The sequence below is a fragment of the Mus musculus genome, chromosome 7 (genome assembly GCF_000001635.26).
Source record: "Mus musculus strain C57BL/6J chromosome 7, GRCm38.p6 C57BL/6J".
NCBI lineage: Eukaryota > Metazoa > Chordata > Mammalia > Rodentia > Muridae > Mus > Mus musculus.
Genome location: NC_000073.6, coordinates 123474964 through 123547052, shown reverse-complemented (window position 1 = coordinate 123547052; position 72089 = coordinate 123474964). Strand labels below are relative to the sequence as shown.

At 43.4% G+C, this 72089-nt stretch overlaps 1 protein-coding gene across 3 annotated transcripts; it reads left to right on the top strand.

The window, feature by feature from the left end:
* Nucleotides 1-41975: 41975 nt before the first annotated feature.
* Zkscan2 (zinc finger with KRAB and SCAN domains 2) lies at nt 41976-71669 on the top strand. Of its 3 annotated transcripts, none has more exons than XR_378227.4 (7): nt 41976-47484; nt 48281-48467; nt 51690-51760; nt 52121-52247; nt 56791-57474; nt 59408-59567; nt 61622-61777. XR_378227.4 is itself a non-coding variant. In NM_001081329.2 (7 exons), exons 1-7 carry the CDS (start codon nt 47086-47088, stop codon nt 67201-67203), a joined length of 2883 nt encoding a protein of 960 aa, NP_001074798.1. In that variant the 5' UTR covers nt 46427-47085; the 3' UTR covers nt 67204-69306. The 3 variants fall into 3 exon arrangements, 2 of the variants coding, with proteins under 2 accessions (NP_001074798.1, XP_006507614.1); NM_001081329.2 differs by lacking the exon at nt 59408-59567 and adding an exon at nt 66281-69306 and having other exon boundaries at nt 46427-47484; nt 61622-62113; XM_006507551.3 differs by lacking the exons at nt 41976-47484; nt 48281-48467 and adding an exon at nt 66281-71669 and having other exon boundaries at nt 51690-52247; nt 61622-62113.
* Nucleotides 71670-72089: the final 420 nt, after the last annotated feature.

Below are 72089 nucleotides of genomic sequence, written 5' to 3'. Positions count from 1 at the left end.
AGTTAACTACTAATTACTATATTTAAGGTTTGTTTTTGTCTATATAACTGGCTAGTGTTTGCAGTAGAATCTCAAGATTCTTTCAATGAGTCCCTGACCATCTCCTTCTCTTAGTCCCCTTCACCCAGGGTTGGATCTCAGCCAATATGACCCTCCAATATGACCTTCCAATTGACCTTCTCTCTGGGGGACTTCAAGTTGTGACACTTGAGATAGATGCTTGGAAGTACAGGAAGCTGGCGGCTTGAAACACCTTGTTATTCATGGGTTACAATTTGTTTCTCAGGTTCCCAATGACTGGGCAGACATATAAACATGTGTTTGTGAGAGGTGGGAGTGGGAGGAGGGAGAGAGGGAGAGAAGGAGGGGATGGCAGAAGGGAGAGGGGGGCTATCTTAGTGTGAGACTTAAAGCTGGGCCAAATAACATTTACTGTTTATGATCATAATCTCCTTCTTCCAATGAGGAAACTGAGTATGCCACACGTAGCATTCTTGAGTTCTGGTTGTCACTTCTCTTGTCTTATCTGAGAAATCCCAGTGTCCTTTCTGGTACATCTTTCTTGGTTTCACTGGTTTGCTCTAATGGAACATGGGTCTCTTTCACCTGTCACCAAAAGAAGCTGAGTTTTCATTCACTAGAGAAATCCTCACTCAAGGGACCAGCCAGGAGAGCATAAGACACTAGCCTCCTTTGCCTGAAGCCTCCAGGTAAGAATTACACAGTTTTGTTCTGTGCTCAAGTAACTTACTGAATCTGAGACTTAAACCTGCCTTGATTCAGACATTTGAGTGTGAGCATATTCCATGACCTCAATGGGACACAGCTGTGTCTGTTGTCTGAGACCTCATTTCTATGAATTTTTCCTGCTAAAGAGTTAGTTACTCCAATCTGAAGTCTAAAAAAGAAAAAGAAAAATTAGGCAGACTTAGAAGTGTCCAGAAGCCAAGCATAGTGGTGCACAAGTCTGCCATCCCAGTGTTTTCAAGGGGTGGAGGAGGGCTGAGGAACTACATAGGAAGATATTGAGATTCTGTCAAAGAAGTAAACCACTAAGGATGGAAGCCTGGTTGTTAACAGGCTTACCACAAAGCCAAAAAGACTTGAGTTCAGTTTCCAAAATCTGGATAAAAAGCCAGGCACAGAGAAGGTAGTACTTCCAGTACTGAGAAGGCAGAGACAAGAGGATCCTTTGGGTTCAATGGCCAAACAGCAAGTCTTAGTTAGGGTTTCTATTGTTGTGATAAATACCATAACTAAAGCAACTTGGGAAGGAAAGACCTTATGTCATTTCACAGCTTACAGTTCATCATAAACTGAAGTTAAGGAAAGAAACCAAGGCAGGAACTGAAGCAGGTTCCCTGGTGGAATCCTCTTTACTGAAATTCTGTTTGCTCTCCATGGCTGTTCAACCTACTTCCTTCTATACTCCAGACCATCTACGTTGGGGTAGTACTGCTCGCAGTTGGCTTGGCCCTCACATATCAATCATTTATCAAAAAGAAATAAGAAAAAGAAAAAGAACACCCTACAGACTTTCTGCAGGCAATCTGGTGGAGGCATTTTCTCAATCGCTATTCTTCTTCCCAGATAATTCTTGTGTCAGGTTGAAAAAAGTACCAACCAGGACACAGCCTAACCAAATCCATGAGCTTCAGGTTCAGTCAGAGTGTCTATCGCAAAAACTAAGGTGGAGAAAATTGATAAAGACACCTAATGTTGACCTCCAGCCTCTATACACATGTGCATGCACATACAAACACATAGAATTTCTATATGGCATACTTGATGCTCCTGTACCTGTTTCAAAATACAAAAGTAGAATGGTTAGGGTCTGATGGCTGTCTTAGTGTGAGACTTAAAGCTGAGCCAAGTAACATTTACTGTTTACGCGTGATCATAACCTTCTTCCAATGAGGAAGCTGAGTATGCCACACTTAGTTACTTTACCAAGCTCCAAGGCTGGAAGTAAGTAGGGCTACAATTATAACCCAAGTCCCCTGACACATGGGAAGTTAATTGTTCCCTCACGTCTAGGTTCGAACCCCTGGACTCTGCTTGTGTGGTTCAAGTCCTGCCACCGCCCCAGCTATATAATCTTAGATACTCCCTACACTTCCCTGTGGTTAGTGTCCTCCTCTGTCAAATAAGTGTGTACAAAATCAGCCTCACAGTGTTGCTCTAAGGACTGAACAACAGAACCCACCAGAAGCACTTAATGAAATGCCTGGCAGACAATGCCCACTAGAAAACTGTGAGTTATTAAGGGGGCACGAGCTTCCCTGCCTTCTCCTAACAGAGGGGCCTCCATCACCTTCATTTACTCCACAAACCCTTACAGTGACAGTACTACTAAAACACAGAGATTAGATAGTGCCACCACGCAGTCCTTGAAGAGATGAAGAAGTAAGGAGGGGCACATTGGCTGAGAGAAAGCTGATGTGGATTAGGAGGACAATGCAGAAGGAGTTATATACAACACACTCTCGTTTTTAAAGCCTAAGTCCAAGTATATCATTTATGCTCAGAACAATCCAGTGGTTTCCCATCTTGCTGAGGGCAAAACCAGCCACTGTGCTGCCTGCCAAGTCCCCATGTATTTTTATTTTCTTTTTCCTCCTGAGTCTGCTCCACCCAGATATCCCTTGAAATAATATTAGGACCCTTGCACATACTTTACCTTTCTCTGTCCACATGGCTTGTTCCATCACCTCTGCCAATCTGGGTTCCAATAGCACTTCCTTAATAAAATATTCTACTTACATCTTCTCAATTATGCCACCCTCCTCTCTCCATCCTCGAGCCTTTCTGGGTTTATTTCAGAGCATCGTTTGAACTGCCTTCTGATATGGACTGTTTCCCCAGGTAGGACGGAGGTCCAGGAGGTCAGAACATTTGCCTCCATTTACTATTGCATTCCCAGTGTCAAGAAAGAATGCTTCCTACCACCGGATAAGTGCTGGATGAGAGATTTGCTCATGAAAATGAAAGAGAAGTTTCCAAAAGAGAGATTACAAGAAGTTGTTTGTGTTAAGATAAGGTGACGGAACCTCAGGGTAAAGCCAGAAAGAGCCACAGAGATCTGATCAGGGCACGGTCTGATAACGTTTCGTGTTCTGGGGTGATCTGGCTGGCTGAAGTCTGGAGTTGAGGTTGAAGAGGGCTCAGAAGGGCAGAAAGTCTACTTCACAGATGAAGGCTGACATTGCAGATGAGAGTTATGAAAGCCTTCATGGAAACTGTGATCATAGGTTTGGAGAGGGAAAAAATAAACAAAACAAAACAGTGGGCCTGGCATCTAAAGGGCGAATCTGTGAGACACGGTGGTGACTGGCTGGCATAAGCAAATGTCTAAGGTGGATGCAGATGCCTTCACTGGTTCTTTGGCTTCCGTCTGGAACAAGTGGGTCAGTCAAAGAGAGTGCGTGAGTGGCAAGTTTGAGAGAAAGGGGCATAAAGTATATTTTGTATGTTGATTTTCACAGGTCTGGATAGAAGTGGGGAGAGAGGGTTAATGTCCAGTGGAGAGTTTGTGAATGGTATCATTGTAGCAGAAGGCAGTGCTAAAATTGTAGATCCTGAAATATGTTCTGGGAGTGATACATGTGTGCAAATACAGAGGCTGGAGAGAAACTTTGGTTGTCTTCTTCAATGATGCTCTAAGATATTTTAAAATGACTTTTAACCTTTAACAATGTTTTAGATGTGTTTTGACCATATGTGCCCCTATAACTCCACCTTCCCCTTTCCCTTCCCCACTCCCATTAAGCACCCCATAACTCTACCTCACCCCTTCCCCACTCCCACTGAGCCTCTTCTTCCCAACAGGTTCTCTTCCCACTTTAATGTTGTGTGTATGCGTGCAGTATGATCCACAGTTTAATGAGGCTTGCTCTTATAAACATGGGTGGGTGACTAGCTACTGGATGGGCAGCGAGGAATGGCTATACCACTGAGGAAAATAACTCCTCTCTCCTTATTATTCATTAATGGCCAGTGGGGTCCTCAGGGAGCAACAAGGTCTCCCAAATCCATCTCCAACCCGTGATGGAATATTGAAGGGACCAAGTCTGTGCAGAGCTGCTGTGCATTCCTGAGTACAGTGGCCATATTGTGTCTACAAGATGATGTTCTATAATATTCCTCCCATCCTTCAGCCTTTACATTCTGTCCTTCCCTTCTTTCATGGTGTTCCATGTGCTGTGGAGCAGGTGATATATGTGTCCGTTTAAGGCTGAGTACTCGAGAGTCACTGATTCTCAGCACTTTGCCCAGTTATGAGTCTCCACATTAACTATTGCCCATTGCAAAAATGGGCAACCAACCATGATGACACAGCCAACCATGGTGGCACGGACAACCATGATGGCACAACCTTTAATCTCAGCATTTTGGAAGCAGAAGCAGATAGATCTCTGTGAGTTCAAGGCCAACCTGATCTACATATAGGGTACAGCCAAGTGACCTAGAGAGACCCTGCCTAAAAACAAATAAATACATAAATAAATAAACAAACAAACAAATAAGAAAATAAATAAAATGCCTTAGTCTGACTAAGGCTAAGAATAGCACTGATCTGTGGGTATGGACTTTAAAGGCAGTTTGTCAACACACCTGGACACCAAAACAAACAGAAGTAGTTTGACCAAAAAATATATATATATATTCCTACCCATGAAGCACCACCTAGGTTTACAATACTGAGCTTGAGTTATCTACTGTGAAGTGAGCCTTAAATCCAATCACAACTGGTTTGTTTTCTCTGGACCATGCCGATTGTACAAGAGGGCACTCGGGGGCCTAACACATCAGTATTGCAGCTTTCTCTACCCACAGCTGTTTGCAACCATTGATGATTTTTAGCTCAGTTACAGCTCAATTACAATGACTTCTCTATGTCTTTCAACTAAAATGTACTCCACCTTATTTTTGAGACAGGGTGTCTCTCACTGATTTGACTAGACTGACTATTCAACAAGCCACAGGGTCTCCTCTCTCTACTCCCCTAGGCCTGGGCTTAAAGGTTTATACTGCTATGACCAGTTTTGTTTTATGAGGATGTTGGGTATTTAATTTTTGTCTTTATTGCATGTGCAGGAAGCACTTTGTTGTCTCCTCACCCCATAGATCCTAGAATTTTAATGCAGGGCTTATTGTGGCATCCTGAGGTCAAAGATGAAAGGCAGAAGACATACTCTGATTGACAGGAGTATAGACGGAAAATATGTTTAACCTCTTACTGTTCATCTTTTTTTTTTCACTCTCTCCTCTCTTTCTGCTTCTCTCCCCCTTCCTCTTCTTCTCTGTTCAAGTAGAACTTATAATGGGTTGTCCTATGTGGTGGTCTGAGTGAGAACGGCCCCCATAGACTCATACATTTGAGTACTTAGTCTCCAGGTGATAGAACTGCTTGGAAAGGATTAGTAAGTGAGGCCTTATTGGAAGAGGTATGTCATGAGGGTGTGTCTGAGGTTTCAAAAAATTCACACTATTCTCAGATATCCCTCTCTGGACCTCATGGTTGTGTTTCAGAATGTTCCAGCACCAGGTCTGCCTGCCCGCTGCCATGCTCCCTACTGTGGTGGTAATGGACTCTAACCATCTGCAACCATGAACCTCAAATTAAATACGTTGTTTTATAATTTTCCTTGGTCATCATGCTTTGTCATGGCACTAGACATAGCCAAGACACCCTAGAAATCCAATGGCATGAAGAAGAACTAGGGTTGGCACTGTTATTTACCTATGGGGGCTTGTCATGTCTCATTTAATAATCTTTTCTTGATGAAATGTACAAACTCATCATAAGCTAAAAGCTTCTACTGTTTTAGGACAACAAACTTCCAAGCTAGCCCACATGTTTTTCAGAATTCTGCCTGTGCATTGTAACTTCTTACACATGAAAAACCAACTATTTCCAGAACATGAATAAAGTGTGTTTCTGATTCCCAAGTGTATTGTCAGTGCTGAAAGCATGGATCATAGGCATAGTATTGTTGAGATGCTAAAATGAAAGGATCCTTGGAAGGAAGAAGAGGGAAAAGACCCAACTAAACTTTGAACAAATGCCTGACAGTGTGCTACAAAGCCTGTTGATTATGCACAGCCTAGAATTCAGAGGGGGATTTAAATGAAACAATTGGGCATGGAACGTGGGATACTTTGGATTCTGGCAAAAACTCTAACATATTTAAAAGGGACAATATCATGGTCTCACATACCTATACAGTAAGCAGTAGCTACTACAGCTTCAGGCACAACTAAATCCAAGACTCATCTGATGGGACTGTATCTAACACAACAGTCTTCATTCTTGGCTTTGCTTTCCTCAGCTGTGTGCTTTATCAAGCAAGTAGACCCTTCACAGAAACACCCTGGCTTCCAACAGCCTCCGTTTTAACACACATGAAGGACCACTCAATATCATAAAAACATGCCTGCTTCCAGTTGTCTCAATAGCAGGAGTAGCTGTGACTAGTTGAAGTAGTTTCAATGTCATCCTAAACTAACACTGCCTTCAGTCAGAGGGAATAGAATTCCTAGTAGCCACACTGAGAATGCATAACTACCTAAAAATAATAACCAGTCTTATTATGGAAGAAAGGAGTGATTCCCCCAGGAAGATAAGGATTATGCTATTAAAATGAAGAACAGATGTTCAACCAGCAAGAATAGCAGATGTCTCACAGGAATCAAGTTGGAGAATTCCTTCCCTAGTGTTACTAAACCAGGCTCATTTTTCTCTCCATATGATAGGCTAACCAGTGAAGGAATGAATTTTGCAAAAGAGGGAGGACTTCTTTGTGGAGCACCAACTAAAGACAGTGGACAAACAACACATCTGCCTCCCTGAGAACAGGAATATTTGCAGCATAAAGAATTAATATGGACTGAGGTATGGAAAAAGGTGATTGGAGGCAACATGAAAGGTGGCGTGATCTGGGAGAAGCATAAAGAGACAGGGAGAGAGAGAAAAGAAGATGAACAGGAAGAGGTTAAACATGTGATCTGTAGAGTTTTGATGTCACATACCTATGCAGCCCAAGTGACAAGGTAACTTCCACTAATTCAAGCTAGACAAGGCTGTCTCCAATTCCATCTTTAAAATATTACCAAGGTGATCATAAATCACAAATGCTACTCACAGTAAAGCTAAAGCTAGAAGGGGTCTATCGTGTTATTGTTCAGCTAAGCCACTTCTAAGGTCAGTAAGGGAGGCAAACCACTAAAACCAAGTGAGGCTATGGAGATTTTTCCCATCTCCCCTGGGTTCCAAGAGACAGAACCTGCTGTTTCATTGGGGGAGAAGAATGATGCCCCTTAGAAGAGAGAGAAACTTTGGATTTGTGTCATGATGGGGAACTGGTTACATTTAGTGCTTCCTGTTTCAGCAGAGGGCTTGTTGGAGTAAGCTGTGAGCCTGCGGTGCTCAAAGAGGCAAAGAAGGTTACACCAGAAATGCAGAGAAAAGGGAGCTGTTAACTGGAGACCAGCCCCGCCTATGACATTATAGAGCTCAGACCTTCCAGCTCCCTTCTCCTGCAACAGTGCTGAACAAGCTGGTTGTCATATGCGGCCTCCCCCACTGCTCGATGTCAGTCTGGTCTCTGCTGTTACTCCCCAGAATGACTGAAGAACAAAGGAAAACTGCATTCTGCAATTCTCAAGACCAAAGTGTGCTGTAGTTGGAATGTTTGTGTATCTTCTGAAACTTAATCCGCAAGGCAACAGCATTAAAGTGGGAAGGCTTTGGAGGAGTCTAGGGCATGAGAGCTCCATGCTCGTGGATATAATTAGTCCTGACATGGACAGCTAGTCTTTGTCACCCCCTCCACCTTCACCATGTGAGGACACCATCTGTGGGCTCAGGGAGGAAGTAGAGAACTGTCCTCATCACAAATCCAGTACTTTCCATCCTCCACAACTTTCTATTCTTTATAAGTTGCTTAGTCGACAGTATTCTGTTGTAGGTACATGAGAAGACTAAAACAAGGTGCATATGGAAAGAAACCACACTTCTGAATTGTGAGGGTGTTTCGATCAAAAGTTGTTCCTGGTCCTCACTAAGGAGTTTCATGACAAGATTCTTCCATCCTTAAATTCCACTGCTAAGAGAAAAGAACGTCTTAGACTACACAGGAGGAGGTTGGATGAGAGAACATGCTGAAGCACTTCACATGGTAGAGAAGAGGTTGAGTTGGGAAAAGTGTGTACCAGGGTTGGGTCAAGATAAGCCAATAGCCAAGCAACCAGACAGTTTCATAAAGCAAGGCTAAGGCGAGAATTCCTACTGAAGTTGTATGAATCCCAGAAAGGGTCCAAGACGAGAGTGGAAAGGTCAAGTAAATCTGGAAAGTCATTACTAGATCCCAAGAGGAGATAAATAGAATACCACACCCACTACATAAAGCAACATGGGATCCCAGATCCCCAACCCAAGTACTTTAGTATCTAGCTGAACCAACCCCAGGTGTGGAAAGGGTGCTAGTCAATCTGTCGGGGTAATTCAAGCCCATGTTCAACAGGAATTAATGAAGAAAGAATGCACAATAAAAGCCAAGGGGTAGGCAATTGATCCACGTGGACTCATTTAGATAATACATGGGACTCTGGAGTAGAACCAAGGCCTTGATGCCTAGACATTGCTTCATAAATCTGAAATATGTAGACTTCCAAGTTCAACATCTAATATCAACCAATAATATGTTCACAAACCTCCCTAGGTCCCATTCTTTTGGTGCCTGCTTTATAGCCTTGTGTCAGAATGATGCTTTTCAATGCATTCTTTATTAAGCTTGTTTCTTGACTTACGATCTGTCAACAGAGAGGGCTACTGCCATTTAAAACACAGAACTGGCTTTTCTAATGCCCATACTTTGACTAGCATGGCTCTGGGAAAGGTTTCTCTGCTCATGGACAGTTGTTTTTTTTTTTCTGCTGGCCTCAACCATCTATTCTTTCAATCTATGTTTCTTGTCAGGCCTGAAGCATTCCTACCTTACTTAAGCCTTTCATTATAATCAGCTGCCCTTCGCTTGCTATTCCCTGCAAGAGCTTTGCCTCAATCATATATGCATTACAACAAGTGCCCTTTTGGACGTGGATCAAGTTATCTTTGGGGTGCCCTATGTAAATGAGGACACTCGAAAATGCTAATTTATAATGAGCCAAAAATTGACAGAGCAATAGCAATACTGCTTCGAACAGAATACGGAGAAGGGCAGATGGCTGGCTGAGAGAGAACGGAGCTAGGAAAGGGAAGCAAAGTGATCAAAATCACTGAGAGGTGAAAGGGAAAAAACAGTGGAAGGAAAGCACAGGCCATAGGAGTCATAGGAGTGGGCTGGGCTAGATAAGAACTAGAAAAGGAGCCATTGCCCTGTTACTGTCTTGGCAGCAGTATGACAGAAAACTGTGTAAGAGCGGATGTTCCCTGGTGCCGAGGGTCAGACTAGAGTGAAGGGCCTGATGAGGCTTGTGAATGCTTTGTGTCTATGAGAAAGTCAAGCAGCACAAATACAAGAAAATAAAACAAGATCTTTGTAAGTTTTGCATAGTGTTTCAGGGAACAAAACATAGTGACAGCGGACCTTTGGTTTGTTTCTGTGTCAGCAGTCACTGGTGGCATAAGGAGTCATCCTCCATACTGGAAAACTGAGGGTAAATAGTACGGAATAGCAAAGCCCTCCACGCTCATTTTAGGATGTAAGTAGACACTACCTGAAGCCGGTACATCGAGAGCACATTACATCACCACGTACTATCTATGTCCGTAGATGTTCAGGTCTGGCAAGGGAAAAAAGTAATTTCATAACACAGAGATAACCTCTGTTATTAATGTAAAAGCAGAGCGATACAAGCACATGTAGCCCTGTGGGAAGGAACACTGGCAATGTGCTTTTGAGGGAGAAAAAAGGAGTTATTGGGAATTGAGATCTTCAAAAAATAGCTTGTACATTCTCTCTTTTTAAGCCCGTTTTTATTAGAAAAATCAAGCATTAAGAAAACAAATCAAAAATATTTGACTCTATATTACTGAAAATAACCTTACTAGTAGTAATTGTTATTGCTATAAAAAAAGCAAGTATCGTTATCTTTTCACTATCTGTATATATAATAGACTTTATAATGCCTTTAAATATTTAGTAGTATTAGGCAATAATAACTTAATTCACTATGAATATTAAGGATTAAAAAGTGCTGCATGTTTGATTTCAGTATCTGTCCAGGTCATAAAATTCTTCCAACTGTTTCTCTTTATAACACATGCAAAAATAAATAAATAAATAAATAAATAAATAAATAAATAAATAAATAAATACAGGGAAAATAATTACATGCTTTAAAAAAGAAAAAAACTACTTGTCTTAGTTACATTTCAATTGCTGTGACAAGCACTGTGACCAAAGCAACTTATAGAAGAGATTGAGGACTTACAGTTTCAGAGGGTGAGTCCACAACCAGTATAGCAGCCAGCAGACAGGCATGGTACTGGAGCAGTAGCTGAGAGTATGCATCTTTATCCACAAGTAGGAGAGGGAAGAGGAGATAGAAGGAGGGAGGGAGGGAGGGAGGGAGAGAGAGAGAGAGAGAGAGAGAGAGAGAGAGAGACAGAGACAGAGACAGAGACAGAGAGAGAGAGAGAGGGAGAGACAGAGAGACTGGGAAAATGGCTGGGCTCAATGCCTGGTTCCTGTCACACACCTCCTAATCTTCCCAAACAGTGTCATCAGCTGGGGACCAGGCATTCAAGCATGTGTGTCTATGGCAGCCATTCTCATTCAGACCACCACAACATTCAGCAAGTTAGAAATCACTGGCTCCAAAGAACAGAAAAGGGAGCTAGAGGAGACATGCTTTGCATATACTATGCTTATATAATGCTACTTGATTTCTTTTCATTACCCTGGGACTAAGAATCATAGTTTTACTAAGCATCTACACGGTGCTAAGTACATCTGATTTAACTTAAATATCACAGCAAAAGCACTTCTGTAGTACCAGATACTGTTCTAATTTATTCATCTTTGTAACAAACTTATGAAGTAGCTGGTCTTGCTTTTCCCAGCTAGCTATCTAGGAAACTGGAGTACAAAGGAAGAAACTTGATCCAGGGCACATACATAGGCTTTGTGCTGGGTTCGGAGCCTGCGCAACCAGATTCTGAAGTCTGTGTTTCTAACCTCTGTACTCAGCCTCAGGGTTGAGAAAACAGGAGAAAAATAAAGACAAAAGCCACTTTTGTAAGCTCTCATAGACAGCATATTACAGAATCTAGTTTGACCACGAGCTAAATTTATTTTGACATCTGAATTTGATGTCTCTTTTACGTGCAATTCTGAACTTTAAAAGATGCAGTGATTGGAAATGAGGAAGATACCCACATATATAATGTAATGCTCATCAAGGTGTGCTGGGAGCTCTGGTCATTGCAGTAAGATAAAATAGAAAAGAACTGAGAAAGAGAAAAGGAAGGGAAGGAAAGGGGAGGGGAGGGGGAGGGGAGGGGGAGGGGAGGGGGAGGGGAGGGGGAGGGGAGGGGGAGGGGAGGGGGAGGGGAGGGGAGGGGGAGGGAGGGGGAGGGGAGGGGGAGGGGAGGGGGAGGGGAGGGGAGGGGAAGGGACATTAACCAAAACTGAAGAAACAAAGGAGTCCACATTGGCAGATACGTGATAATCTACCAGAAACCCCAAAGGCTCTACCAAAAGCAAATGAACTAATAAATGAATTCAAGAGACACAAAAGCGTCAATTGTAGGTCTGTATGTCCATATATACAAAAACTAACTGCCCACCAGTTAACCATGATCACATGGAAATTTAATTTAAAGCATTCGATAATTTATAATTACTTAAAAACTGAAGCAGTGAGTTATAAACCTGTTTAAATATGCACACATATTATGTTGAAAACTATTAAGCCAAAACTCAAAATAAACAGAAAGTGGGGTATGTTCTGTGAGTAGAACCCTTATTATAGTAAAGATCTCGAAGAGCTAAAATAACTAAAATAGTTTTGAATCACAGAAACTAAGGAGTCACTGCACCTATGATGATTGGTCATCTTTAGCTACAGTAATCTTGTGTAGGATTGATAGCAGAGAGATCAACCAAGAGGCCAGTCGGGGAAAGCAACTCCAAAGCCGGTGCCACACAGGTGCAATTGACTAATGTATTTTTCTTTTTTTTTTTTAATTGTAGTATGTGGAACTGAGCCTACAGGCTGGCACATGCTACACTACCAGCCCAACCAACTGATTTTTAGCACAGATGTAAAAGTAATTTGACGGAGAACACATCACCTCCGCAAATGCTGCTGGATCACAGGCAAACCTATGGATACTTTAGAAGATGACAACGAATGAAATCGTTGAGACATAAGATCTGGTCAGGAACTCTCAAATATGTCGCCAAAACCATGCCTTGTAAAAGAATAAATTGATAAATTGTTGATAAATTAATTAATAAATAATTAAGTTGGACTTTAAAATGAAAACTTCCTACTATTCTGTGATAGACACTAATGAAAGGATAAACAAAACCAAAAAAAAAAAAACTGTATTTACCAAAAGGCTTGCATTTAGAATAGAAAAATCTTAAAGCAATTTTAGAAAAAAATATAAATTATCTACTGCAAAAAAGAACAAAAGGCACACATAGCCTGCCAAGGAGGGCACTAAGAAGACCAAAAGCACATGAAAACTGTTTGACGTCTGCAGCCGTCTGGAAACAGAAAGCTAAGATCACTGTGAGGTCCCGGCACACATTAATTAAAGCAGCAAGATAAGAAACTGTGACAATACCAAATGCTGGCAAGGACATGGAAAAACCAGTTGCTTACATGTTTTGTAATGAAAAATGGCATAGCCACTCTGTGAAAAATAGATTATAGGGGTCTGGAGAGAGTCCAATCTGCAAGCTGCTTGCAACACAAGCATGGGGACCTTCATTCAAAACCCAGAAGCCATCATAAAAATCCCGGGGAGATGGCAGCCCTGGAAAGGCAGAGAACAGGAGTCCTGGGGTTCGCTGGCCAGCCAGCTTACCCGGCTCCTGAGAGAGACTGTGTCTCAAAAATTAAGGTGGATCACTCCTGAAGGATGACACCAAAGGTTTGTCTTTCGTCTCCACAAGCATGCAGGCACACACATCTGTACCTACACATGACATACACACATGTACAGTACATGAGAAGGAAAATAAATAAAAAAATTAAAAGGAGATATGCACCTGCTAATGACCCTGAAATTGTACTCCTGGGAATTTATTTCTAAATAGTCAAAATTCATCCCCACATGAAAACCTCTACACAATTATTCATAACAACTTTTAAGATGTTAGCCCCAAACCACAAACAATCAGAGTGTCCCTCGGTAGGTGAACTTAAACAAACAATGCTACATCCATGCCCTGGAACACCACTCAGAGTACCACTCAACGATGAAAATCAATAAACTATTGATACAATTTAAACAGCTCTCAAGGGCATTGCACTGACAAGAGAAAAAGCTACTCTCAAAAGGATGCATGTTTTATAATTCCACTTAAGAAACATTTTCAAAGGCATAAACTTTTAGAAATAGCAAATATGTCAGTGGTTGCTGTATGTCAGGGATGGAGGCAGACGACTGAGTGGAACTAAAAAGATGCAGGGGACAGCGGAGCAAAGGGTCCTTCCCAAGATCACTGCCTCCTCTGAGTTCACCTACCCCACACTGGACCAATGCTCATTAAACGCCTAACTGTGTGTCAGGATTTTAAGGGTTAGTAGAGATGAGGTTACAAGATAAAAATAAAGATTGAGAAGTCAAATTTGAACTTCACAAATAAAATAATTTGCAAAAGTATGATCTACTGCCATTCTTTTTTTAATGATTGAATATTTACTTTATTTTATTAGATATTTTCTTTATTTGCATTTCAAATTTTATCCCCTTTCCTCATTTCCCCTCCCAAAACCCCTCTATCCAATTCCCTGTCCCCCTACTCACTAGCCCAACCACTCCTGCTTCCCTGTCATGGAATTCCCCTATACTGGGGGATCAAGCCTTCACAAGGCCAAGGGCCTCTCCTCTCATTGATGTCCCACCAGGCCATCCTCTGCTACATATGCAGCTGAAGCCATGGGCGCTCCTTGTGTGCTCTTTTGGTTGGTGGTTTAGCCCCTGGGAGCTCTGGGGGTACTGGTTGGCTCATATTGTTGTTCCTCCTATGGGGCTGCAAACCCCTTCAGCTCCTTCAGTCCTTTCTAACTCTTCCATTGGAGTGTCTGTGCTCAGTGCAATGGTTGGCTGTAAGCATCATTATCTCTATTGGTCAGGTTCTATTGCCATTCTTGAAAAATACTTAGACCAAATTCTTATTCATTGTTGTAGGAGGAGGCCACTTTCACCAAGCAGGGGCCAAGCAGCTGCAGAGGCAACTTCCACAGGGGGGGCCACACTGAAGCCTGTCCAAGAGCCTAGAGATCGGTGATGCAACAATGACAGCCAATCAGGAGCTGTCACTTGGAGGCCATGCTTGCTTGGGACCAATGGGACATGGGTGGAGGGTATAAAGGGCACTCCCTGAGAAATAATAAACGAGCTTGCTGCCGCATTCTCAGCTGCTCCTGGAGTCTGAGCCATTGATTCTGTGTCTTCTCACCCACTGCCCCAAGGGGGATGCTGGGCAGGATGGAGGACTCCGGCAACACATTGTTTCTCTGAAATTCAAGTTTAACTGTATGTCTTGGATTATTGTTGTTGTTGTTTCTGGTTTGATGCTTATTTTGCTACATCTGACATTCTTGATCTTTATTCTCATTAAATTCAAAATCTCATTGGTTGAAAATAAAAAGAGAATTACTTTATAAAAGTTAGAATACCATTTTCTAGTGAAAACAATGAAGAAACAACTTTAGACAGAGACTCTGGGAAGATGATATTCCACATACTGAGACCCAGAGCAAGAAGCTTATCAAAACCAGAGTAAGAGTGATCAAAGCAGGGAGAAGTGCTAGGGCTTTGATAAAAGAATGGTTTGAAAAGAAGGTGGGGACATTTGAAGCTACATAAGCAAGATAAAGAAGTGGACAGGGTGGGCTTATAGAGAAAGAGAACAAGCCAAAATCTCTTGGACACAAGAGACATAATAAAGTATTTTGCACTAGGAAAAAGAAATCACATTCCTCTTTTTTTTTAAAGATCACTCATAGAAATGCTTTGACAAAGACCAAAGATTAAGGTAAGGATAGTGTATCCGAGATCCCTGTCGTAAATAACCCAGAAGAAAGGATGGTGAAAACAACTTTAGCTAAAGCTGAGACAAGAAAAAGGAAAGGCAGAGATGAATCTGAAAGCAAGGTCAACAGACATAGTGATAGACTCAAAAGACAGATGGGGTTGGAGAGATGGCTCAGCAGTTGAGAGCACTGGCTGCTCTTGGAGAGGACCTGGGTTCAGTTCCCAGCACCCACATGGCAGCTGACAGTTATCTTTAACTTCAGTTCCATGAGATCTTATGTCCTCTTCTGGTCTCTGTGGGTACTGCATGCACATGGTGCACGATTGTACATGCATGCAAATAGTCATACTAATAAAATAAATTCTTTAAGAAAAGGGGCAAAAGGGGGATGGGAAGAGTCAGAGACAGCTCCAAGGTCATTAACCTGAGAAGTTGGAAGAAGGAAAATCTGATGGGTGACATGTAAACTTTAAGAGACTGAGATTGGTGGAGAGAACTTGGGATATCAGTGTCTCAGTACTGGACACGTTGAGATAGAAATTCCCAAAGATAAGCAAGCAAAAATGCTAGGTAGATTCTCTGAAGCTCAGAAAGGAGGTCAGAAAAAAAAGGCTGTATTACCAGTTTTCACATCATTGTAACCAAAATTGACTAACATGAAGAAAGATTTATTTTGGCTCATGGTTTCAGAAGGGTCAGTCCATGGTTGGTTAGCCTCATGTGCATAGGAAGAACATCATTTCATAGCAGTGGGAGCAAGGGATGGGTGTGAGCTGTCCACATCATGGTAGCTGGAAACCAAGAGAAAGCGAAACAATCTAGGATCCCTTGGAACACAAGCTTACAGTGACCTGCTTCCTCTGTGTATGCCCCACTTTCCACCTCAGTACCTGCTGGTAATGCCATCAGACTATGATGCATAAAAGGACTGAGGCAATTGTCTCTGGAAATGCAGTCTGGCTCCTTCCTGGATATGTGCTCCCAGGTGTCCTTCACTCCACATTGTTAATTCTACCAGAAGGGAAGGGAAAAAGAAAAAGAGGAAGGGGAGGGGAGGGGAAAGCAGAGGGAAGGAAGGAGGGACAGAGTGGAGGAAAGGGAGGAGGGGAGGGAGGAAGGATAGAGGGAAGGGGGAAGAAATGGAGGGTAGAAGGGAGGCAAAAGGGGAGGAAGGAGGAGCAGGGTGGAGGAGAGGGAGGAGGGGAAGGGGGAAGGGCAGAGTGGAAGGAGGAAGGGGAGAGTAGAAGGGAGGAAGGGGGTAGAAGGGAGGCAGAAGGGGAGGAAGGAAGGGCAGGGTGGAGGGGAGGGAGGAAGAGAGGGAGGAGGGGGAGAGTGGATAGGGAAGGAGGAAGGACAAAGTGGAGGGGAGAGAGAATGGGAAAGTGGAGGGAGAGGGTGGGGCAGAGGGAAGAGGAGAAAGAAGAGAATGGAGGAGTTGGCTTCATCATCTGACTACTCAATAATTTACCTAAGAATATTTTTAACAGGGTCTCACTCTACCTCTAGTTGGCCTGGAACTCACTATGTATACCAAACTGGTTTCAAACTTCAAAAATCACAGAGATTGGCCTGGGTTCTGGCATTAAAGTAATACACTACCATATTATCTCTAAGGATTACTGCTCAGGTTCTCCCACTAAATTGACGACTAAGTCAGACTCTGGAGGTGGAAAGCCAGCAACAAACCTTTTATGAAACACTCAGAAACCAGCAGGAGCAAGACATGATTCTTAAAAGATGGGAGGGCATTATATTTTTTTAAGTATCTATGCAAGGTTACTGTGAGAAAATCATGAGTGGATGACTTTGTCTGAAAGCAGTTTGTAAGGCACTAACTGATGGACAGACACTGACTGGTGGACAGACAGACAGTAGATGAAGCAGCCGCAGCATCTAAACCAAACAACCATCCCCACCCTAGTGCAACATCCCCAGCCTGTGTCTGCTAAAGAAAGGACTTCAAGGAGACGCTTCCCCAGAACGTCTTAGACTTCTGAGACTTAGGCAAACGTCTTCATGTTTGCGAAGATTAAGTAAACTAATGTCTACTGATCTTCACTCAGAGCCTAGATACTTGTCATCACCATCATCATCATCACCACCATCATCATCATCATTTAACCTTCATTATCACCATCATCACCATCACCATCATCTTCATAACTACCCCTTAAGTAGCACACGCTACATACACTACCATGTTCTAAATGCTCTGCCTCTGTGTAGGGCTAGGCTGGTCCTGGATGTTCCCTCGGGCCTTGATATATGGAGAAGGGACTTAATCTCTTGTCTAAAAACAGAAACATGCTTGGAGTGTAATGTCCCCAGCAGTGGCTGGGACCAGGGCCTTGGGAAGACTACTGCTTTAGATCCTGAGAACCCAACTCTTCCCACCCTAAGGGGCTGAGTGTGCTGTCTGTGGCACTCTAGAGATACCCTGTGTTTATTTGTACAGCGAAGCTTGGTTGCTTTCTGTCTGACTTTTTCCCACTGTGTGATAGCTTTCTTCTGACTCTGTTTTATTTCCCTCCTCCCAAAAAACTGCCGTGATAAGATGTTGTACTTCTCAATAAAGCTTGCTTGGCAAGGCTTGCACAAGACCTCCTGACTCCAGATTTCCTGTATAAATTCTTTATCTTCTAATCCCCTGGCCCTCCCCTTAGGCCCCTGTCACTGAAGAGTGTCCTGCTGTCCCAGGTCAGCTTCTACTTATTCAGTTAACATTTAAGTCAACCTAGCTGCTGTAGTTTATTTTGTTGTTGTTGGTGGTGGTGGTGGTGGTGGTGGTTATGAATAATTTACCCTCAGCAATAGGCAGTAAGAGAAGCTATGAGTGCCAGTCTGGCATTCTAGAGCAAAGGTTCCAGGGAGGAGGTTATTGATGCTCCATGGGGCATCTGGAGAGAGCAAGGGAAAGGCAAAGGTGAGGACTGTAAGGCAGGCTCGGGACTTCCAGGGCCTGGGTCAGCCAGCACTAGGGTTCCCTTGCAGGTGACAAGACACCCTTACTCTTCCTCACAGTGAGATTCTGAAGCCTCCCAGCATGGAACCTTGGTTTCAGAGATGCATTTGAGGCATCTTGGCATGGAGATCTCACACGTGTTCTTCAGTTCATCCACGTTTCACTGGCCACACAGACACCGGTATATTTAAGCTTCCCGTGGGCTTGGAGGAGCAGAGGAAGTTCTCAACAGTACCCAAGTGCGGAAGCTGAGGCTCATTGTGGTTAAGTAACTCACCCACGGTCTCACCAGTCACCATCAGAGTCTCACCAGCCGCCATCAGAGTCTCACCAGCCACCATCAGAGTCTCACCAGCCACCATCAGAGTCTCACCAGCCACCATCAGAGTCTCACCAGCCACCATCAGAGTCTCACCAGCCACCATCAGAGTCTCACCAGCCACCATCAGAGTCTCACCAGTCACCATCAGAGTCTCACCAGTCACCATCAGAGTCTCACCAGCCACCACCATCAGAGTCTCACCAGCCACCATCAGAGTCTCACCAGCCACCATCAGAGCCAGTTTATGCTCTTCCTTCCACCACGCTGGTCAACATTTTTAAAATCTGAAGAAGGTTGTCTAAACTAAATAGTTTTAGTTTGAATAAACTAAAAGAATTCAAAATCAATGGTCTGCAGGGTGCCATGGTGGGTAAAGGTGCTTGTCAAACAAGCCTGGTGACCTTGAATCCAATCCCCAGAGCCTGTCCTCCATGAAAAGGCATATGAAGAGAGCCAACTCTATAAAGCTGTCCTCTGACCTCCATGTGTTCTTCACCTTAGCATGTAAATATGTACACACACACATAGACTGTACTTTAAATATACCAAAGAGGAAGCAGGCAAAGAATATGAATAGTAAATTAACAGCAAAGGCATACAAATACCCCCCAAAAGGAGAAGATAAAAATAAAATATACATCTTTAAAGTATGTATGCATCATATGGTAGATTGAATAGGACTGGCCCCCCATAGACTCATATACTTGAATGCTTGTCATAGGGAGTGGCACTACTTGACAGGGATTAGGAGGTGTGGCCTTGTTGGAGGAAGTGTGTCACTGGGGGTGGGGTTTCTAATGCTCAAGCCAGGCCCAGTGTCTCTCTCTTCCTGTTGTCTATGGATATGGATATGGATATAGAACTTTCAACTCCTTCCCCAGCATCATCTCTGCCTGCGTGTCTCCATGCTTCCTGTCACGCTGGTAATGGACTAACCCTCTGAAACTGTAGGCAAGCCCCAAGTCAATGGCTTCCTTTATAAGGTCCTGGTCATGGTGTCTCTTCACAGCAATAGAACATTGACTAAGACACATCGTTTTGCATCAGACTTGTTTGCAAAATGTAAGTCAGGAAACACTAAGCATGGAAAAGAATATAAAGGAGAAAATGTATATTATATGATGCTCTCACAGAGCTGGTGACAATAATGTCAAAGACATCACCCAGGAATGCTACTTTTAAAGAAGGACCACACAGAAGCTTCTCAGGAACAAGGACACGTGCCTGAAGAAACCTCCTGTCAATAACAGGAAAAGGGAGGCACTTAAGTGACTGTTACCAAGGCGTGGGCACTTCACATGCCATCAGTTCTTATTGTATAACAGTGTTCTGCAGTTACGAGGAACAAATCAATTAGTGTACACCCTCATGGAGTCTCCAGCAGCAGACGTGATAGAAGAGAGCAAGTCTGCAGCATTCGATAGCAAAGGTGGCGCCAGCAGCTGAGATGAGCTGGAGGGTAGGTTCTAGGGCTAGAGAAGAGGGCCTCCATCTATAGCCTGAAGGGTCATGGCTGAACTGCCTCCATAGGTCTGCTTCTAAACTTGTTTCATTTCTTCCTGATTGTCTCCTTGCCAGTTTTCTGTCTCCCCCTATTCAGTTAGCCCATTTTCTGGTACTGCCACAGCGTACCTGAAGCTGGATGCTTATTAAGCAAAGAGGACTGTTTAGCTTTCAGTTTTGGAAGCTACAAGTCTAAAACTAAATAGCCCTGTGCTCTGATAGGAGCCCGGAGGCAGACAACATCACAGTCTTGGGCGTGTTTACAGGAACAGGAGATTATATGGTCAAATGGGAAGCTGGGCCAGGTTTGCTCTTTGCTAACAACTGGCTGTTATGTAACTAACCCACTCCACAAGATGAGCCCCAATCCCTTCCAGGAGTGGCGCCCCAAGGCCCAGCCACCTCCCACTAGGCTCCACCTCTAGGGCTTCCATGCTCCTCAATACTGCATGAGGGATCATCAAACCTTCAGCACACTGTGTAAGTCCTCTAGGAGGGCATACTCCAACCACAACCAAACTATCACCTTCAACCTTCAAGGCCCTTGTCTCCTCAAGTCCCCTCCCTCTACCCTCCCCCTCCCTCTTTATCTCTCTAACTCTCCCTAGAACCAATCTAGATTCCTGAGCTTCACAGACATGATAAATCCCCTGACATTTAAGTAAAATTTCATATTTATGAGCATTTTTATGGGGAATGGGTCAATGTTTTTCATCTCTGAGTTGCTCGGAGAGTTCAGTGTTCCATCAAAAAATTAAAATTAAAGGGAAAAATCTGTCAGAGAACATAACCTTGATGCAGTTTCCTGGGCCTATCATGTTTCAAAAATAGTTATTTCTTATAAAAAAGACATAAAGGGGGAGAAATGTAAAGGGGATTGTTCTGACCCTGTCCACTCACCCTGTGCCCTGGGAGGAAATGCCCTGCCTTGGAAAACGTAAACATCACCATCCTTCTCGGGCCGCCAGGCCTCTCATCCATCACCACAGGCATGCTCTGGGCAGCAGCAGCAGCAGCAGCAGCCAGCTTCCTTTCCTGCCGTTCGTGACCCCCTCTTTATCAGATGTCAGGGTCTTACCGGGGCCAGCTCATTGACAAGAAGGGAGATTTTTCCTAAAGGAAGCCTGCGCACCATCACTGGAGGGGAGGTTACCAGGAATCACCAGTTCTGTGAAGGATGGTCCAGCACAGCGCCCAAGCCCACATGCGTCTGGCCACTGTCACCGTGTTCCTCCAGAGCTAGGTCTGTAACTAGACTTGTGGGACTCCTTAAATCCTCTAGGGAGATCACAGATGCTCTGTGGAGACAAGTGAGATGGGAGCAATCAGTGCACGTACCTGGGGTCAGCCCAGGGTCAGGCAGGCAGCTCTGCTGCTGACACTGAACGACTTGCCCATGTGCCTATCAGTTAGTTTCTGCACATCTGCACTGGCCTCTATCAGATAGCTAAGTTACTTCTGCTCTGCTCTAAGTGTCTCTCCACAGGCACACTTGCGTGGCCAGCACCAGCCTACAAGCCTATTTCAAATCCCTGCTTGCATTTCACCTGCTAATATACCATCAGCCAAAGCAAGTTACAGGGCCAGCCCCAAGTCAAGGGCAGGCGTTGATGTCTCACCCACAGTGAGAGGGCATAACACGGTGCACTGAGGCCAGCTTCTGCCTATTATCAATTTTGCAGCCTTAAGGATGCCTTTTGAATAACAGACACCTTCTCATTGTCTGACTGGTGAATACATTTTAAATGAGGTAAAACACAGCTTCTATAAACCATTCCAAGAGCCCCTGTGGAGTAAAACTGAGGTGTCTCAGCCAGCCTGGCAGATAACTGTGGAGGGACAGAAATTCAGCGGAGACCAGTAGACCCTGGTCTATATTGGAAATGCCACCTATCTGAGCCCAGCCCAAATTCTAGAATCAAAAGCTCATTAAAATGCTAGTTTGTTCCTTACAGTCTCGATGTCTTTCATAAGCAGAGCTGTGATGTAGTTCCATTCAACAAACAATTATTAAAGTGCTCACTTCTCACCAGGAGGCTTATCCTCGGCGGATGACACAGAATGGAGACATGATCTGGGAAACGGTTCTGACTTTAGGAGTTTACCTTCTGGGTTAACCACCTTCTTTTTTCAGTTATAAAGTTTAATCTCTTAAGACTGGAGAAAAGTAACAGTAGTGTACAGTCTCTGCCCTGGCTTCCTTTCAAATCGAGATATAGAGTATTGAAAGGAGTTAATTTTAAAAAGGGGTGGGGGGTTCAGAGTTAAGGTCTGTGACTTAAGATCTCACACAGGTAAAAGAATGAGCCACGTGACGTCTGAGGGAGCAGCCTTCCAGTGTGAGAAAACCTCACAGCTAAGCTCCTGGGAGTGGGCTGCAGCCCATAGAATATAAGACCAAAGCCTGAGAGGAGAAAGGGAAGCCAGACTGGGTGAGGACCAAGAACCCACATGGAGTCTTTTATGGGTCCGTGTAGAGTTCTAATTTTCTGACTCTGTTGCTGTACATCTTTCAAGAAGGTAAATTTACATGCAGAGACCCCAAGCAGGCAGCAGTCCAGAGCTGCTTTCGCTGATTCTGTTATCAGCAGACAGCAACGTTGGTGGAATTTGTTGGAAAGAGCTGCCATTTTTGGGCACAGGCTGCCCTCTGCTGTTATGTTTTGGATTAGCACCCACAGACTCACTGTCCCAGTCAGGAGGTTATAAGATCATCCACGGCAAACTCAAAACCCTGAGAGACAGCATTCTCCAAACACGATCACTGCCACCTGTATGTTACCTTTTGAAGTTTGTGGGGACATTTTGTGGTGCTAGGGCCTGAACCAGGGCCTTCTACATACTAAGCCAGAGTTCTACCCCTGAGCCATACCCCTAACCCCTAAGACTTTGTATTGTTACTAGCTCCCAGTAAAACTGAGGAGTTTCAGAGATTTCTCACAACACCCACCTCTATGATAATCTTCATAGAGGATTGGATTGTCATCATGGATTTAAAGTCACATAGCAAACAAAATTCCTGGGGCTTGCTGCCCAGTTAGACTTCTTCATCAATGAGTTCAGAGTTCAATGACATGCCTCTCTCTCTCCCTCAAAAAAAAAAAAAAAAAAAAAAAAAGGCTGGCCTGATGGTGCATTCCCATAATCCTGGCACTTGGGAGATGAAGGCAAGAGGACAAGAGGATTAGGAGTTTGAGGCCAGCCTTAGCTGCAGAGGGAGTTTGAGGTCAGCCTAGGCCTTGCTTAAGGAAAAAAACAGCTTCAAAAAAGCAAACAACAACAAAAGAACTGTGGGGAGATTTGGAAGACGCCTGTGCTGGTTATTCTCCTGTTGCTGTGAGAAAACACCATCCAGAAGCAACTTACAAAAGGATGTTTATCTAGATTTGTGTCTCTGCGTAGGTCATCTGTTCTCCTTGGGTTTGCTGACACTAGAATAGAAGTGGGAACAGCAGGCTGCAGGCACGGCTGCAGGGGTGGGCAGCTGAGAGCTCACATCTTGAACCACAAGCTTGAAGCAAAGAGAGCAAACTGGAAGTGACAAGACATTAATCTACTAAATCCTGCCCCAGTGACACACTTCCTTCACCAAAGCCACACCTCCTAAACATCCGAACTGGGGGATCAAGTATTGAAATGCCTGAGCCTGGGGACATGTCTCACTCAAATCAGTATGACACCATCCATCTCTGACCTGCATAAGCATGCTAATGCCTGTGCACTTGTACACACAGACACAGAGACACTCACACACAGATACAAATGCACACACAGAGACACAGAGACACACAGATACAAACACATACAGACACATACACAGATACAGAGAGAGAGACAGACACAGACAGAGAGATACAAATACACACCCAGATACACACACATAAACACACACAAAGAGAGACACAAATACACACACAGACAGACACACACAAAGAAATACTCACACACAGATACAAATACACACAGACAAAGAGACACACACAGATACAAACACACACAGACACAGAGATACACACACACTCACACACAGATACACACACACTCACACACAGATACAAATACACACATAGACAGCCACAGACACACACCACACACAGATACAAATACACACACACACAGACAAACACATACACAGATACAAATACACAAAGATACAGACACACACACACACACCTCCACAGTTTTGCCGGGAATCTGAGCAGGAATTATACTGTGTGTTCCAGCTAGATGACATTCCACAAAATGCAAAACATAGCACAGTGTGGTGGTGCATTCCTGTAATCCCAGCACTTGGGAGGCTGAAGGAAGCAGATTGCAAATCTGAGGACAGTCTCGGTTAAAAAAAAACAAAAAAAAAACAAAAAAAAAAAAAAACAGTCACTCATTTGTTCATTAGCACCTTCAGATGGAGCTGTGTGGGCATCACAGGCCTATTTTGCAGAAGGAAAAACTGAGGCTGAGGGATACTACAGAGCATGCACTTTGCCTCCTTGACCAATGCAGGGGGGGAAATCACAGTAAGAGTCAGAACCTTGTAACCTCTGCTCAAGTGCAAATAAATCACAGGGTGAATGGACGGCTTGCTCCACAAATTTGAAATGGCAAATCCAAAATTAAAGCTTAGCATGCATCCATCAAAGGAGCCTCACAGTTTGTCCTGCCCACCCTGGGTCTCCACATAGCCCATGAGCGACTTTGGTTTCGGGTGCGAAGGCTTCACAGCCATCGGCAGTGGGATGGAGAAGCACACAGGGGATCCTCGATGGCGGGCGGCTGTCACACTGGATGTATTTGGGTAATATTCTTAATTTGATCCACGCTTCCCTGCTGAGTGTTTCCTGCTCCCCCTCCATCCTCCGCGTTTTTCAGACGGCAGAAATGTTCTATGGCCACGGCCTAGAATGAGTTTGTTTGAGCGGAAAATCCGTGAGGAAAGAACATGGACCCTCTGCTCTGTAGCCGGAAACTTCTCCTAAAACTCGGAGGAACTCAGGTGAGAGAAAGCCTCTGAGCCAGCCCAGGCGGCCAGGGGACAGGGCAGGCCTTAATGGGCCTGAGCATCTATCTGCCTTGGGCACAGACCACAAAACCTACATAACCACTAGATGGTGACCCACACTGGTGACGCGCTGTGCCCTTCTGCCTTTGGAGACAGTAGAGCCCCGTAGGACTGGGGGAAGAAAAACGTGGATTCTGACAGACCGCACAGGTGAGTGCCAGCTCCCACGGGTAAACATCCACCTCTTAGGATGCCCACATGCCCCACTGACCCTCGGTGGAGCAACAGTGGAAAACAGAACCCCCGAGGTCAGTTTGGGAAGCTAGAAGATGAAAGAGACACCATACTTACTACTTGTGGAAAGTACAAATAGTCCAACAAGCAGCCGGGAGGAGGTCTTGATAGCGCCTTTTATCCAGGGTGAACGTGACTTAAGATAAACCCCTTCATCTCCTTTAGGACGAAGGAAACATCTATGTGGTTTAGCAAGATCCATGAACCAGGCAGGGACTGAAGCCTCTCTTGGAACTTTACCCTGAAACAAGCCACCAGAGGGACAAGTGGACCCCTCTTTATTTGCAGCCCCATCCCTACTCTGAAGAAGGTGGAACTGAGGGAGTTTTTACCTGATATAGCCCAAGCTGGTATATTGAACTTGTAGCAGGTTTCCTGCCTCCACCTCCCAAGTATAGCAGACTACAAGCCAATGCCACTGAGCCCAGCAGTAAACTATCTTTTTCCCTATAAACTGGTTGCTGGTGAATCTGAAAGCAATATTAAATGTTCACACTCACAATTAAAAGCCAGAAATCTGAGACAGGGAAAGAAGACATTAGGGAAATGGAAGAAAGGAGGGGCTTAGAGCCCAGCACATCAAAAGCAAAGGAGACACGTTGAAGAGGACTTTTGAAGATGCAGCCATGTTGGATAGTGTGAAGTTCCATTGCTTTCTGTGTCAACCCACTTCCCATCACTGTGACAAAACCTGAGGAAATCAATGAACATAAAGGTTTATCCTGGCTTCTGGTTCTAGAGGTTTGGGTTCACAGTCACTTAGTCTTTAGGTTTGGGGCTTGTGGTGAGAGAACATCTGGAAAGAGCTCATAGCATAGGAGGCCTGTTGACCTCATGGGGAGTGAGAAGCAGAGAAAAGAAAGGAAAGACCATTCCCCCTTTGAGGACACACTCAGAGTGACCTCACTTCCTGCCATTAAGCCCCACCTCTGAGAGATGCTACAAACTTGGGACAAGCCATTAGCCACAGCTCTCTGTGTGGTCCATATGCAAGCCATGATTCTTCCCCTCAAGATCCTCCATGAGGTCCACACTGTCCGCAGATACTTAGGGAAGAGGGTTTCCCTTTTCAGGGTGTGTGAAGAAATACCGAGTCCTGCTGTAGATGATCAGGAGATGGAAAAATGGGGGAGAGCAAGTTAATATGAATGTTACAGAAGACTCTGTGAAGACACCTCAAAAATGAAAATAAAACTAATTGCATATTCTAAAATCCCCCTACTACATCCTCACCCAAGGATGTTATAAAGCAGAACAAAGAGACCCCACAGGTCTGTGTTTGCTGCAGTAACACCACTCACAGGAGACAAGATAGGAACCTAAGTGTCTGTCAACACACAGATGATAAATACAATAAGCTGTTGCAGGAACACGGTAGGTGGGGAGACTACCTTTACTTGAAAACTAGATGAGAATTTCACAAGGTAAAATGGCCATTTGAAAAGTAGAGAAGAAAAGGCAAACTCTTGCCATTGTGACTAATAGACACCATCCCCAAATAGTCATGGATCCTGTGAGCCACAGTGCTGTAGAGGGCACATTAAGTCCTAGGGAAACCAGTTGAACTGAATTTAGAAGAAACTAAGCAATGCACAAAAGAAGTGTGTGTGTGTGTGTGTGTGTGTGTGTGTGTGTGTGTGTGTAAGTGTATTTGTGTATACACATATACTGTGTGTGTGCATGTATGTGTGCATGTACTTTTGTGTGAGTGTATTTGTGTATACACATATAGTGTGCGCGTGTATGTGTGCATGTACTTGTGTGTGAGTGTATTTGTGTATACATACATATTGTGTGTGTACATTTGTGTATGTGCATATTGTGTATATACTGAAAATACAGCACAAGCCTCATTGCTCTTGTAAGATGAAGCTAACCAAAAGAAGAGAATGCTTGGGTTATAGCTTAGTGGTAAAGTGCTTATCTGGCACGAAAGAGGCTCTAGGTTCAATTCCCAGCTCTGGGAGAGTGGGGAGGAAGGAAGAAGCAAATATAATAAACAAAGAGGCACTGTAATCATGATGACAAGGGTGTGACCTCCACGAAGCACCAACATGTACATTCCAAACAGCCCTGGAACTTCTGATAAACAAAGTAACAGGAGACCTTAGGCAGCATGCAAGAAGGACGGGAAACCATTGTTTCATTGACTCAGCCTTTAAAGATCAGGTTGATAAACATAAGAAAACAAAGTATACAAACAATATAACAAATGAAGAAGTTAAGATTATGAACATGAGTCCAGCCCAAAAGCATATGCTAAGCCCCTAATCTGTGCCCGGCGTCAGTCAGGACGAAGGACTGCTGTCCCAATCACTGTCTCACAGGCAGAGCAAAACATCAATCTCTGCGCTGGCACAACTCAGAGCACAAAAAGGCAAAGACGCAGTTGCGGGCTAACGTGATGCCAGCCAGCTTCCCACTGCAAAGCCTCTGTGGCTCCTCCTGGGAGAAGCTCTGAGATCACGTAAATGCTCTGTTTATTATATATTTACTTACTGACTTTAACATTCACTTACGATTCTTGCCTGAAACAATTGTTGCTATGGTGACTGCCAAGTGTTGATTTTCTAAGTCCTTGGTGGCTTCTGGATTTACTAATTGAGATTCTACTATTAACAAAATGTTTCCTTTCTCCCATTTGTTTATTTTATCCATACATTTACTTAAATTTATATGAATTTGTGGGTTACTTTTATCTCTAGATTATAAAGCAGTATTATCAGTTTTTTTAGTGCTATATTTTTGCAGATTTGGCTGGGGGGGGGGGGTTAAGATATCTCCTGAATCATGCTGATATATGTCCCCATCATTGGGGAACTTTCTTTCTCCCAAGAACAAGACACTTCACACTCTTGTGGCCTTTCCCCATCCTCACCTTGGAGTCATCCATCTCTCCCAGAAAGCCTTGCTCCTTCTGCTGGGGATGGCAGAACCTGAGAAGTACAGGGCATGCTCATTGCTATGGGAATGCTTAGTGGCTTTTCACATTGCTGTAGCAAAGTGCCCAGTAGAAATAACCTGAGTAGGGGAAGGTTTGTCATGGCTCACAGTTTCATGGTCTGTCTGTCTGTCTGTCGAAGCCTGACACTCTGACACGATGTCTTGTCCTCGCGTTTACATCACGGCAGGTCAGAGACCAGGGAAGAAAGGGCCAGCTCTCTATTAGCTCTCTGTTTACTCCATTCAGGCTCTTCCATCAGTCACGGAATGTCCCACCCACACTCAGAGCACCCCCTCCCTCTACCAACCCTGGAAGCACCCTCACATTAGGGTCCTCAATGGGTCTTCTTACACAAGCCTATGAGATACCTTGTGAAGGCTTTCCCGGGATTATTTGTATAAGCAGCATTGGGGGGTGCAGGCAAGCTCTAGTGCATGCCGATCAAGTGCTCTCTTAGTTAGTTGAGGGAGCAACGGCCCTCCAGTGCCTCTTAAAAGAAAAGTTATGCTTAAACTCTTTTTCTCTATTTCCTATTTTCTTATGATTTTGGTATAGTCTGTAATCTACACTTTAATACTGTCATTTCCCAAAGATTTGGTGATGCTTATAAAAATATATATATACAAAAGGAAAACCTAGGGCTGGGGAATTAAGTCTATTGGTAAAGTGATTGCCTTGTAAACACAAAAACCTGAGTTTGATCCCCAGAAGCAATGTAGAAAAACAAAGATAGTGGTGATGATATACTTGAAAACACCTGCACACAGACCAAAAAATAAGAAATAAAAAAAATCTATGAAATACAATTGAAAATTCAGTCATCCACGGGGGGGGGGGGGGGGGGACACAGAACTATTAATACATTTTTATGCTTGCCTGTATGTACATCACTTGCATGCAGTGCCCACAGAGACCAACAGACGGCGTCATCTCTCCAGGAACAGGATACATGATAGTTGTAAGCTGCCTCATGTGAGTGCTGAGAACCAAACCTGGATCCTTTGTAAGAGCTGCCACTGCTCTTAACCATTGTTCCAGCACCTCGTGCAACATCTTAACAGCACTACACACCAGAAGATGGAGAAACAGTGTTGATATAGACCTGAAGGAAAGTTGTGTGAGACCTGGGTGTGTAGCTCTCGTGTCATCCTATGAAGAAAAGTATGAAAGAAGAGTACTGAACTCGTGACAGAGAGTTATAGTTAGTACAGAAACAGAAGAAAATGTCATAAACATGTAAGTTGTGTTTTTAGATCTTCATAAGATCCATACACAAAAGCATTGTTATGGAAAATAAATACCTAAGAAACCTTATAGACACAGTCACTGTGATGTCATAGCACCTCAACACACCACATGGAGCTGAAGTCTGAATTTATGATCTAAAAGATTAAGGTGAGAGATTTCCAAAATGAGTCAAAAAGGGGGCGGAGGTGAGGACAAAACCATGGTCTGTCTAATGAACTGCTTGTCCAGCGCTGTAGAGTGCTAGTCTAGTTAGCTCCATGAAAGACTTGCCCAGTATTACAGAGTGCTGGCCTCCAAGTACACAGCCATCATCTCCATCAGAGCATCTGTGACTGCTCAAGTTATTGACAGTTGATGTTCCTCTACAGAAGGAGGAGAGAGGGAGGCATTGGACTATCACCTGAGATGTTCCTCCTTGCCCTAATCTGCATGGCCTTGTGGTCTTGAGGGGTGCTGGAGTATAGAGAGAGGGAAGGTTAGCTGAAGGGGCATTCTATGCAGCTACATGAAGGTCATTATCCATTCTGGGGTGAGAACTTTTAGTGCTGTGGCTGCTTTGGGGTCACCCACACTCCTGTAGGTAACCCCTCATGCCTGCTCTGTAATTGGGACCAATGAACTTATTGATTCCTCAGGTTAGCCTCCGGTGGCCTTGTACTTCCAGGCATGCCCTGTCAGAGGTGGTGCTGTCTCTTTGGGAATTGTTCCCACAGCGCCCAGCATCCACAAAGCCCTGTGTTCAAGTCTCAGCAATGCAGAAAACTAGAAGCCAAGCACATGAGACAATGTTCAGAGGAACAAAGGTCAGTATAAGGGTTATCCATACGCCCATTAGGAGACCCAGAAGAGGGAACAGGGGTCACAGAGGGGGAAAGCAATGAAAGAAACAATGCAGGGAGGAGTCACCCAAGATAAACCAAGTCTATAAATGCCAAACTGCTATAAAATATATCTTGATTTCTTTCCAGACTTACAAGGACTCAGAAACAGATGTCTCCATCTATCATTTTTAATGACAAAAAGAAGAGGGAACATAAGGTCTGAGATGGTGGAGGTCACTGAGGATTTGAGACAAGACAAGCCAGGGGCACCTGTGCAGTGCACCCAGAGGGCACTTAGATTACGTCCAGCTATTAACATGTAGATAACCAGGTATACCAAGATCAAAAGAAAATAAGAAACACAGAAAAATATCTTAAGTATAACTACTTTTCTTTAAGAGTCACTGGAGGGTCACGGCTGTCAATTAAGCAAGAGAGCACTTGATTGGCATGCACTAGGACTGGCTTGCACCCACCAACGCTACAAATGCAAAATTTAAGGGTTTGGGCCAAGTATCTTTAAATACAAAAATATCCCCCATTCAACAAAGATTACTTAGAAATCATGGCACTTCCATGTTTATTGTGGCACTGTTTATAATACTTAAGCTATGGATTCATCTGGATAACTTGATGAGGAAAATGCATACTATAAATGACATACTCTTCCCCCACAATGAAGGATGGAATCATGAGATCTGTAGTAAATGGATAGAACTGCAGGACACGATGTCACATGAAATAAGCCAGACACAGCAATCCAAATGCCAGGTGTCTTCTATCACATGTGGGAAAATATCAACCTGGATGTAGACTAGTGCTGAAAGTCAAAGGGGGAGGAAGTCAAAGGGGAGGGTGGGCTAAACACTGTTGGAAAGGATGAGTCCTGGTGTCCAACAACACAGTAGGTGACCATAAAAACCTAGGCTATGTCTTCTTACAGTAGAGAGAGGTGGTAATTACCAGAGTATGTTGTGCATGTGAAAATGTTACTCCACATCCCACTAGTGTGTACAATCAATGCATGTTCATTAAAAGGTAAAGAAGACAGACATAAGGCTAACCTTAAGCAAATTAAATCACAGAGAGATGCTTCCAGGGCTAAGAAGAAAAGAAAGGTAATATGAAATTCAATAACCAAACAGGAAAAAAAAACTCTACAAAAAAATAAAAACAGACTCATAACCAGCCACAGAATGGATGGTTTTGGACAACTAATGGATTCTGGGGGGTAAATTCTCTTCACGTTGATTCCCTGAAACATTTACCAACAGTCATGAGGGTTATCAATCAACATAGATCAAATTTAATTTTCTACAGACATGATCATATTATTTAAGTATGCAATGAAAGACATTTATATTAACATATTACTTTATACAGTGTCTGTCATTATCCAATTTCTATTTTAAACCTATTTTTTAAATGTAAATGTTATAAACCTTGCAGTGTGTATAAGTCAGGAGCCAAGATGAAACAGGAACATGCAGGGAAAAGTCTAGAAATACTAATTTCCAAATTTCCACATCTGAAAATATCCTACCAAGAAATTTTTCCTTCAGATCACAGAACAAAAAATGTGTATTTAAAGTTCTAGTTAATGTGACAAAGAATTACAAATGTTGGGCTGGCTAAGTCTAGGGAGGGACTGTGGTGGTTTGAATATGTTTGACCCAGGAAGTGGAACTATTTGGAAGCGTGGCCTTGTTGGGACAGGTGTGGACTTATTGGAGGAAGTATGTCACGGTTGGGGTGGACAATGAGACCCTCCTCCTAACCACATGGGAACCAGTCTTCTTATAGTGGCCTTCAGATGAATATGTAGAACTCTCAGCTCCTCCTGCACCAGGCCTGCCTGAAAGCTGTCATGCTCTCACCTTAATGATAATGGACTGAACCTCTGAACCTGTAAGCCAGCTCTTAAATGCTGTCCTAAGAGTTGCCGTGGTCATGTTGTCTGTTCACAGCAGTGAAACCTTAACTAAGTAAGTCAGGATTTCAAGTGAGACCATTCTGTAACTTCAAAATCGAACATCTGTAAAAATGAGGTATGTATGAGAAATTACTAGGCAAAGGTTTAGAACTATTGTTTATGTAAGTTGTGGCTCTAACTGCCAGAACCATCTGAAAGAGGAATGGGTAAAACGTGGTTGTTCTGGGGAATGAAGCAGGAAGAGGAGGCCCTGCCTTTCTATATGGCTTAGCTTTTTCATATTTGTGTTCTAATTTAGTAATGATTTTTTAATGTGTTAAAATATTAGAGCAACCACTGAAGAATAGAATAGGATCTATAACTTCCAAAACCCAATATAGAAAAAAATGAGCCAAAGAAATGCAATCAACGCAACGATATGCAAGAGGATGAGGAAAGGGCGGCCGAAACAAGGAAGTGTGGAGAGTCAGAAAACAGATGCTATAATAGCCAAAAAAAAAAAAAAAAAAAAAAAGAGTCAAACTGACTGGGAAGTCAGCCTAATATACTGAGGACAAGAAACAGATTAAGAAACAGATTTACATAGGATTTGATAAAGGGTTTAGACATATTGTGTATGTTCATGGTAACAGCAATAAAATTAAGTTGTGAATTTAGGGAGGACTTTGGAAGAAAAAGACATGGGAAGAAGAAAATTAAAAATGAGGCCTGAGTATTCTAGGATTCCAGAGTGCACTGAGCCAAAACCATAGAAAACATCAGGCTGGTTACCAAAGGGAGTCCAGCTGTGACCAGTCCATTAGAGGATAGTGCAGGCTTAACTGTACCCTTAAAATTCTCAAGCTAAGGGTCTGAGCATCAGAATGCGCCTCTGTTTGCAGATAAGTTCTTTGAAGAGGTAAATTAAAATAGGATCATTATGGTTGATGCCCACCCAGTACAGTTGGTCTCCTGAGAATATGAAATTTGGGCAGAGGCATTTACAGAAAGAAGACATGTTAGTGTGCTTTCTATCACTGTGATGAAATGCCTGAGACATTCACCTTAAAGGAAGAAAAGGTTGTTTGCTGACAGTCTCGTGGTCACTTGGGATCTTTGTTGTATAGCTGTAGTGAGTGAGACAGAGATCATGAAGAGGAATCTTTGTGCATCAAAGCTTCTCATCTCCATGTGGTAAGAAAACAGAGAGGAAAAGAGCAGAATGTCAATATCTCCTTCAAGGGCACACAACCAATGACCTAACTTCTGCCCACTAGGCCACACTTCCCTGAGGTTTTACCCTCTCCCAAGGCCACTACAGGTTGTCGATTAACATTTCAATCTATGAGCCTTTGAGAAATACTAAAGTCCTAAACTATAATTAGGTCACCTGCAATCCAGTAAGAGTGGCCTCAGCTGGCCTTGAGCTTCTAACCTCCAACACCTAGATCTTGGCCTCCTGTTGTGTAAGCCAGCCATCCCTTATGGTAGCCCTAACCGAGTAACACAGAAGGTCTTGTAAAGGGAGGGTGCAGAACAGAAATAGCAGTGTGTGATCTCACCAGCTCTTCCCTGGCAGTGTGTGATCTCACCAGCTCTTCCCTGGGAGTGTGTGATCTCACCAGCTCTTCCCTGGCAGTGTGTGGTCTCACCAGCTCTTCCCTGGCAGTGTGTGATCTCACCAGCTCTTCCCTGGGAGTGTGTGATCTCACCAGCTCTTCTCTGGGAGTGTGTGATCTCACCAGCTCTTCCCTGGCAGTGTGTGATCTCACCAGCTCTACCCTGGCAGTGTGTGATCTCACCATCTCTACCCTGGCAGTGTGTGATCTCACCAGCTCTACCCTGGCAGTGTGTGGTCTCACCAGCTCTTCCCTGGCAGTGTGTGATCTCACCAGCTCTTCCCTGGGAGTGTGTGATCTCACCAGCTCTTCCCTGGCAGTGTGTGATCTCACCAGCTCTACCCTGGCAGTGTGTGATCTCACCAGCTCTACCCTGGCAGTGTGTGATCTCACCAGCTCTACCCTGGCAGTGTGTGGTCTCACCAGCTCTTCCCTGGCAGTGTGTGATCTCACCAGCTCTTCCCTGGCAGTGTATGGTCTCACCAGCTCTACCCTGGCAGTGTGTGATCTCACCAGCTCTTCCCTGGCAGTGTGTGGTCTCACCAGCTCTTCCCTGGCAGTGTGTGATCTCACCAGCTCTTCCCTGGCAGTGTGTGATCTCACCAGCTCTTCCCTGGGAGTGTGTGATCTCACCAGCTCTTCTCTGGCAGTGTGTGACCTCACCAGCTCTTACTTGGAAGTATATGGTCTCACCATCTCTACCCTGGCAGTGTGTGATCTCACCAGCTCTTCCCTGGCAGTGTGTGGTCTCACCAGCTCTTCCCTGGCAGTGTGTGATCTCACCAGCTCTTCCCTGGCAGTGTGTGGTCTCACCAGCTCTTCCCTGGCAATGTGTGACCTCACCACCAGCTTTATACTGGCAGTGTATGATCTTACCATCTCTTCCCTGGCAGTGTGTGATCTCAACAGCTTTATCCTGGCAATATGTGATCTCAAGAGCTCTTCTCTGGCACGGCTGGAGTAATGGAGGCTCTATCAGTGGGCAGTGAGAATAAGCAACAGGTTTGGAAATAAACTCAATCACTGGGTTGAAGGAGAAGCTTGGGAAATTCTTGACCTCCATGGTCCTATTTTACCTTTCACTGACATTGACATGACTTGGGTGAAAATGTTGATTAAATGTCTGTTGCCTTATTTAACTGTGGCCACTGATCATGGCAAGGGGATGGCAGCACACAGAAAGCAGAGCAGATTCTCCTGACGCCTTGAGAATCATCTTCCCAGCTGTCAGACAGCTCGCTGCCTTGTTTGCTTTCTTCCTCCCTTGCTGCTACTGAAAAAGATTGCTCCTGTTTAAGAAAATTAGGATATATAGAAAGAATCAACAGAGGATATTGATAATCTCCAGCTGAATGACAGACTCCAAGGATGGGCAAATAGATCAAAAGAACAGAATGGGGATAGGAGTCAATCAAAAGCATACAATGCTTTTCAATTCATCTGTTTTCAACGAAGGTGTCAAGTCAGTGCAGTGCAGAAAGAGAAGACATTTTAACAAATGGTGCTGAAACCATTCAATGGACTATAGAAAAATCTAAAAGACTCTACCTCACTAAGCATGGTTGCACATGCCACAACCAGTACTCAAAAAGCTGAGGTATGAAGTTCATGACTCTGAGGCCAGCGTGAGCTACTGCAAGTCTGAAAGAAGGGGTGGGGAAGAACCTCTGCCTCTATCCCAACACACACCAAGAAAACAACTACAAAGGAGTCATAAAACATACAAAGAGCACCAAGTCTCACTTTTTAAATGTTTTCATAATTTTATATGAGAGTACTATGTGTATATCATTTTCACCCCTCCTCCTCCCCGTCCAAATTTTCCCTGTCCCCTACTCCCTTTCAAATTTGTGACCTCTTCTTCCCTAATTATTATTGTTATATGCCCATGTGTGTATAACTATAGCTGTACTGGTATATTTAGTGCCGCTTGTGAGCACACGTTTAGTGCTGACCAATTAGACCCACCCCTTCTTCCTCAGTGGTTCCTGAGCCTTTGGGGGATTGGGTGAGATGCACTTGCCCCATGTGTGGCTAAGCACTCCACTTACTCTCTGCACCTCGGCCAGCTATGAGTTGCAATTTATAATGAACACCCACTCCATGAGGAAGCTTTTTTTTTTATGACATCTGAGAGCTGCAGTCATCTCTGGGATATAAATTTAGAGGGCATTTTGATACTATGTTCATTTATGAAAATAATAGTAGGTTCATCCCCTGAGCCTATGAGCTCCCCAACCATAAGTTCTTGGCCGGAATATGATTGCACTAATCATCATAGCAGACCTTCAAGCAACTCAGAAGCAGTTGGTTATCCCCCAGAATATCCATGCCACTATTGCACCTCTGGGTCTGTCCTGCCACTCCAGTCATTAGTGCAGCTCAGGCTCACAGCCGACTCTTCTTCCTCAGCAGCATACACAGCACTTTCCAGTACTATGCAAGCTAGACAGTAAGAAAGATATTTCCTAATCATTATCAGCTTGATTTCTCCATGTCCTGTGACCAGAGTGTTTTCTGAAACAAGGTCTCTAGCCAAAACTGCACTTAGTTTCAGCTAGACTGTCTGTCCAGGGTGTCCCCAGGGTCTGTCTCTCTCCACCGCCACCACAGCTGATATGACAGGCATGGCCTGCATTGCCAAACTTTCATGTAAGTGTTGGAAATCAGAACTCTGCCACTGAGCCAATCTCCCAGTCCCTCTGGTTTGTAACCCTGCTGTTCAGCTATAGGCTGTAAATGACATACCTAAAACAAAACCTGACCCCAGAAAACATAATAAATAAGAAAAAGCTGGAAAACAGTTTATTCAGCATTGTTCAAAAGTGAAAATGAAAACGAAGGATCAATGTAGTCAGAATTTACTCTTTAACATGCAATGGCGTCTGATCTAGAGATAGAAATCTTAGGAATAAACTAAAGAAAAACTCACCCACGTTTATAGGGATGGACACACAAAAGCATCATTGCAGACTTTCTTGGGAGACTGAAAACTTGAAATGCCAGACAGTCATCAGGGGGGTTAGTGCTGAAGTCTCCATGCTGTTCATGAAACACAGTTACTGAGACCACAAGGCAGACTGACAGGGGGTGAGGGGAATCATAGAACAATGTAAGTTATCCTGGTCTATTCTTAGATACATAAGCAAAGCTGTGAGAGAAGGCAAAGGTACGTTTCTAGAGGGACTCACATAGAAGCCTAGCAGCGTTTACCTCTACCCAAGAGCTGTGCCTGCTCATCATTCCTTTTTCCTTGGTTTCTGTGCCGCTTGACTTGTTGGCCACTAAGATGAATTTACTTGTTACCTCGGAAATTAGGAGAAAGCCAAACTATGTGTAGAAGGTCATGCTCACCCTCTGTGAAAAGCACCACATGCATTGCTTCACCGTGTCCTGTGAGATGGGGGGAAACAAAACCAAAACCTGGGAGCTGGAGCTTAGAAAATAAGCTGGTGAGCTTCAGGGGCAAGTTAAAATCATCTAATCTGATAATCGAGCCTCCCCTCAGATCTCAGGGATCAGAACCTCTGAGGGTCTTTTCCAGCTGAAGGTATTTATAAAATATCCCACGTGTGTGTGATATGCAGCCATGGCTGAGAATCAGTCATTCTCCTTAGGAGGTCACATTGTTAGCAAATGGCAGATCAGGGGTCTGGAATTTAGGTCCATGCTGTCACATCATGCACAACAAAGGGCAAGAAATAGATTTGTATATAAATTCACATGTGGCCCTTCAGTTGCCCTAACAAACGTCTGGTAGTTTCTCAAGCACAGACGTTTCCTCAGCTTGCGGTTCTGGAGACTTGGACACTGCCTTAGCTTTCTCTATGTTTCTCTAAGCAGACATCAGCACAAGTCTTTAAACTCTCAGAGCCTGACTCCAGGGACCCATTTTCTCCAGCAAGGCCTGACCTCTATACCTCCACAACAGAATCACTGTGAACCAAGAGTTCCAATACCTGAGACTACTGGGGACATCGCATCCAAACTGCCACAGAGACTGAGCCAGCTCTAGTCTTTCTTTTGTATAAAACCCCTGAAGACCACAAGAGGGCCCAATCTCATGAGTCCAGGAAATACTAATAACCTACAAAGGCCCCTCCTCCAAACACATTAACATACAGATTCAGGGGTTAAGTCTCAAACACACAAACGTTTGACATGTGCATTCCAGATATACCAATATAGCCTTAGATACAGGCATTGATGTAATTGTAAACATTCATACCTACTATGTGTTGATACATTTTTCAATTACTGATGATGAACATGTCAAGTATAAAATGAACTATGCAGGGCTGGAGAGATGGCTCAGCAGTTAAGAGCACTGACTGTTCTTCTGAAGGTCCTGAGTTCAAATCCCAGCAACCACATGGTGGCTCACAACTACCCGTAATGAGATCTGACGCCCTCTTCTGGAGTGTCTGAAGACAGCTACAGTGTACTTACATATAATAAATAAATAAATAAATCTTTTTTTAAAAAATGAACTGTACAAAGAACTTCTTCCTGCTTGGGTAGGGCCTATCTTCACGTCCCTGCTTTCTGGAGAGACCACTGAAGATGCTACTGCACATACTTACCAATTAACATATGGAATAATCAGACAGCAAGAGCGTTGATCAGTCAACATGGACTCTGGAATTAACAGGAAAGCAAAGCCGAGACCGTGACATTTGAGTCGCTGGGTCCCGAAAAGGAAGGGGTTGCCAGCTAGGGCCGATAGAGTGTGACCCTCAGGATGCTCAAGGTAGCAGCTGTTTTGCAACTGGTCTGGAAATCATTCTGAAGTTTAAGGACTGGTGCGCTGCTCCCACTGCTTCCTGTGTCCGGGCGCAGGTCCAAGTATTCTGTAAAGTTTGCTCTAACGACAGGCAGCAATCTCATGTTTCCACCACAGATTGTTTCTTGAGTGGAGGAAAAGGAGACCCACAAGTCATCTGCAATCCACACCAAGCCACCACCTCCCCCCACCCCATTCATTCCCATCTCCACAGGGGCTTGTCACTTTACTGGTTCTCCGAATAGCCCCACCCGAAGTGGCAGCTCCAATTGTGTTTCTCAACAAATTTCCAAGACGCTAATTGCCACCTGCTGGCTTCCTGTGAGCGCGATGCTTTACACATGATTAATCAGAGGATTAGAGGACTGTGGGGTGCTCAGAAGGTGTGTGTGTGTGTGTGTGTGTGTGTGTGTGTGTGTGTGTGTGGTGTGGTGTGACTGTGGCCGATTTAAATTATAGGCAGTGTTTGTTCACAAAACCACATTAGCAAAATGTCAAGGAAAACAAAACTATGCAATACCATAAACTGCAAGTTCACAGACTATAGACAGCTCAAGTCTGCCTGACAGTACACTAATTCTGACCCTGAGCAGCAGGGAAATGGCATCTCCAAGACGCCTTCAACCACAGGTGCTGCTGTTTCTTGGAAGCCAACCTGCAGCTGTTTGTATAGTTTTAGAGACGCACATTCATCGTTTGCTTCCCAGTAAAATGCCATGCCCAGTCCTAGCTCTTCTTTCCTTGCTACTGCTGGAAGCCTCCTGGCTTGGAGTGGATTGAAACAGGACACAGAATAGTGGCTTTAAAGACTGATGGTCTCCGGGCGTTCTAGTTCTCTAACTGTACTGAAATGCTGATGATAACTTCTAAGAGGTCCTAAAAACTTGCTTGCTCTTTCTGAGGGTAAAAAGCTGCTGGCTTAGGTGATTGACACCTGTATCCTAACAGCGGGGAATTAAGTAATGTGGTCTTTGTTCTATTTCAGCAGGAACTGCACGGCTCTAACTTTCAGCCTGCTAGTAGTCACAGAAAGAAAAAGGGACACTTTGAAAAGTGATAATAGCGTTTATTACTAAGTTGTAAAAAGTTTCCTATGAAAGCTCTCTAAGGAAAGGGTGAAAGTAGAAAGATCCTAAGCGGGGCAAGGGAAAATTCCAGCTCCTCTCTTTGCAGCCTCAGGCACTTAACACCTCATCCTAAAACAGCAGGAGATTAAGTAAAGGATTAATTGCTAGAGCCTTTTCCCTTTTGTCCAGATGCCTCTTGCTTATAAGGCTAGGGGGAAGTTTGGAGCAATAAACTTCTATTGAACTAGAAGAAGAAAATAAAGCTTGCAGAAGGAAAAACTTTCACAAAAGCAAATATGCATAAACTCACATAAGTTCATATACAGATTCATGCATGCACATTTATGCATTTCATTCAAACCAGTTGGGCTCAACTTGCATACATTCTCACAATTACACACTTACATACACACATCCATACTTACATATACATATGAAGCAAAAGAGCAAGCAACAGTGCAGAAAGAACTCACTCATTCCAGATGAAAAATGAGCTCCAATCTTTACTGCATAGAGAAAGAAAGGGCTTCTACCCATTCAATGCTAAATGAATTAAACCCAAGTTTGTAAGAAGAAGGCTTTTTTTCCTTTAATAAGACTAAGCCTAGCCAGGCGTGGTGGCACACGCCTTTTATCCCAGCACTCAGGAGGCAGAGGCAGGCGGATTTCTGAGTTCGAAGCCAGTCTGGTCTACAAAGTGAGTTCCAGGACAGCCAGGGCTACACAGAGAAACCCTGTCTCGAAAAACAAAACAAAAAAAAAAAAAAAAAAAAAAAAGACTAAGCCTGCCTTGTTATTAAGAAAAGACCTGTTCTGTTCTGTTCTGTTCCATGGTAAGGAGAAGCCTTTCTGCTCTCTCTGCAGCTTCTTTTTTTTTCCCCTTTCCCTCTATATTCTGCATTATAGCTCTTTTAACTTTTTAAGTTACCTATAATTTCTTGTTACCTGTTACTCTACTCTGCATTCTCATTCTACTCTTGCTCTCTCCTCCTGCTCTGACATCACAATAACGACCTTACTCTCGGTGTCCTTTCTCCCACTGCTATGTGTGCCTTTACTTCTAAGTGCTTCTTGAGTTCAGTTCTGTTTTTACTTCTCTTGTGTGCTGACTAAAACAAAACCCTATCCTCAGTTACTGTTCTAAAAAGCCCTCCTCAGCTCAGTTCTGACTCTTCTCTCTGTCCTCAGCACTTAGACCGCTCTCAGAATACAAGGTCACACGTTAAAAAGTTCATCACAAGTGTACACAAATTCAAATCATAAACTGAAATAGAATTTTACAATGGACAGAGTTCCAGCCCCAGACTCTACATGAAAAGCTGAGCATTCTGAAATCCATTGTCTACCACAACCCACCAATGACCGCTGAGTCAAAGTCCAGATTCAGGAAAACCAGGGAGCTCTGGGCTTTTCTGAAGCTTTTATTCCAAGATAGCTCAGGGTTCAAAGAAGGGGGAGGAAACAAATGATAAATGAACATTTCTCATCATTTTCAACAAATATGCTCAAGATAAAAAGATCTCCAGGCCAAAAGGGGGTTATTTGCATAATGTCTTTGAGTGCTACGCTGTAATAAACTTCCCCTAAGTTTCTTTCATATTAACTGATTAGTGCATCTCTCAACTCTGATCAAAAAAAAGTTTGGTTGGTTGGTTTCGGGGCTTTTTTGTTTTTGGGGGGTTTTTGTGTTTTTTTGTGGTTTTTTTTTTTTTGCAATAGATGGCAGCTAATACAAAGATCTACAACTAGTCATATGTAAAGAATAAGAGACTGTGCAGTGATCAACTCTAAATGGAACATCTATATCACATCCCTACATACACCTCCAAGATCATAGAAGGAAAGACAGAAAGACCTTAAGAGTGAGTAGTGGATGTCTGCAGCAAAATATACGTGCTGAACATGGCAGGGTCACTGTACACATGATCTCACAGCAGCTTGGGCTGTATACACAAGACCTGCAGAAGATCAAGTCAGCAAAAGTCCTTATGTAAGCAGGGGAGGGATTCATGAAGTTCCACCTCTTGCTGAGGAGCTGTTGGAACCTGATGGCTCTTGGAAGAGGAAGAGAAAGTTCTCTTCAGGGACACTTGAGAAGCTGTCTATTCTCCAGTAGATGGCCCTGCATATTTGCACACACAGTGGGGTTTTAAAAAAATAAAAAATAAAGGAAGGGAGGGAGGGAGGGAGGGAGGGAGGGAGGGAGGAAGGAAGGAAGGAAGGAAGGAAGGAAGGAAAGAAAGGCTGGAGAGTTGCCTCAAAGGTAAAGAACACTTGTTTCTCTATCAGCGAACTCAGGTTTAGTTCCCAGCACCCACATGGCTACTCACAACTGTCCATAATTCCAATTCCAGAGAAATTGACCTCTTCTGACCTCCTCAGGTACCAGACACACATGTGATACACATACATACACTCCTACAAAACACTCATATAAATAAAATTAAAATTAAATAAATCTAAAAATTAAAAGAGAGAGCACATGAAATTGGAGAGAATAGGAGGGGTGGGGAGAAACTGGAAGAGAGCAAAAGTGGGGCAGAATTGATCAAAACACATTATATACATCTCTGAAATTCTCAACAATAAAATAACTTTTAACTATAAAAAAAAACTGAGCATGATGGCACATGCTTATAATCGCAGCACTAGGGAAACAGAAAGATGCCTAGAGGCTGTGTCAAGCCAGGCTAGCCTCATCAGTGAACGCCTGCTCCCCCAAACCAAAATGAACACCACCTAAGGGATGGCATTCAGGAATGGAAGCACATATACACATGGGGGTGATGGGGGATAAACCGGAGAGAGCTGTACAGGCAATTACTCTGTGATATCACCGGCCTTTATATAGACTTCAGCCACATTCATTCTAAGAACGGTAATTCTAACTTTGTCTATTTTAGTATTAATTCTGTTAATACTTTAAATAAGAGCCATAGGTCATATTATCTATCTGCCCTAATAGTACCTCATAAAAAACTACACATTAAATTTTGTTAAATTTATATTTATTTTATATGCATGGGTGCTTTGCCTGCATGCATGTCTGTGCACCACATGAATGCCTGGTGTCCCAAAAGGTCGGAAGAGGGAGATGGATCCCCAAGAACTAGAATTAAGGATGGTTATAAGGCACTACGTGGGTGCTGTGAATTGAACTTGGGTCTTCTGGAAGAGAAGCTAGTGCTCTTAACCACAGAGCCATTGCTCCAGCACACATCAAAAAAATTTTGAGAACTACATAAGCATTTCAAGAAACAGCAGAGAGCTGAGACTATAACTCAGTGGTAGAAAAGCTGATTGGCATGCAAACGGTTCTAAATTCAAGCCCCTGTCTGTCTCTGTCCTATCTCTGTCAGTATGGAAGGAGGAAATGGTCTAACATTCCTTACTATTGTATTGCTCAATAGTCTAAGAACTATATTTATGGTGACAATTACTGTTATTAGCCAGTGAAAAGGCAATTTTTAATTTGTAAAATGAACAATTAATTACCTTTGTTTTAAAAAAATACTTGAAAATACATGTCTGAAACAGACACACAAATACACATGTGGTATTTGTCTGAGCTTGGCTATTTCTCTTATGAGAACAAAACAAAACAAAACAAAACAAAAAATTAAAGCTAACCAGTATTCCTGGGACATTTTCCAGCTTGGAATGTGGGGCTAATTTTACTTGGCACAGGCATATACAGCACTTCATGCAGCTGTTTAATGCATTTTTAATGCTCACTTTTACTGTGACCCTATATTAAATCATATTAACCAAACTAAGTTACAGTTCTTCAGACTGGAGCCAAAGGGCTGCTGGGTCAGCACCATGGACAGAGGAGAAGCAAAGGAAAGCAGGCTTGTAAACCCATTATCTGTGATGCGAAGGTCTACCAAAGCAGCAATGGGTAAAATGCTCTTCTTGGGTTCAAAGAGTAAGATGTCTGTGATCTACCCAGGAATTGAGGTCTATAATAATAATAATAATAATAATAACAACAACAACAACAACAACAACAACAATCACTCTCCAATGTCTCCAACTTACATGTATTGCCCTACATGAGGATCCACTTCTCTGTTGACAAATGTGTTCTTCTGCTCTTAAGACGAAAACGCTTGTGCTAAAGTAAACATTACCAACTCTGGGAGCCTTTGTTGCCCTTTGCAACTGTCCCTTCAAAAGAATCGTTGATGCACCTGCAGTGGGCATATTATGTTGGTGAAGTTGCTTCAAACCGGGGCCCCTGACTTTCTGAAACACATTCCGATGCTTTCACAGAACACATAAAACACTCAGGATCTGCTTCAAAATATTTCTGAATCAAAAGACTAGGTAGGGAATGGAGTAGACAGATAAGCCATGCGTTAACAGTTAAAGCTGGGAGACAGGAACATGAGCTAATTCTTTTGTAGATATTTGAAATTTTCCACTAAGATATAATTGTGTACTTCTGAAAGACCAAAACATCTAACAATCCCCACCCCTAGCAGATAATAAAAGTGAGTCCAAATGTCTTCAGCTCCAGGTAGAACTTTAAAGAAGACAGGCTGCAACTTCTCACAGCAAAGTTGAGATTTTTGTCTTACTCTGTCTAAGTGACAGAGAAGTACAGATATCTAAGAATAATGGTTTCCTTCTGAAGCAAGATCTTAAGAGAGCAATTTCTAGACCAGGAACAAATGGAAATTTGCCACGTACCTCCCTTGACAAACTCCTGTACCAAGCCCGAGACAAAAGGGAGGAGCACTTCCAAGCAGGCATGGTTACGGGTACCTATAACCCCAGAATTCCAGTAGTAGAGGCAGAAAGATTACAAGCCAAGGCCAGCTGGCTACAGAGCCAGATTATCTCAAAAATTATTTTACATCCTATTTCATATTTCATTAAGCTAACATCCTAGTGTGTAGAATGGATGTGTTTCCCAGTTATTCCAAAGTGTGATTATACCACTGCTAGCCAGCCTCCTTTAATTAGCCTGATCTGGTAAGTCTTGATCCATTTTCCCAGTCTAGCAGCAAGAGACTAGACTAATGGCTGCACCTACAAGGAGAAATAGAACCTACCATTCCCTAGTGAGTCTTAAGAAAATTACCACTCTCTGATGTCTCCAGCTTGCATTTATTGACCTGTGTGTGGATTCACTTCTCTGCTGACAAATGTGCTCTTCTGCTCTCAAGACACAAACACTGGTGCTCAAGTAAACATAATAGTTAACTAGCAACCTTTTTAAGACAGGGCCTCGTGTGCCCAGGTTGGCCTCAAAACTTGCTTTGTAGTGAAGAACAACCCTGAACTCTTGATCCTGCTGCCTCCACCACCTCCAAAGTTCTAGGATTACAAGCATGTGCCATCACACCCAGCTCCTTCTTATCTTATACTCTCCTTCACACAGTTCATGGTAAATCTCCCTAAGTCCAACAAGCCTTCAAGTTTGTGACCTTGAGCTGCTGAGATGTGCACCTGGCTTAATACCAACAAGAGGGCCATGTACATAAAAGACCCTATTCTCATCCCATGACTCCCCATCACCTTTAGCGCTTGCACCACCCTTACTGAGGTCTCAGCGCCCTAAACTCTAAAATAGAGACAACCTCATCCTCTCTATGGGATTCTTGTGAAGGCCAGTCTTTGCTCAATCCCCACTAGAGGTCTGTCTTTTGGATCTCATCCTTAGTACTACTTCTTCCAAGAAATTCACCCAGACCTCTTACCTAAACCAAATCTTGAATGTGTTTCTCTTCTTGGAAGGATTCACCCCAGGTATACAGAACTTTATTTGTAACTACTAATGATAGGAGATCTTGTTTTGCTTATCACCTACCACCATGTCTGGTAAGAAACCAGTACTCAATAATACTATCTTTAAATGCAATTAAAACAGGCTGTGTATTGGCTCCATCTCTCCCGTGGCAGATACTAACTAGATGCACCCGCGGATTATTCCGTTCTGACCTTCCTTCAGTTTATGCCGTGCCATTTATCCTTATGGTATTCTCTATGCCGCTTCGATGCTAGAACTAGCCAAATCATGGCAAAACCTTTGAGAAATAAGTCATTGGTCTGTTTTCTAATAAGCTACCTGCCTCTGAGAATAAGAGTTGTGCTGCCCACTAACGATGCCAAGAGCCTAAAACATTGTCACAAAGTAGGCACTTACAGGACAGACATTTATGAGCCAGCAGGCTCTGAGACATCTAGCTATGAAGTTTTGCAGCAGTAGGGGAATCTAGGCCCGGTCCTATTAGGTCCCAGATAGCCCGTTGGCTACTCAGACCTCAGAGCCTTGGGTAATTAAGAGATTCCCCAAAATGAAAATAAGCCTTCTCCTGACCATACATTTGAACAGAGCTAGCCACACATCCTTCCTCAGGAGTCCTGGCTCCAACCAAGGCTCCCAGACAGTAGCAATCCATGCACAGCCAGATGCTGACTGTAATCCCTCCGCCAGTTGTCACAAAGAAGTCCCTCCACCCGCAACCCCAACACACACGCGCGCACCCCTTCCACTAAAGAAATTACTCCAGCCTCCCGCAACGTCTGCCTGGCCTGAGGCAGGACGCTAGCTCGCGTCCTGCTTCACAATCTCTGGAGGAATAGGATCAGACCTCAGCGTGTCCCTCCGCCCAGAATTTCCCTTCACCCTCATTCCTAAAGTCCCTCGGCGGCAAGTCGCGGTGCTGCGCGCTCTCGCGAGATTCCTCCACGCATGCCTTCCCGCCCCCCTCCTTGCCCGCGAGGAAGCCTCGCACGGACCCCGGTCGCGAGCGGCGCATGCGTGGCCGCGGCTCCCAGCGCCCCCCGCGCTCTGCGCTGGCGGAGCTGACAGGGCAGCGCGCCAGCCGTTCGCCGCCCCCCGCGAGGCCTAGCCTCATCCCGCAGCTTCTTCCCCTCTGGCCGAGGTTCTCGGCATCCTCGTGCGGAGGAACCCCGAGCGCTGCAGGCGCCGCTGCGAGTCCGGACATTCCTGCGCTCGCGCCCCTGGTGGGCACCTGCAGCGGCCTGGACCTGGACCAGGACCCCAGGGCTGGCCGCGCCTCGCGGACACACCCCCTCCCGATCGGCGCCTCCGCCCAGCATCAGTCCCCTGGGTCCCCTTCCAGCCTAGCTTCTAACCTAAGGTCTTTCCGACCTTGCACCTTAAAGAACCTCATGGGAGGGGGCGCATCTTGATTGGATAAGAGGCCGGGTTTGCAGACTTTGGGGTGGGTGCACATTCACCCTTTCAAGAGCCTTGTACAAATTTGATTAATCAGCCTGGAGTTCCTTGTCCCAGCTAACTGCTGTCTTTTATGTCTCTACGGTCCCATATTTCCAAGGGCATTAAGTGGAGGGCACTCGGAAGCTTCTCTGGGCCCTGACTTGGAGCTAGACCTGTTGGCCCCATTGGATCATGGCTACTGTCATGAACCCTCAGATCGACGTGGAAGTTGAGGAGTGCCTCATAATGAAAGTGGAAAAGGACTCCGAGTGGGTATCGGAGCCCATTCTGGAAAGATCAGGCAGCACTGAATGTGAGTCCTTCCGTAAATGCTTCAGGCAGTTCTGTTATGAGGATGTGACAGGACCCCATGAAGCTTTCAGTAAACTCTGGGAACTCTGCTGTCGGTGGCTGAAGCCAGAAATGCGTTCCAAGGAACAGATCCTCGAGCAGCTGGTAATCGAACAGTTTCTCACCATTCTGCCTGAGAAGATTCAGACCTGGGCGCAGAAGCAATGTCCAGAAAGCGGAGAGGAGGCGGTGGCCCTAGTAGTGCATTTGGAGAAAGAGACCAGAAGACTTCGAAAGCAGGTGAGCGAGGATTTTAAAGGGATGTGGTGGGAAAGGCAGGTGGGCAGGGCTACATTTCTGGAAGAAGAGCTCATTATAGAAATAAATGGGACTTTTAAAAGATCCGGAAACCAAATTCCCCAAAAAGCAGATTTGAAATTCATACTAAATGGAGGAGAGAATTTTGGTTGAACTATGATCTTGCAAATTAAACTAAAAGTATGGTTTGTTTGTTCTAATCCTCAGTATAATGTTTCTACCAAAACGATAGAGACAGTATTAAATAGCTAATGCCTCACAGGGTTTGGTGGGAGAGGGAGATCTCATGGATCTCCAGAGCCCTCCCTAACCCTTACCATTCCAGCAGGTGTCCTGTGAAATACTCTCTGTGCCGTGCTCCTCCGCGCTCATCCAGTTTAACGGCCAGATCATCATTTTTCTATGTCCCTGCTTGCCGGTCTGTAGTTATTCTCAGCGCCCTCTTGTTAACCGTGTGAAGTCCTCAGTGTCTGACAGGTTTACAGTCTCACCTTGCACAGGGTGTGCTCAGGAGTTGATTTTGTGATTCTTCACTTCACTAGTGTTCTGATTAGTTCTCTGTGCACCTGATATATAAGAGGACTTTGTAGTAATGACCCCTCAAAAAAATACACAAATAAAGAGCGCTCTCCTTTTCCCATATTCCCAAATGACTGTGAGCCCGCTTCCGTCCGTGGAGATCCTCTCCCCCCTCAGTTCTCCTGCCCTTTAACGTCTCTGTTGGGACTGCAATTCCTTTCCTCCGATTTTCTTTGTTGATGTTGACTTTGTTTTGCAGGTCAGTAGCCCTCTGCCTTCAGAGAAGCAAGCCCCACCTAGAACTGTGTGGGAAGTAGCTGACTTTGAGCCAGAGCAACTGGAGACCCAGCACAGGGTTGTTTCTCTGGAGGAAGCTGGAAGCCTCCACTCAGGACACCAAGAACAGCTGAACCAAAAAAGGGAACATAGGCCATTACCTAAGAATGGTAAGGACTCAGAGTACACCAGGTCAGAGACCGTGTAGTTTATACTGTATCCCTAACACTATGGCTCACTCAGTAGAGGTCCCTTCAATATCCATTTGACAAGTAAATTGAATATTTGAAGTAAATTTTTCATCTATTTCAAGAATCAGAATTATTTACTACCAAAATAAAATGGGATCATAAAGATGGAAATTATGCAAACTTAGATTGTCCAGGGAAACCTTGAATCTTATTGTTATTTTAAAATGCCCATTCAATGTTCAGTTTGTGTCTTTAGTTATGCTATATGTATGTGTGCTCTTGAAAAACTATTAAGAAATGGAAACGGGGCATTTTTATTCCAAAACTTGACTCATAAGAACAGGCATCCCAGCATGATGTATGAGAGGGATAAAAGGTGAGACTCCCAAACAAGGGACAGTGTGCTGTTGTGAATAGGTGTGGTGCCCACAGACTCATGTGTTTGAATGCTTGGCCCATAGGGAGTGGCACTGTTAGGAGGTGTGGTCTTGCTGGAGGAAGTGTGCCACTGTGGGGGGCAGGCTTTGAGGTTTCCTATGCTTAAGCTACTCTCAGTGTGGCACACAGTCTCCTCACTGCCCGCAGATCAGATATAGAACTCTCTTCTCCAGCATCATGTCTGCCTGCACGCTGCCATTCTTGGTTCCATGATGATAATGGACCAAACCTCTGAAACTCTACGCCAGCCCCAATTAAATGTTTTCTTTTATAAGACTTTCCCTGCTCATGGTGTCTCTTCACAGCAGTAAAATACTAAGACAACCAGCATTCAGATCTGCCCATATGAATACAGAAAGTCAAATATGGGGGAAAGAGATGTTCTGTCCTTCCCAGTCCAGGTTCCTGTCCATCTCCTGAAGTGTGGCTTCATCCCAGGCCAGAAGCGAGTTGAGGGAGGATCCTATCTGAAGGCTTCATTCACATCGTGTCTTCCCCAAGACTATGATCTTGGGCAAGAAGCATGAAAACAAGGATTAATACCTAGAGGTTAAGATCTTAGGCTGGAAGAGGCAAACAGACCTGAGTTCACAACCCAGCTCCCCCATTTTTACTTTCTCCGAAACTGTCAAAATTATTCTTAAACTTCAACTCTGACTCAAAAAATTGGAAATATTCGCAATGGCTCTACTGCCATTGCTGAATCCAACCCTAAATAAAAGAATGTGTTGCAAATATTAGTGGATTCTGAATTAGCCAGGGCGTTCCTGAGCATCCTAGCTCCCTGTATTGTATGGGTTAGATAGTTCTAAATGACTTTAGCTGATAAACTCAATGTGGCAGCAGATGGGTATTTATAATGTCTTATCCTCATTGGCATCTGTGATGATAAAAAGGTTTTTTAGCTTGTTGAAGACTGAGGAATGGAGATCCGAAATCTGAGGGCTAGATTTCCCAGAAAGATGACTAGCTCTAAAGGAATGTGATTCCAGCCATATGCTTTTCAGAGACTATGTTGTTTCCAAGAAAATTATTTGGGAGCTGGTAAGATGGCTCAGCAGGTAAAAATGCTTCCTGCCAAGACTAATGACCTGAGTTCAGTCCCGAGGACCCACGTGGTGGAAAGAGAGGACCAACTCCTGGGAGCTGTCCTCCAGCATCCATACACAAGTAATGGCGCGCGCGCACTCGAGCACTGGAGCACATACACATATTCAAAATACTCAGATAAAATGTAATTTCTAGCCGGGCATGGTGGCGCATGCCTTTAATCCCAGCATTCGGGAGGCAGAGGCAGGCGGATTTCTGAGTTCGAGGCCAGCCTGGTCTACAAAGTGAGTTTCAGGACAGCCGGGGCTATACAGAGAAACCTGTCTCGGAAAAAAAAAAAGTAATTTTTAGAAATAAGCTGGGTTTTGTTTGTTTGTTTGTTTGTTTGTTTGTTGTTTTTAATCTCTATAGAAAGTAGGTAGCTCAAGATTCTGAGGTCTGCTCACAAGTAAGGTACACTTGTCAGCTTCCCTGGTGAACTCTGAGCAGGAGATAGACCACCGGGACTGCTGTATAAAACGTTCACTTTTCTCCTACCCTGAGGGGGCTTTTTTAAATGTTTGCTGTGCCCATGGCTGTACTGTTTGCTGTGTTGGCAGGACTTAAGTAAGTTCTTGGTTCTGAAACTGTCAACTTCTGTGAGGGATGACAAACTGATAACCTGTACACCAAATGGGACTTGTTATAGTTTACCTACAAAGAATTGTTGTTTGGGATTTGGAGGATTTGCTCTTTGTACTTAAGATTTTCAATTTGAGATTTTACAGAAGTCCCAGGTTTCTGGTGTCTTACTTAGGGTTTCTATTGCTGTGATAAACACCATGGCCAAAAGCGACGCAGAAAGGAAAGAGTTGATTTCACTTCCACTTCCACATCAAAGGAAGTCAGGACTGAAATGTTGAGACGGGAGCTGATACGGAGACCGTGAGGGGACTCTGCTTACCAACTAGTCCTTCATGACTTGCTCAGCCTACTTTATCCCATCTCTGCCTACCTACCCAGGAGCAACACTGTCCACAACTGGCTGGGCCCTCTCAGATCAGTCATCAATCAAGAAAATACCTCACAGGCTTGTCTACAGGCTTGTAGTCTGGTGGAGATGTAGGGGTGCATTTTCTCAATAGAGGCTCCCTCTTCCCAGGTGACTAGCTTATGCCAAGTTTACATAAAAACTAGCCAGCCCATCTGGCTTCTCTTGGAAAAGTCAGAAATGATGAGTCTCCAAGTACCACAGTCTCACACTGAAACATCATCATAGACTGTGCCCTTCAGTTCCCAGTCCCAACCCTCTCCTTATGCACTTTACCTGCTTGTTCCTGAACCATTTGACTCGTGAGCCCAGCGTTAGGATAAGGTAGACTTGCTCTGAACTCACTGAAAAGCATTTCTATGTGTCGGTTTTAATATCTTTTTATTTCTTAAAAGGAGAAACAGCTGCCGGGTGTGGTGGCACACACCTTTAATCCCAGCACTCAGGAGGTAGTGACAGTTGACTCCCTGAGTTCCAGGTCAGCCTGGCCTTCAGAATGAGTTCAGGACAGCCAGGGCTACACAGATCCTGACCCCATGTGTTCTCGTGTTCGTTCTCTCTCTCTCTCTCTCTCTCTCTCTCTCTCTCTCTCTCTCACACACACACACACACACACACACACACACACACACACACACACTTCAGAATACTATACACAATAATTGTTTCTTCTCTTTTTCTAGCTCACTCTTCTGTCTGGGTTCCTGTCCCTAGTGATGAGTGGAATGCTCTCGATGAGGAAGTGACAACCCAGGTAATGTACTCCCAGGTGAAGTGTAATTGTCCTCCCTGCCTTCCTTCTAGGGAGTTCAGTCAGGTATTTCCTGTGCTAGCCTACATTGTTTATACTTCTTCCAAGAGACTTTTCCTTCATTTCTTTTGTAGAAGAGGTTGGACTCAGTCGTCTCAGTAACGGAGCACCTTGCTGGATCAGCTCTTTCACTGTCTCATCCTAATTCTTTACTGTATCTTCCTCTTGACTTGATACATGATACACACGTGTTTGCTTAACTCAGTTCTTCTTTAGGGCTCTTCTCTGATTCATCCATGGCTGATCACCCTTCAGAGACCCCTGCAGGTGTCTTGGTAGTCACTGGTGTTAGTGTTGTTACAGGAACCAATAAGAGATGTCCACACAGAGAGAAGCTTTTCCTACAAAAAAAGTGTACAGCAAGTTCCGGCGCACAGAGGTCTCTACCACGAAATCAGGAAGGAAAGTGCAGGGAGCATGGTTTCCCTGGGTAAGCATTATTTCCTTTAAAATAATAGACCAGCAGATTTCATATATGTTAATTCTTACTGGTGATTAATAGTTGTAAATGTTATTGCTTAAAGCAGCAATTCTCAACCTGTGGGTTGAAGCCCCTTTGGCAAACCTGTTAATCTCCAAAAATATTCTCATTACAATTCACAAGCACAGTTGTGGAGTAGCGACAAAAAGAACTTTTTGGTTGGGGGTCATCAGAACATGAGAAACTGTATTAAATAAAGGGTTGCTGGATTAGGAAGGTTGAGAAGCCCTGGCTTAACAGATTCCCACGGATCACCCAGTGGAGCTACATATCTGTTCCCTTTCCTTTTTCATGTGCTCTTTCTAGTAAGAATATCAGAACAGTAATTGGAGCACCGAACAGGAGTTAGATATGAGTACCATATTTATACTACAGGAAATGCAAACTCACATCCATCAGCTGAATGCCTGTGAAGTCACCAGGTCTTTGTACAGCTTGTTTCTATTTAATCATAATGACCTCAACACCTAGCATAGAGCTGCCTAACAGGTTTGTTGGATGGGTAGAAATCTTAATAAATAAAAAGTAATTTAAATTCAATAACCTTGGTAGCACATTGTGAATTATTTAAATAGACAAGTGCACAGGCACACGTGACCACTGGAGTGTCACTCTATAAGCCGATTATCAGAGGCTGTCTCCGTCTGCTTTAACAGGAGCGATAAGTGTGATCCATTCCCGTGGGAGCTTTTATTCAGAAGTCAGACTGGTGTAATATTATAGGCCGAGGCTGGGGAAGCAGCTCAGTCAGTAACTCACTTGCAAGCATGGAGACACGGGCTTGCCATTTAAAGCCCACAGTTTTAAAAGCCAGGCGTGGTGGCATGTTGTAAACCCAAGATGGGGAGGCAGAGGCCGGCAGATCCCAGGAGCTCACTGCCCAGTGTAGCCTACCCAACAGTGAAACACTTGATCCCCCAACATACAAAAAGGTGGATAAGCTGGAGAGATTGCTCAGTTCGTAAAGTGCTTACATGAGAACCTGAATTCAATCCTCAGAACCCATTTCAGAGACAGAGACAGAAAACTTGATATAGTGCTATGTTCTTAAAATCCTGGTCCTGGGAGCAGAGCAGAGACAGGTGGGATCGATCCCTAGGGCTCACTGGCAAGCCAGCCCAGCCTACTGGATGACTTACAAGTCAGTGAGAGAACTTCTGTAAAAATACAAAACAAAATGTGCCTGCACATTTAGGCACACAAGTGCAACTCTACACACATACACAAAGTTGGACTGTGGCTGAAGAACACCTGTGGTTACCCTCTGATTCACACATACATACAAGTTATTCACACATACATACAAGTTATTCACACATACATGCAAGTTATTCACACATACATACAAGTTATTCACACATACATACAAGTTATTCACACATACATGCAAGTTATTCACACATACATACAAGTTATTCACACATACATACAAGTTATTCGCACATACATGCAAGTTATTCACACATACATACAAGTTATTCACACATACATACAAGTTATTCACACATACATACAAGTTATTGACACATACATACAAGTTATTCACACACACATACAAGCTATATGTATGTATGCACTGATACCAGTTTATAACCAATGGATATAAAACAAGTATTACAAATACCATAATACTGTATGTATGTCTGGTGAGTAATTTCTGGCCAAACTTTTTCAGTTTGGGCTAGGCAATGGTGGTGTGCATCTTTATTGCCTGCACTTGGGAGGCAAAGGCAGGCAGATCTCTGAGTTCAAGGCCAGCCTGATTGACAAGAGAGAGTTCCAGAGCAGCCAGGGCTAACTACACAAAAAAACCTTGTCTCAAAAAAACATTGAGTTTGGGACTGGCAAGAGCGCTCATTGATAATAACACTGGCTTCTCTTCCAGAAGATTTGAGTTTGTTTCCTAGCACCCACATGGTGGTGCACAACCTCATGTAACTCCAATTCCAGGAGATCCCAGCACCCTCTTCCAGCCTCCAAAGGCACTGTACATACATTGTATACATACTCTTTAAACCAAACTGACTCACATTGTTTATTTGATATGCCTTCATCAAAGTTTTTGTTTGAACATCTGTTTCTTCTGCCAAATCTTTTCAGACTTACTGTTTATATTATAAATAAAATTTTATGTAATTAAAATGTGCAATTTTATTATTTTATATACATTTCATAATAATGACCACAATTAACACACCCATCACTCAATATCATTAACAGGAAAAACACTTAAAATCTACTCTCAGCCAGCAAGAGGTCTGAAGTACACTATTCTAAGGTACAGACGTCACTAGATTCCCAGAATGTATCCTGCTTAATGCTGAAATACATTCTTTATATATGTCCATATTGCCTACTTCAGACCCTTTGGAAACCAATGTTCTGTTCCTCTGTACACTGAGGGTTTTTTAAAAAAGATTCTACATAAAGCTGAGGTGGCATGACGTTTGTCTTTCACCATCCGGCTTGTTTCACTTGATATAATGCTACCCAGGTCCTAAGTCTTTAAAACATTAGGATTGCCTCTTTGTATAATTTTTATGTTCCATTTTATAAATTTTTCCATATTTTCACATATCCTGTATTTTCATTTTTTTTAATTTTATGTGCATGAGTATTTTGCCTAAATGTATGTCTGTGCACACATGTGTGCCTGATGCTCAGGGAGGCCACAAGAGAGCATCAGATCCCCTGGAACTGTAATTATAAGCAGTTGTGAGCCACCATGTAGGTTATAGAATCAAACCCAGGTCCTCTGGAAGAGCAGTTAGTACTGTTTACCACTGAGCCACTTTTAAATATTCTTTAGTCATCCATTGATAAATATTTGGACATTTTTTCTATACCTTAGATACTGTAAATGATGTTCCAGTAAATGTCAGAGAGCTAGTGCCTCCACAGTGATTTGGTTTTCTTTACAAATATATCTAGAAGTGGGAGAGCTGGAACGCGTGGTAGTTGTGGTTTTTAATGTTTTCAAGTCACCTCCCTACTGTTTTCACAATGGGTAGATGCGTTCCCATTCAGCAGTGCATGGGGTTCACACTCTCTACCTCCTCACCAGTGCCTCTTATCTCTGATGCTAACCACTATAACAGATGTGCGCTAATTCGTGGTTTTGATTTGTTTTCCCTGTTAATGGTGTTGAGCCTGTTGGCCATTTGCACATCAGATTCTTTGCCCATTTTTATCAGATTTTTTTAGAATAATTGTATGATCCCTTGTACATTTTTAATTTTAGCTTCTTAAAATATATATGGTTTTAAGTATTTTTGCCTGGACTCTAGGCTATTACTTTGCTTTGATTATTTTCCTTGTTGTGCTTAAGCTTTTATTGCCTCTACTTTGGTTGTTATATCAAAGGAAATAACCATTTCCAAGACTAGTGTCAATTCCCCTTTCCCTGCACTTTCTTCTAGGGACTTTATGGTTTCAGGACCCACATTTAGGTCTCACATATATGCATGCATGGGGGTGGTGCAGATGGAAGCCGGCAGTCAGTGTCTGGTCTTCCTCAATTCTCTTCCATCACATTTTCTGAGACATTATCTCTCACTGAACCTGGAGATCCTTTTGCTGCAATTACAAGCACTTGTCACCATGCCTGCCTTTCATGGATGTTGGGGATCAAACTCAAGTCCTTGTGCTTATATGGCAAGCACTTTGCCAACTGAGCATCCTCCCCAGCCCCATATGTCGGTATTTAAATTACTTCAAGCTAATCTTTGTGAGTGGTATAAGCTGATAGTCAGTTTCACTCTTCTGCACATAGAGACTCACTTTTCCCAGCGCTGTTCATTGAATATACTCTCCTCTTCCCTTGTCAAAGATTAGTTGACCATATATGAATGGTTTTATTTCAGATTACTATGTCTATATTATGTCTATTCTATTTTCTTTGTTCTATGCCAATACCATTCTGTGTGATTAATACAACTTAATAAAAATTCTTTACTTTTTTAATAGCTCCAGAGGGTGGGTGTGTGTGTGTGTGTGTGTGTGTGTGTGTGTGTGTGTGTGTGTGTGTGTGTACACTGAGACAAGGAAGGATTTGGGGCATGTAAATAGAAGTAAATGAAATAAATACTGAGTTAGCTGTGGTGGCTCAGGACTTGCATCCTAACACTTGGAAACTGAAGCAGACAGATTGTTAGAAGTTTGAAGCCATCATAGTGAGTTCCAGGCTAGCCAGGGCTACAGTATGATACAGTATCATCCAAAACAAAGGGTCAAAAGTAATGAAACATTTCTTGCGCTTGAGGGCACTTCTGAAAGAACTGGATAGATGGAAACAGTACATATATGGGAGAAGATGATGCCATTTCTAGATTTCTGTGCCAAAGAAGTCATTTAAATGACTACAGTGTGCATGGTCCTGGCTGAGGAAGGCTTTGGTGTAAACAAATAATCCAGGAGAACATGTTTAAACAGGAGGCTAGGGTGTGTCGCAATGACATTGTACCCACTGTGAAATATATTTCTCTTACTGTAGGAGACTCTGTGTCTGCACCTAACAAAATAGCCCAGTTGGAACAAAAAAAGGAACCATGGAGCGTAGGTCTTCATTCCTCAAACAAGAGGAATAGTGTCCTGCAAAGCAACTACATCAAAGAGAAGTCGGTCCATGCTGTTCAGATCCCAGCTAGGAATGCAGGGAAAGTGTGGCGAGAGCAGCAACAGTGGGGTTTGGAAGATGAAAAGATTGCAGGTGTGCACTGGAGCTATGAAGAAACCAAGACTTTTCTTGCAATTCTCAAGGAATCTCGCTTTTATGAAACACTCCAGGCTTGTCCCCGAAATAGCCAGGTATATGGTGCTGTGGCTGAATGGTTGCGAGAATGTGGCTTCCTCCGAACACCAGAGCAGTGCCGGACCAAGTTCAAAAGTCTTCAGAAGAGTTATCGAAAAGTGAGAAATGGCCACATGCTAGAACCCTGTGCCTTCTTTGAGGACATGGATGCCTTGTTAAACCCTGCAGCCCACACTTCATCTACTGAGAGGCCAAAGGTTGTGATCTCTCTCCCACTAAAGAGAACTGCTATTAGTGCTAAAGAGCAGGTCAGTTTGGTGGAGGAGGAGGAAGGTGCTGAAGACTCCGATGGTGATGAAGTGGGCATTGAGTTTATACGCAAGTCTGAAATCCGTGCTGCCCCTGTCTTATTTCAAAACCTAAGTGGTAAGAATTGTATTGTTCTCCCAACCCCACCCACAGGCTTGGTATGAAGATAGAAGTGTACTCTTGGGGGGAAAGCATTACATTAGACTAATCCTGGAAAGGGCTCTCATACTCCAGGCTGCTTTCAAAATGATGCCCCAAAAACTGAAAGGGCACTAGGGCGATTGCTGCTGTCCCCAGTGTAGCCTGAGTACAACTCTCAGGAGCCTTCAGGCTCTTTTTCAGGTTAGAGTGAAGCATGGTTTTTAAACATTTGGGAGTCGGGGTAGAGAGATGACTCAGTTGTTAAGAGCCCTGGCTGCTCTTACAGAAGATCCAAGCTCAGTTCCCAGCATCAACATGGGAGTTCATAACCATCTGTCACTCCAGTTCCAGTGATTCCAACACCTTCTGGCCTCTGGGTACCAGGCACACATACTATACATACATAGCTGCAGGCTTTCATATACACATATATAATAAATCATATTCATTATAGTCCTTCATATAGAAGGGAAGTAAGTGGAGCATAAGAGTTCCAAGTGTCGACTATTATTTAAGGATTACTAGAATCTGTTATATTATAATAAGTGAAGGAGGCATTATTAGTCCATACAGTATAGCCAATAACAAACAGTAGAAAGGAGTAGAGAAAATGAAACTTTTTTCTGCCCAATTTAAAATACAAGAAAGGAGAGTAAACAGAACAAAGAACAGTCACTTAAAAACAAAAGTAAGAGCCATGCCTGGTGGCATACAACCGTAAAGCCAAAAATTGGGAAGTAGAAACATCAAGAGTTTGAAGGTAACATGGACTAATAGCAGAACCCCTTCTCTAAATACACAAATACAGAAACTAGATGTCTTAGTTAACTTTTCTATTACACTGAAGAGATACCATGACCAAGACAACTTACAGAAAGTGTGTTGGGGTTCACAGTTCCAAAGGGTTAGAATCTATGGCCAACATGGCAGTGGATAAGCAGGCATGAAGCTGGAGCAGTAGCTGAGAGCTTATATCCTTATCAGCAAGTAGAAGGCAAAAGGAGGGAGGAAGGGAAGACAGGGGAGAGAGGGAAGATGGAGGGGGGAGGGGAATTGTGGGCTTCTGAAACCTCAGAACCTTCCCCAGTGAAATACCTTCTCCAACAAAGCCACACCCTTCCCAAACAGTTCCACCAACCAAGGACCAAGTACTTAAATATGAGAGCCTATGGGGGCCATTTTCATTCAATCCACTACACCCTACTCCTTGGCCCCCCACAGGCTTGTTGTAAAATAATAAAATTCATTTAGTCCAACTTTAAAAGTCACCATAATCTTTCAGTCTCAAGAGTGTTTAAAAGTTCATAGTCTCTTCTGAGAGTCAATGCAGTTTCTTAGTTGTAACTACCTGTAAAATAAAAAAAGAAAAAAGAAAATTACATACTTCCAACATAAAATAACACATCTTTAAAGGAGTAAATGGGGCATAGTGAGGAAATACTGGACCAAAAGAAGACCAAAACCCAGCAGGGCAAACTCCAAATCCTGTAGTTCTGTGTCTGATCTCAGAAGCCTTTGATGGCTCGTCTCTTCCAGCATTGCTAACTGTTACACACTTCTCTCAAGCTGATTTCACTTCCTACATGCAGCTCTCCTTGGCAAACATCCCAAGGCTTGGGTGCCTCCAACATCCTAGCGTCTCCAACACATTCTGGGCTTCACTTTCACAGCCTCACATTGGCCTTTCTGGACAATACAAGAACTACCCTGCCGCATGCCTGTCCCCAGTGGCTTTGCTTAACTGGCGAGGAAGTTCCCACAACCCCTTTACTCCTATATTCTTTATGACGAAAGCCAGAATCCTGTTGCTGAAGTTGCCAAGTACTGCAAGCTTGGAGTGAGTGAAGTCTGGCCCTCTCCTAGATTCGCATTTACATAAGCTCCGATTTGTCGCTTTCGTTTGTTTTAGAAACAGAAGACTCCTCGGCATTTCCTTTTTATAAGTTGGAAACTTAGCTGAATGGGATGCTATCCTGAGGACACGACTCATTTCATTTCACATCAGACACCGGTCTTTAAAGTTCTCATCTCTTTGAACACAAGATTTTTCTTCAGCATTCAATTTCCTGGTACTTTTTTTTCTCCTCAAATAGTACAACTTATATTTCTTTCTGCCTGCTTGTCCTTTTTCATCATAGTCCCACGTTAAAAGTAATCACTAATAAGCACATGATACATTCAGCATTAGTCTGTCCTGAAATCTCCTCTGCTAGCAAATAGTCCAAAACTTGAAGTTAGCCTCAGGCAGATTCTTAGGACAAGGTCAAAAAGCAGACACATTCCTTACCAAAATATCACCAGAATGCTTTCTACCCAACGGTCTCTAGCTAATAATTGTTCCCCTGGGAAACCTCTTAAGCTAAGCCTCCACAGTATGCATAGCTCTCACCACTGTTGTTCTCCATGTTCCTCCTCAATTGCCCATTAAGCCGCACTGAGAGCATTCAATCACTTCCCTATCCGAAGAGTTCCACACTCCCCCAAAGAACCATCGTGGTCAGGCCTGTCACATCAGTCCCTATTTCTGGTACCAACTTTTGTCTTAATACCACCAGCTGGGAAACAGGCCTTCAATGTGTGAGCCTGTAGGGACCAATCTCATTCAAACCACCACACGAGAGTAAGATAGTAGAGATAAATCTAAACATATCACTAATTACAAATTTACTAAACCAAGATTAACATACTTTTATAAAAAAAAGACTGCATATTCCTCATCATAGGAGATGCACCCCAGATAAAAGACAGGCATTAAAATGCAGAGAGACTAGGCCTGGTGCTGCAAACCTGTAAACCCAGCCCTCGGGACCTAGCAAGAGGACTGTGAGATTGAGACAAGCTTGACTGCACAGCAAGATCTTACCAAAAAATAGAATAGATATTCTATGCAAATCTGTTGAATATTTGGGAACCAAGACATACCGAATTAAACAGCCAATTAATAACTATGTGACTGTAGAAGCATCATGTAACTACATTGGGCTTAATTTTCTCATGTGAAATATATGATTAAGAATTCACAGGATTAGCTGGGCAATGGTGGCACATGCCTTTAATCCTGAGGCAGAGGCTGGTGGAGCTATGTGAGTTCAAAGCCAGCCTGGTGTACAGCATGAACTCCAGGACAGAGCTACACAGAGAAACCCTGTCTCAAAAATAATATATATATATCAAACCCATAGTTACTTGGACATAGCTCTCAGTCTCAAGGAAAACTGGTAAAAATAAGTAATAAGAATTTTCAGTCTATTCTTTTGGGGTTGTAGTCCATTTGTCTGAACTACTTGGGAAAGACACTTATAGGTAGCTAAGTCCTTTAGTTAGTTTCCATAGCAGTGGCAGTATGGGAGACTACATGGACTCTTCCAAGTCAACCCTTTTGGAATTGGAATTTTGGCTAATTATTTAAAAATTGGTGTTTGTGCAGGTTGAATCTTTGTACCCAGAAGCAGAACATCTAATTTTTTCAAGTTATTTTAATGTGTTTAAATAAATAACTGTAGATTTTTAACATAGATTTTTCTGCTTTTTACAAAGCTTGTTTCTGGATATTCCTTATTTCCTGTTGCTATCATGAATAGAACTTTTACTCATAATTTTTTTTATCCTTGAGAAGTTTGTAAATGTATACAATGAAATATTATCATATACACTCACCAATTACCTCCAACTCCCCGAAACAAGTCCCCATCCCAACTTCATGTGTTTTTTATCTATTTGTTTGTTTACTAACCCACTAAATACAATTAGTGCTGCCCATATGTGTATGGATATGGGACCATCCCCTGAAGCATAGGTAATCTACCAGTAGGAACTTCCTCAAAAAAGAACAATTCTCTCTCTTCCAAAAACTGTCAAGTGGTAGGGACTTGAGAACACGCACACACACATGCTCTCACACACACCTATGCTACAATTTTGACTGACTGTGTAGGTCTTCTTCTACAAATAGCCATCCCTGCTGTGAGTTCATGAGTGCAGTAGCCTGTCATGTCCAGAAGACAGTGTTCCACAGTGCTATTCCCTGAATAAGACTTGTATTCTATTACACTATAGAATGTGTGTAATAGAAAAGTTCCAGACTGCTTTTTTTATATTTTTAAACTTTATCCTTGAATGGCAGGTGTGCATTGGGGCTATGAAGAAACCAAGACTTTTCTTGATATCCTTCAAGAGACCCGATTTTATGAAGCACTTCAAGCCTGCCATCGGAAGAGCAAATTGTATGGAGTCGTGGCTGAACAACTTCGAGAATGTGGCTTTCTCCGGACACCAGAGCAATGCCGAACCAAGTTCAAAAGCCTTCAGAAGAGTTACCGAAAAGTGAAGAATGGCCATGTACTGGAGTCCTGTGCATTTTACAAGGAGATGGATGCCCTGGTTAACTGCCGTCCATCCTCCCTTTCCACCAACACCTCAGAAGAAGTCCCATCCCTCTCAAGGCAGGAAAGGGGACATATTGAGGTTGAACCCCGAGAGCCTACAACCTGGGAACCTGTGGAGACCCCACAGGAAGCAGTGTTAGAAGATTCTGGCAGTGAGAGACTGAGTGAGGAGGAAATGATAGAAGAGCCAGAACTTGAAGGACCTTCAGGCCTGCTGCAAAGCCCAGCTGGTAAGGGTCACGGGGCTTCTGGTCAAGGGGAGGAGAAAGTGGGACTGCTTGAAAATCAGTACACCTGGCCCACAGCTCATGTACATTTATTCATTCAGAAGATATTTGAGTGCTGTTTGCTGTTAGAGGAAGAGGGAAATGGAACTAAGTAAAATGGTCCCTGTTCTCATGGTACTTCCCTGTCAGGTACCATGCTTGAGGCTCAGCTGCTCACATTCTGTTGGTTCAGACTCTGGGACTTTAGCCTTGGTTTCTGTCTTGGTGGGTCAGACAGTGTTTTGCTTCTGGAAAAACTATAGAGAAGAATGTGAGATTCTACATCGAAAAAATACTTGAAGGAGGAGGGTGGTCAGTAAGGTCCAATGAGAACCATCTGGCTGCTGTGTGTGTGGTGTGTGAGAAAAAGGAAGGCAGGGACCAGGTGGGAGGCTTTACTCTGCTCCTGGGCTTCAGCAGCTTGCCCGCCACTGTCCACTGAGTTGCTTGTTGGCAGCTAAACTACTAGCTTAAGCATAGACATACCTAAAACCCACAGGTGTCCTGTAAAGACCATTTTAATGCCTCCTCACTCAGCATTTATGCCCAGGTAGAAGACATGGCTTGCTGAGTAGAAAGTCACCTCTACCTGCCAGCTTCCACTGCCATAGCCCCTGTTCTAGTCCTTCTGTCCTTCTCTGTTTCTTGCCTAAACTGTAAAAGTCTGAAAAACAAATTTTCTCACCCGTACTTTTTTTTTAGAGAAAGAAAGAGAGAGAGAGGCCAGAAACTGTTGCTCAGGCTGGCCTTGAACTCGTGATCCTCCTGCTATCTCACTTGAGCGCTGGGATTGCAGGCATGTGCCATCCTGCCCAGCTTCTCACCTGGGTTTTGTTAAGCGGTGCTTACTCTATGCTCATCCTATCCTTCAAGGCCTGTATGCTACTGTTTTCTTTCTCTAGGCTACTTGGAAATAAAACTCCTTGCTGTGTTCTACATGCACCTTAAGTTCTCTCATATCTAAGCCATGGCTCATGATGCCTGCCAAATTCCACACCTTGAACAAATTTGGCTCTATGCATCTGTGGGCATTTTGCCTTCATGTATGTCTGGGTAAGGTGTCTATGTCTGGGGCCCACGGAGGCTAGAAGAGGATTTTAGTTCCCTGGAACTGGAGTTACAGATAGTTGAAAGCCATAAACCCAAGTACTCTGAAAAAGCAACCCATTCTTTAACTAGTGAGCCATCTTTCTGATCCCAGCTTCCTTTTAATAACTATAAAAAGAGTCCCGGTGAATATGTTTAGGTTACCTCCAGAACGTAATCAAATTATCAGTTATTGTCAGATCAACTTAATAGGCTATGACTTCCTCTGAATCCCAGAACAATGTTGGATCCAATGCGAAAACCTCTTTTCCTGCATCCTCACCAACATGTGCTGTCACCTGAATTTTTTATCTTAGCCATTCTGATTGGTGTAAGGTGGAATCTCAGGGTCATTTTGATTTTCATTTCCCTGATCACTAAGAACTTTGAACATTACTTTAAGTGCTTCTCAGCCATTCAAGATTCGTCTGCTGTGAATTCTCTGTTTAGTTCTACACCCCATTTTTTGATTGGGTTGTTTGGGTTTTTTCGAGGTTAACTTCTCGAGTTCTTTATATATTTTGGATATTAGCCCTTTATCAGATGTGGGGTTAGTGAAGGCTTTTTCCCAATCTAAAGGTTGCCGATTTGCCCTATTGACTGTGTCCATTGCTGTACAGAAGCTTTTCAGTTTCATGAGGTCCCATTTATCAATTTTTGATCTTAGAGCCTGAGCCATTGGAGTTCTGATTAGGAAATCGCCTCCCCCATGCCAATGAGTTTGAGGCTCTTTCCCACTTTCTCTTCAATTAGATTCAGTGTGTCTAGTTTATGTTGAGGTCCTTGATCCACTTGGACTTGAGCTTTGTGCAAGGTGAAGAATATGGGTCTATTTTCATTTTTCTGTGTACAGACTGCTAGTTAGACCAGCACCACTTATTGAAGATGCTTTCTTTTTTCCACTGTATATTTTTGGTTTTTTGTCAAGATCAAGTGTCTGTAAGTGTGTGGTTTTTATTTCTGGGTCTTCAGTTCTGTTCCATTGATTAACCTGTCTGTCTCTGTACCAATACCATGCAGTTTTTATCACTATTGTTCCATAGTGTAGCTTGAGGTCAGGGATGGTGATTCCCCCAGAAGATCTTTTATTGTTAAGAATTGTTTTCTCTATTCTGGATTATTTGTTTTTCCAGATGAATTTGAAACTTCATTAATCATAAATAGATCATTGTTAAAGGTAAGTAAGTAGTTCATGGAAGTTCCTTTTTTTTCAATTTTTTATTAGATATTTTCTTCATTTACACTTCAAATGCTAACCCCAAAGTTCCCTATACCCTCCCCCTGCCCTGCTCCCCTACCTACCCACTCCCACTTCTTGGCCCTGGCATTCCCCTGTACTGGAGCATATAAAATATGCAAGACAAAGGGGCCTCTCTTCCCATTGATGGCCAACTAGGCCATCTTCTGCTACATATGCAGCTAGAAACACAAGCTCTGGGGGTAGTGGTTAGTTCATATTGTTGTTCCACCTATAGGGTTTCAGATCCCTTCAGCTCCTTGGGTACTTTCTCTAGCTTCTCCATTGAGTTCCCAGTGTTCCATCCAATAGATGACTATGAGCATCCACTTCTGTATTTGCCAGGCACTGGTATAGCCTCACAAGAGACAGCTATATCAGAGTCCAGTCAGCAAAGTCTTTCTGGCATATGCAATAGTGTCTGGGTTTGGTGGTTGTATATGGGATGGGTCCCCGAGTGGGGCAGTCTCTGGATGGTCTTTCCTTCCATCTTAGCTCCGAACTTTGTCTCTGTAACTCCTTCCACAGGTATTTTGTTCCCCATTCTAAGAAGGAGTGAAGTAACCACACTTTGGTCTTCCTTCTTGAGTTTCATGTGTTTTGCAAATTGTATCTTGGATAGTCTAAGTTTCTGGGCTAATAACCACTTATCAGTGAGTGCATACCATGTGTGTTCTTTTGTGATTGGGTTACCTCACTCAGGATGATATCCTCCAGATGCATCCATTTGCCTAAGAATTTCACAAATTCATTGTTTTTAATAGCTGAGTAGTACTCCATTGTGTAAATATACCACATTTTCTGTATCCATTCCTCTGTTGAGGGACATCTGGGTTCTTTCCAGCTTCTGGCTATTATAAATAAGGCTGCTATGAACATAGTGGAGCAAGTGTCCTTATTACAAGTTGGAACATCTTCTGGGTATATGCCCAGGAGAGGAATTGCTGGATCTTCCGGTAGTACTGAGTTCAATTTTCTGAGGAACCACCAGACTGATTTCCAGAGTGGCTGTACCAACTTGCAATCCCACCAACAACGGAGAAGTGTCCCTCTCTCTCCACATCCTCGCCAGCATCTATGGAAGTTCTTTATACATATTATACTGTTTATTCTTCTCTGTGTATGAATTTCACATAATTAAAAATTGATATCAAAAACAGAATTAACAAGTGACCAGAATGTTGCCAGAACCATACTATGTCATTCCAAAGTTTCTTCCCCATGGGGCATATGTCATTCATACTTCCCATAAAACTCCACAGAGAAGCTGAATCCAAGATGCACCTTACAGTGAATGCGGTGTAATGAAAGAGTAAAAAATTCCAGCTTTTGAAACAGTAAAACAGTATTTGTATTATTGTGGTCCATGAGGTGACAAAAAAAAAAAAAAAAGCTACAAGATGGTATGAGAAAAACAGTACTCTAAAGTAGAACCTGACTAGCTATTGAACAGTTGAGAAGTATGAGGAATTTAGAATTGCCTATTAGTTGTCTATTAAATGAGGTATAGTACAATATTTAGAATAATGTAAAGAATAAAAGCAGAATGAGCTACTTCAAGGAGATAAACCTAGTTATTGTTAAGTTAATCAGGATACAAGTAGAGACTAGTATCTTGATATACAATTCAGTTCAAAAAACACAATTTGAGGCCTTTTTATAGAACCGAAAGAGGGTAAAGCATGGTGGCTCAGTCAAGTCACAGTGTGTGGCCGTGAACATTAGAGGATCATATGCATTGTGGGCCTGGTTAATTGTTTTGTTAATATTGGAATTTTGTGAAATTCTATTGTCTTTTCCTTTTCCAGGTTTTGAAATTGGAACTATTATTAAGGAAGACCCAACACAGGTAATGTTTAAGGACACAGAGCCCCATAGGGTATTAATGGAAAAACCTAAAAGACTTGTTTCCCAGAATACTAACCCCAGTAAATACTGTAAAAGGGAGTACTTCTCAGGAAGACACTGTGAAAACCTTCAAGGAGTTAGACAGGGAAAGCTGATGTCTCAACCTAGAGATACAGGGAAGGCTGTGGTGCATCAGAGGCCTTGTGTGGGGAGGAGACCATATAGACTTCTCAAATATGGGGAAAACTTTGGAAGGAGTGCCCGTCTTGTGTGCAGGATGACCCACCAGAAGGAGAATCCTTTTAAGTGTGGTGTCTGTGGGAAGTGCTTTGGTAGGAGCAGGAGCCTTATCAGACACCAAAGAATCCACACTGGGGAAAAGCCTTTCAAATGTCCTGACTGTGGGAAAAGCTTTAATGACTCCTCAAATTTTGGAGCCCACCAGAGAGTCCATACTGGAGAGAAGCCGTACAGATGCAGGGAGTGTGGGAAATGCTTCAGCCAGAGCTCAAGTCTTATCATCCATCAGAGAACCCACACTGGTGAGAAGCCCTATCAGTGTGAAGAGTGTGGGAAAAGCTTCACCAACAGTTCTCACTTCAGTGCCCACCGCAGAATCCATACTGAAGAGAATCCCTACAAATGTGGGGACTGTGAGAAGAGCTTCAATAACTGCGCAAGGTTCCGAGAACACCAGCGAATCCACAATGGAGAGAAGCCCTACACATGTGCCCAGTGTGGCAAACATTTCAATAAGAGCTCTTTCCTCACTAAACACCGGGAAGTCCACATGAGAGAAAAGCTGCTGCCATACTCCCCCTCTGTGTACTCCCCAGAGAACCTACTGAAAGGCAAGAGTGCCGAGCTCAGGAAGACCTTTTGACAGTGAGCTTGCCTTTCCACTCACCCTGTTAGCCATCTGATCCTAGTTCTGCTCTTGGAAGCAGTCTTCTTAGCTATAAATTACAGTTCCCAAGACAGGCCTGAGAATCGAAGTAAACTAAACCTCTCATCTGGTCTCACCTCATAGTCTGACATGCTCAGTCTGCCTCTCTCCTGTGAGTCTTGGAAGTTTCAATAAATGAGATAATAAGATTTTTTAAATTCAAAATAAAATTCTCACTAGAATGTTGAGGCTAATGCTATTTCCCAGCAAATTTCAAAACTTTTGCACATGGATTAATCCATATATTTTCAAATATATGAATGGTGTAAAGTTTTTATGGTGTTATCTATCACCCTTATGAGACCTTGGCAGCAACTTGACAATGGATTTTCATATCTGGGTAGAACTTTTAGGAGTTTGATAAGAACTGTATCAGATCCATCTTGGTTTTGAGGGTACAAAAGGAGAGTGGAGGTTTATAGCTTCCTTCAGAAGTCTGTATCAAGAAGTTGACCCAAATAGCTAAGGTCTAATTTCCTGTGTTGTTACAGAAATCATGTTGCTAATACTTTGTCCTCCACCAAGATAAGCAAATGCTCACCCTTTATCTCCCTTTTTGTTCCTCAAGACTTAACTCCAGTGGCTGCTGCTTCTCCAGTGACACATGATCCTTGTATTATTTATCACAAGTCTATACTTACCTCTTAATTGTTCTGGGTGCTCTTGTCTGACTCTTCTGGGCTGCCTGACCCACTCAGATGGGAGAGGATGCACAGTAGTGCTGTCTCATTAAGAGACAATCAGATTCCAACTCTACTTCTACCCCATCATTTCTCTGACTCTTAACTTAGAGCAAGACCTATGGTATGTAGGTATATTTCAAATTGCCTAGCTCTGTATTTCAATGTAATATAATAGTGTTTCTAAAAGTTTAAGGCTATAAGGAAGAAGATAAGGCCTGTGAAGTATTTAACTGACTCTTTAGGCCTGTTTTAGATGGAAGAGCTACCTCAGTCCAGACTACACTTCCAGGGTTGACTGCTACACTACTAGTCTCTGGTTCTGAAGCTTAGTTTGTGAGATCATAAACCTGACTGTAAAGTCCTAAATAATAACACCACTCTATAGTTCACTCAGTGAAAGTGAAATTACTTACAAACTTCCACTCTACCACCTTATTTTCCCCGTTGTCCTATTCTGGGAAGAAAAAAAAAAACTTTAACCAAGTATAATCTGTCAGAAAGTTTCTGGTGGAGAAATAATTAACTTGTATAGAATTACAGATGAAATTCAGAAGTTTGATCTTCCCAAAACAGTTACTTGAAGTAGAGGCCTGTGGTGTTCATACCTTTAGTACATAGGTAGCCCCGTGTAGCTTTGCTTTGGGGAGGGAGAAGTCCCAATAGGGAAGGAGAGCCATAGTCGGGTGTTTCTAGGTTCTCCTGTCAGATGCTCTCATTTGAAAACATCTAGAGATGATATTTTTTATGTGAATATATTTGAATCTTTTGAGACCTATTCAGCAAAGTATCAAAGAGGGTAGACATTGTATAAAGAAAAGTGCTTTATGGTGCCAACATAGGATAGCCTGTTGGAAGGCAAGTGACTCAGGTAAATGCTGATAACTGTTTGTGATGTGTGTTTGTTGGAAATGTTATCATTGTTGACAACTATAACAGTAGCTAATTTCCTGTGTATTGTCTGAAATAGAGACTCCTAATGGTACATGCAGCGTCATGTTGGTATTGTGCCTAGAGCAGTAAGATTGTGTGATGCCAGTGGACTTGTGCTTATAATTACGTAGATGCTCTGGAATTCCAGCTCTAGAAAAGATGCACATTAGTCTAAATTGCCACTTAGTAACATGTACACAGGATTGATACTTATATGGAAGCATGATTCAGAACTGTTATGTATAAGGCCATGGTTTGTTTGGGTTTTTTCTTAATTTTATTTAATCTTTTTTTTACACTCGAAATTTTATCCCCTTCCTGGTCCACCCACTGACTGTTCCACATCCCATACCTCCTCACCCCACCCCCATCTCCACAAGGATGTCCCCACCCCACTCCTACCCCCAACCCCACCAGACCTCCCCACTCCCTAGGACATCAAGTCTCTTGAGAGTTAGGTGCATCTTCTATGACTGAACTCAGACCCAGTACTCCTCTGTTGAATATGTGTTGGGGGCCTCATATCAGCTGGTGTATGCTGCCTGGTTGGTGATCCAGTGTCTGAGAGATATCAGGGGTCCAGGTTAGTTGAGACCGATGGTCCTTCTACAGGGTCACCTTCCTCCTCAGCTTCTGCCAGCTTTTCCCTAATTCAACTATAGGAGTCAGCAGCTTCTGTCCATTGGTTGGGTGTAAATATTTATATCTGACTCTTTCAGCTGCTTGTTGGGTCTTTTGGAGGACAGTCATGATAGGTGCCTTTTGTGAGCATTCCATAGCCTCAGTAGTAGTGTCAGGCCATGGAGCCCACCCCTGAGCTGGATCCCACCTTGGGCTGTCGCTGAACCTCCTTTTCCTCAGACTCTTCTCCATATTTGTCCCTACAGTTTTCTCAGACAGGAACAATTATGAGTCGGAGTTTTTGACTGTGGGATGGCAACCCCATCCCTCCACTTGATGCCCTGCCTTTCTGCTGGAGGTGGGTTCTATAAGCTCCCTCTTCCCACTGTAGGGCATTTCCTCTAAGGTCCCTCTGTTTGAGTTCTGATTGTTTCTCACCTCCCTGGTCTCTGGTACATTCTGGGGGCTCCCCCCACCTCCTACCTCCTGAGGTGACCTGTTTCCATTCTTTCTGCTGGCCCCCAGGGCTTCAGTCCTGCCCCCCCCCCATATCTGATCATGTTACCCTCTTCCCCTCCCTGTCTGCTTTCCCGCCCATGTCCCTCTCTCCCTGCCTGCCTGCTCCTGTGATTGCTTTTTTTTTTCTCCCTTCCAAGTGGGATTGAGGTGATAAGACCTTGTTTTAACCACAGAGAGAAATAAAAAAATGATGGGGGTCATGGCTATACTCCACCAAGTAAGCATTACAGAAGACAATCTCGTTAACTCCATGGTGATGTGGAAGGTCAGTCACCCCATCTAGAGGAGTTGCAATCACATCCTGAAGACCTTCTGTAAATTGCAAATAGAAAACCGGTTTGGACACCACTTTTTGACTCACTTTCCCAGCAACAAAAAAAGATCCAGGGCCTGTTCTGTCTCTACCACAACCACGTGACTGTCTCCTGTGTCTAAGAAACAGTGGGGGTGAGGTTTGGGTTCTCCTACCTAGAGACCTAATTGTAAACAATCTGTTGGTATGCGTATTAATCTAGTGGGCCTTATCTCGGTTCCTAAGAAACAGATCTTCCACATCTTAAACCAAGATGCTTGTTTCATGGTTCTCTTGTCCGTTGATGTGTGAGAGTTAGAATAATGCGCTGAGGAATAAATCTTTACCACATCTCTGTAGTAATCAATAGATCTCAATACCAAGGACTTCAAGGAGGAAAAGGGGTTTTTTAAAGAAAAAAATCTTACACTGTGATTTTTATAACTTGCTGCTTCTCCCTCGTTCTGGCTGCTGAAAAGCTCAACTTCAGCCAACTGTCTACACCTATTTATTTTACTCCATCATATTTCTTTGGAGATTGTCTCAAGTCCTGTTTTTGAACAATGGTATGTGTATAAACAGATTCTTTTTTTTTTTTTTGGCATTCTGTCAAAAACATTTAGAAGCTGTTTGAATTTCCTGCCTAGGCTTTCACTGATTTCCACAAATACCTCACTAATTTTTACTGATGACTTTGTTACATATTCAACCTAATTCATTCATCTGAAAAGAAACATGTTTTTGTAAAGAGGAAAGCTCACACATTAAACAGGTCAGGGCATCCTGCCACTGAGGAATGTGTAGTAGACCAGAAGCCAGAAGAACCACTTCCTGGATATAACCTGGTAAGTCAGAACCCTTCTGAGTAGTTAGGCCAAAGCTGCAGGAGTGTTCGTGTCCACGAAGCCATGGAGAAACAGCAAGGTCAGACTCATACCCTGGCTGTCCACTGAATGCCACCTCCGGCCCACATTGAGTCCATCTCATACCTTAGAAAGATGACAGCAGTGTCACCCCAGCTTGCTCAGAAAGGTGAAAGGACAAGCCACTTCTGTTCAGTAGCAGGAAAGCCCGCCCTTCTCCCCATCGCTCTGAGAGCCAAAGCTGGGGAGGTACAGTGAATAGAGGATTTTGTGAGTTCTGGTGCTCAGTGACAGACAAGATCCACGGATTAGGAAACCCCCAGTGGAGGGAGCAGCTGAGTGGTTTGTGTGATCCAAGCCTCTACCTCCACTCGAATGCACTCCAAGTGTAAATGGACGTTTGTCTTCATTTTGTATTACTGTTCATCTAGATGTCCTCTTGAAAGCTTGTGTGTGAAATGTCTACAATAAATGGCTACCTTTGGTTTGCTATAATTTGAAGGATGTCTTTATTGAGAAAAACAAACATGTAAACAGTTCAAGGCCAATCCTTGTAACTAGTTAAAAGACCTTGAGCTTCATACCAGTTCAGAGCTGCCCTGCATAGCCAGCAGAAGGGGACATGTGTATCCACCGCAGTCCCTGTACAGCAGTCCTCTGAACAGCCAGTACCATTACCCCAAATAATGGTTTGCCTTACTTTCAGGGTAAAATTAATTTTAGACATACATACTATTTGAGGTTTTGATAAGACTTGCAAGTCAGCCTAACTGGAAGAAATCCTAGCTGTTACCCTCACACTACAGTTGTAGAAAATGAAGATTTTATTCTCTTAGGGTCTCCTGCTGGGCCTGAGGAGTAGATTAACACGAAACAAACAGCAGGAGCTGAGCATACAGAGCCTTATGTGTATGT

Coding starts and splice junctions, on each gene's coding strand:
- Zkscan2 (NM_001081329.2), top strand. CDS start 47,086: ATGGCTACTGTCATGAACCCTCAGATCGACGTGGAAGTTGAGGAGTGC. Junction 47,485..48,280: donor CCAGAAGACTTCGAAAGCAG/GTGAGCGAGGAT, acceptor TTTGTTTTGCAG/GTCAGTAGCCCTCTGCCTTC. Junction 51,761..52,120: donor ATGAGGAAGTGACAACCCAG/GTAATGTACTCC, acceptor GTGTTGTTACAG/GAACCAATAAGAGATGTCCA.